General features: G+C 33.2%; 2 protein-coding genes across 2 annotated transcripts; both read left to right on the forward strand.

Moving 5' to 3' along the window:
* Nucleotides 1–9,664: 9,664 nt before the first annotated feature.
* LOC128551191 (uncharacterized) lies at nucleotides 9,665–32,748 on the forward strand. Its single transcript, XM_053531792.1, has 5 exons — nucleotides 9,665–9,772; nucleotides 20,709–20,818; nucleotides 26,363–26,443; nucleotides 28,299–28,434; nucleotides 30,560–32,748. Exons 3-5 carry the CDS (start codon nucleotides 26,370–26,372, stop codon nucleotides 30,707–30,709), a joined length of 360 nt encoding a protein of 119 aa, XP_053387767.1. The 5' UTR covers nucleotides 9,665–9,772; nucleotides 20,709–20,818; nucleotides 26,363–26,369; the 3' UTR covers nucleotides 30,710–32,748.
* A 10,098-nt stretch (nucleotides 32,749–42,846) lies between these two features.
* On the forward strand, nucleotides 42,847–43,227 carry LOC123541830 (microfibril-associated glycoprotein 4-like). The gene has a single exon (XM_045327451.2). It carries the CDS (start codon nucleotides 42,847–42,849, stop codon nucleotides 43,225–43,227), a length of 381 nt encoding a protein of 126 aa, XP_045183386.2.
* Nucleotides 43,228–60,523: the final 17,296 nt, after the last annotated feature.

Below are 60,523 nucleotides of genomic sequence, written 5' to 3' on the forward strand. Positions count from 1 at the left end.
GGCATTTAGCGCTTTTAAGATATGGAAGGGCGAGGGACAGATTAGAGTTAGATATAATAATTGTAAATTAAAATGATCATATTTTACTGGAAAGAAAAAATGTAGAACATATATAAAGAGAAATACCTTGACAGAGAAACGTGTGAGAGAATTTTACCGTTTCGATTTTCGGTTCTTATTTTTATTTGCAATTGATTAATCCCTGACGCTTACGAACGCTGAAGTACTTTTGAATAATTGAGCCGCGCCATTAGAAAACCAACATAGTGGCTTTGCAACCAGCATAGATCCAGACCAGCCTGCGCATTCGCGCAGTCTGCTGTTTGCTAACAGTTCCTCTAAATAAAATTATTTACGTTTTTCGCTGTTACTAGTATGTGGTTGCTAGTCTATTTTGGGTTTTCAGCTAGTCTATGTTTTTCAAGGTTTGATAGTTTCGCGCTTCTTTGTTTCGATTGAGCGATTTTCTACAGCGTTTTTTATTGGGGATTTCGCCTTTGTCAATCACTCGAGGCTAGGTATTTGGTTGTTACACACCGAAGTTGTTTTTGTTGCATACTAAATGTCGGCCGAGGAAAATTCACCACGCCGAAATTCTCGTCGCTCACCAGATATAAATCGTTATTCAGAATCCGAGATTTTCAATGAGCTGAAAGGTTATTTTGACGACAAGTTCGACACCCTGAAAAGAGATGCGGAGGGGATAACCGACACATTTGCAAAAATGGTAAAGAAAGATCATTCTTTATCTTTTAAAAACTTTGCTAACAAAAGACAATACGAATTCAATATCACGTTGTTAGATAATGTAGAAAGCATTGAGAGAGCAGTTAATTTGAGACAAGCAGATAAGGCGCTAAAATTCAGTGAAGAACTTAAAACTGCTATTGCCCACAGGAATAAGGCCATCCGTATTGCAGATAGTTCGGATGCAGGCTGGGCTACTATCGCAGAATATGAAAAGCTTGATGTCGCAGACAATTCCGATGATGATCGCAAAATCCGACGCGCAGAGGAGCGTACTAAAAAGAAGCTTGAAAGTAAAAAATCTGTTAACATGTCTTCTGATACTTTTCGTTCCTCAACCTTTAAAAGCAGGTTCAGCAGACCGTCTATGGACAAGCAGCTCTTGGGAAAGCGCACCTTCGATCGCAACTTCCAGCGTGAAGTCGTCTGCTACAGATGCGGGCAATTGGGGCATTTTGCAAACGGATGTGCCAGTGGATATCCAGAACCCGTCGGCAATGCCAGACAACGACCAGTGGCTACCTCAGATTCAGCACAGTCAAGTATTTCCGAAATTACCACCAAATAGTAAACCAGACGACTTTTCAACAGATGATAAGTATTTATTTTTGAACCAGCATAATGATTACTTACATGAATCATCTGTTTTTTGTGAATTTAAAGATAGTGACAGACTTTCTGATATTTCTGTAAAAGATAGATTGAAAGAATCTTTGTCATGTTGGAAAGATACAATTCAACCTTCTAGTACTGAAATTTTAACTTTTATAGACAATGGTTACACTATTCCTTTTATAGAAAACCCACCTCCTTTTGAGATGAAAAACAATCAGTCTGCTTTAAAAAACAAAATGTCTGTTGAATCTGCTATTCAAGATCTTATTCTTAAAAATTGCATATACCAGGTTTCCTCCAAACCAAGAAATGTCAGTCCCCTGTCGGTAGCTAAAAATTCTTCAGGCAAAAAACGCCTAATTTTAGACCTCAGAGAGTTAAATCAATAATTAACTGATGATTTTATAAAAAGGGATTTGACAAAAAAATCCCTGGTTGGGGGTAGTATACGCTATTTAGAGAGTACTTATTTTTACCAAAAAACGGAGGACTCTTTTGGAAGTGATGAAATCTGTCAATATATTTAGAAAATGTGACATGGATTAATCCATGCACAAGCAAAAGAAGACACTAAAACATGCTGTTTTTCATTTCTATTTTTATTTAATCTGTAGAAATATTACACAAAACATGGATTAATCCATCTATATGTAGAGCATTAATTCATAAATGACAATACTTTCTTTCTTAATTAAGTATCTATAATTTATAAACAAGCAGAAAACACAACATGGATTAATCCATCATTCAGTTCAAATGAATTATGTACAATTACAAATGAATAAAAAATAATACAATTATAATGCATGGATTAATCCATGCTTCCAAGAACAAAGCAATTTAAGCACAAAATATGAATCCAATGTTGTTTTTTTCATTTCTCTGAGAAAAACTTCACATGGATTAATCCATCATTTCAGTCGGTCTACTGACGAAAATTCTAGATTTATCTGCAAAAAAATAACTATACTTTAAATTCTAACGCACGGAATAATCCACTCTCTTCCATGTTTTTCAAACAGATACATGCATTTTTACTATTGCTAATATGATGGATTAATCCATCTTTTCCTCGTGTAACAGAAACAGTGTTAGAACAACTCAAACATACCAAATGTACATGTATCTGTTTTAAAATCTAATTAATACAATTAAGAGTCAGACAAGAAAAGATGGATTAATCCATTCCCGATTCATACAGAAAACCAGTTGGTTAACGCCTAAACTGAAAAATAAAGGACATGGATTAATCCATCTAGTCTCATCCTTTGTTCTCAGAACAATGAAGTAAAGTATAAAAACTTAGTGGAAACGATGGATTAATCCATCCTTTATAGAACAATTTATATACAGACTACGAAAAAACAAACACTGCTGAGTTTTAATTCAATGACATGGATTAATCCATGTAGTTACATTGTATGTTTTCAAAGCTGTGAGGTAAACTATAAAAGCTCATAGAAAAAGATGGATTAATCCATCCCTGATTCATGCAGAAAAATTGTTGTTAACGCCTAAAATGCAAAATCGAAAGCATGGATTAATCCATGTAGTTACATTGTATTTTTTTCAAAACTGTAAGGTAAAATATAAAAGCTGATAGGAAAAGATGGATTAATCCATCCCTGATTCATACAGAAAAATTGTTGGTGAACACCCAAAATGCAAGATGGATTAATCCATCCCTGATTCATGCAGAAAAATTGTTAACGCCTAAAATGCAAAATCGAAAGCATGGATTATTCCATCTAGTCACATTGTATGTTTTCAAAACTGTAAGGTAAAATATAAAAGCTCATAGGAAAAGATGGATTAATCCATCCCTGATTCATGCAGAAAATTTGTTAATGCCTAAAATGCAAAATCGAAAACATGGATTAATCCATCTAGTTACATAGCATTTTTTTCAAAACTATAAGGTAAAATATAAAAGCTGATAGGATTAATCCATTCCTGATTCATACAGAAAAATTGTTGGTGAACACCCAAAATGCAAAACGAAGACATGGATTAATCCATCTAGTTGAACTGTAAGTTTTCATAAGTATGAAGAAAAATATAAAGCTGGATTAATCCATCTCCGATTCATAGTGCAAAATTGCTGGTTAACACCTAAAATTCAAAATCAAAGCATGGATTTATCCATGCTTCATTGCCCATTATATATTCATATATATGTATGCAGAGACAGTGAAAAAAAATAACCTTATAATGAAACTTGTACAATAGCTGAATTTAAAGTACTGTTTGTGAGTAAAAGGACATTTTCTTTGCTGACTAATTATAGTTTCGGGTTTTGCAAGTCTAGCTTAAATGTATTTTAATTAAAAGCATTAAATTTTGGATGCCAGTGAAAATATCATGTTTATTTTTCTCTGGTATGGAACAACACTTGAATGTGACTGAATATGAATTATAAATAATAGAAACTTCCTTGCAAAATATACTTCATTAAAGGTAAAATGTTATAAAAATACCAACAGGATAATAAATATATACATTCTATCATAATAAAATTAAAAAGAAATCAGGAAACTTCGTAGAACTATTTATAGCTCTTCCACAAAGAAATCCTGATGATACAACATTATGTTGTCATGATGCAATGCATGTGACGTTGAGCGGAGAAAGTGGAAATAAAATGGTCATAATCATTACAATTAAATAAAATAAATTGAAAAAAACAACTGTTTGTTTCTGTTAGATTGAATTATATTTACTCGTGAACATCATAACTTATATTTTATGAGTGGCTGCAAATATTGCATCAGTGTTCAATCCATGAAATATATTTCGTTCTTAAACAAAAAATAGCCTCTATTTACACAAAATAAATGTATACACTTTGAAGCTGGTGTAAAACTGGTACACAATGTAGTTGTAATTTTCTGTCTGTTTCTGTACATCAAATTATATTTAACTCCTGAACATCGTAACTTATATTTTTATGACTGGCTGTGCCAATCATAAAAATATTGCATCATAGTGTTCAATCCACTAAATATATTTCAATCTTAAACTAAAACAAAAAATATCCTCTTATTTACTCACAATAAATGTATACACTTTGAAGCTGGAGTAAAACTAGTACATCACAACTTTTAACTAACACGGATGAAAGAATTCGGTTAGGAAAATGAAAAGTTTCTCAAAGTTTTATAAATTTTAGAGAAACATTAAGCCCTGAACTTAATTACATGTAAACACTACAAACTACCAAAACTGTTTATACATAATGTATAAGACTATATGAACAATAATCAAAAAAGCATCAAACAATATCTTGAACTAATTACCATACTGCTTAAATACGAAAGCGAAAAATCAAGCCTTACTGGAAACAGTTAAGAATTTGGTGATGCTATTGAATGTAAACATACAGCTTGAATTATTCTAACAATACCCAATTCATTTTCCTATTAAACAAAGAAGGCTAAATAGTGATTTAAATATACAACATTCTTTGTTCTGACGTAACACTGCAAAGCGGCGTGTTGGAATACAAACCGGTTGAAAACAAGCAAATATTTAATGAATGCTGTCAAGGATGTACTTAATAAAATCATTGGTAACATATAAGAATCAAAATAATATATCTCATGTAGAGATTTGCTCTTGAAAAATATCACTGTTTGTCGTTCAGATGCGTATAATAATTCCTTCATATTTGAACTACAAGCAATAATTTTTTCAGCGACAAATCACTAAACGAGATATATTATATCTTAAACCAGATTCTTGCACTTACTCGTTATACATGGAACTGACAAAAGTACAAACACAGTAAATACCAAAAATATTAAAGATGCAGTTATCCTTTCATAGTTCACATTATATTTGGAAAATACTGAAAGTTCACCAGCAACTAATTCAATCCACTTTTTTTTCTGTAATGGGGCCTGAGCCGAGCATTTAATTTATCATAAACTTAGCCAATAATATTTATTCACATAAAAATATACATGTTTTGCATTCTGATGGAGACAATTTTTAAAATGAGGACTAAATGTAGCTTTCAATCTAAAAGTAGAACTTTAACTGAAAAAAATAGCTAAATGTTCTAGATCTCTGAATAAGCACATGGGTACGGAAATGACCATATAAATGTCATTTAGCAGTTGTCTTCTCTGGAAATTTACTTCTCCTCTATGTCATCCTCTGACACCTTCTTTTGCACATTATCTTCAAGGTACTGCACATGATACACTGAAATAAACAAAATAAATGCTAATTAAGCCATTCTCCTGGACATTATTCTGACAAACAAAGTGGTAAACAATAGAAACAAGTTATATTAAATATACACAAATCTTCAGCTGAGATCTTATTGGGGATTTTGAGCAGGGGCGGCAAATTCAATTGTCCGTATTGCCCAGGTTGTCCCAAAGCTTGTACGGACAAGTGAAATTTGACCAGAACTTACTGTAGAACTATCAACAAGAGGGCCATGATGGCCCTATATCGCTCACCTGTTATCATTGCACTTGCGGACAAGAAGGTCCGCAGAAAAAATATCTAAGTCCAAAGGACAGGAACAACAAAGAGAAGAAATTTAACCAAACAGAAAAAAAAATATCTTACAAGGTATAGATATGTTAAAATACACCTAAAAATTGGAGGTACCATCCATGTTGTACCACAGAAAACTGGTCTTGTGTTTTCCCTACGGCCAATAATAAAAATGTTACTAAAAATAAGCTATTTATAGTAACGTAAAAGGGAAGTAATTAAAAAAAAAATATTGTAAGTGGACAAAAGAAGGATCTGCCAAATAAATCTGTTGACATAAATGAAATCTCAGATCAGTATCTTCATTAGTTATGGAGAAATAACAATTTTAATTTGAAATAAAGGGAGGTAATTTGACATAAAATCAGTCCATAGTTATCTACCCTGATTGTCTCAGTCCAACTAATAACAATAATGAAATTTCAACTAAGTCCTTTGAGTACTTACTGATATAAATCCATTTTGATTACAATCAGTGGAGGTAATCGGATATAAAATAACTCTGGAACCTATGATTGGATCTGATTTGTCATGGAATCCAAGATTTATTGTTGTTGAAGATATTTTGGAAGTTTGCATCAAATAAAACCATAAATGAAGTCTCTATATGGCTGCAAAAGCCAAAATAGCCAATTTTGGCCCTTTCAGGGGCCATAACTCTGGAACCCATGATGGAATCTGGCCAGTTGAAGAAAGGAAGCAAGATCTTGTGGTGATACAGGTTGTATGCAATTTTGATTAAAATCAAATCATAAATGAAGCTCCTATTGTGCAGACAAGGTCAAAATAACTAATTTTGGCCCTTTCAGGGGCCATAACTCTGGAACTCATTATGGGATCTGGCTGGTTAAAGAAAGGAACCTAGATCTTATGGTGACACAATTTTTGTGCAAGTTTGATTAAATTCAAATCATAAATGAAGCTGTTATTGTGCAGACAAGGTCAAAATAGCTAATTCTGGCCCTTTCAGGGGCCATCACTCTGGAACCCATACTGAAATCTCGCCAGTTCAAGAAAGGAACCGAGATCTTATGGTGATACAAGTTGTGTGCAAGTTTGGTTAAAATAAAATCATAAATGAAGCTGCTGTTGTGCAGACAAGGTCAAAATAGCTAATTCTGGCCCTTTCAGGGGCCATAACTCTGGAACCCATAATGGGATCTGGCCAGTTCAAGAAAGGATTCGTGATCTTATAGTGATACAAGTTGTGTGCAAGTCTGGTTAAAATAAAATCATAAATGAAACCACTGTCGTGCAGACAAGAAATTGTTGACGGACGGAATGACGACGGACAACGGACGAAGGGTGATCACAAAAGCTCACCTTGTCACTATGTGGACCATAAGACAATGCTTCAAACCAAATATCAAAGGTCTAAGTGTTGTGGTTTCAGACAAGAAGATTTTTTTTAACTTTTTTTCTTATATAAGTTAGAATCAGAAGAAATGCTGTAGCTGTGAAAACTACAATTTATTCGTCGAGGATTGGATAGAGCTACTGGAAGTCTTGGAAGAACTTTGGAGTGATTAAAGCCTTTGATAAGCTACAAGTGAGTTTATTCACATTTATTATTAAACAACGTGCTCAATGTTGTTGTTTGTTTTAAAATACAAAAATACAGTTCAGTCATGCATTCGCATGTAATAAAGTGAGTTTTGAGCCGCTCCCGATAAAATTCACGTGAAATTTCCCGTAATACTTCAAATTTAGAGAGCAAACTCCAATGGCGACAAGAAATTACAATGGGAGACTGCCGTTGAAAATATAATTTTGCCTTTTATTTGGATATTTGACAAAGCAGAAAAAAATCGTTAAATTCTCGAGGGTGACGTTTTTTAGTTTATCAAACCATGTTTACTTTGCCGATAAGTGTCGTAGTTTTGTCACATGACACCGAAGTTAGGGTAAACCATTGGAATGGAACAGAATTTAGTAACAAAGATATGACAGAAAAACCAAGATTACCGAAAATCTTTAACCTTAAAAATAACACCTTGTTGACCTTCACCTTGGGTAATATGGGCTCAGACTCTGCAAATACTTTGTTTGTATGCTGGACAATGTTTATTTGAACGTACAGTAAGATATAAGCAGTAGTAACAAAGATATGGCAGAAAAACAAAAGTTACAGAAAGCCTTTAACCTTAAAAATAACCTAAGTATAACACCTTGGTGACCTTGACCTTGGGTATAATGGGCCAGCCCCTGCATATACTTTGATTGTAAACTGGAAATCATTATGTAAATTTATAGTAAGATACAAGCAATAGTAACAAAGAAATGACAGAAAAACAAAGGTTGCCGAAAAACTTTAACCAAGAAAATGACAGGCCGCTGCCGGAGCGAGTAGAATAGCACCTCCATTCTCCGAATAGTGGAGCTAAAGTATGAAGTCCACAATCAACATCAAACCAGTACTTCATTCCGCATCTACATGTACCTTGTGAATCTTCTGTAAAAATACAATATAAATTTGGGTTTCTATCTTAACAATATATAATATGAATACCAAGCCAACATATTCAAGATTTATGCAGGAGATGACAATTAAATTAAAATTAACGAAATATTGACTTTCGTGGTGAATAAGTAACTGGAAGGTTACGAATAGATCTATTATATTAAGACACTTTGATAATGTTGCAGTTGACCTCAATACAATCGACACTGTTTATTTTTCCAATACAGGTACATGTAACTAATAATTACTTTGAAATATACTGCAGTATATAATTTTATGACGGATTATCTTTGTACGCCCCTGGACTTATTGAACTCAACTGCCACATTATCAAAGTTTATTAGTATGTATTTATATTTCTTAGTGTTTATGTTTTAACCTACTTTTAACAGAAATAAGTTATGCAACACTGACTTAACTCAAGTTACAACAGTTTTCCATCAAAAGATTCTGTCACTTTATACTAATTTCAGTTATAAAACTGTCGTAATTCAAATTTTTATCAATAATATTTTTGTTTAAAACAAAGACAAATATCAAACAGGGAATGCCACGTACCAAACAACGCAGCCTCCCCAAAACGAAACCCACAGCACACAGACGCGCACACCACAAACACACACACACATACACATATACGCGCACACACACAAAGCCAACACATTAGGACAAAACAAACAGACAAAGGAACACAGTGGGGCACCGCCTTGGAACGGTCAGTGGCAAAAACACAACTGGGGAGCTTAAACCGGTGTATGGTGCGCACCCAACCTCACTCTTACCAAAGACACGAGACAATGTAAATAAAAGTAATACCCTCCAATTGTATCTCTAACACACGTAAACTACCATAATTTTAGTAACTTTTTTAAAATTGTATATGAACAATATAGTTTGACATTAATTTGCACTGAAACACTTTAAAAGAATACTAAAGTATGTTATATAAGATGTTTTTGCCTTCTCCTGAACAATTTTAAAATTATGAGTTACTACAGTTTTCCGTTCAAACATCGAAATGTTAATTTTCACTCTTCAATGAATAATATTTTGATTAAAGACAAATCCATAATTGTATTAAATACAATTTTATTTCGAATTTTAAATAAGGACTATCTTATAATATATTTAGCTATTGTTTCGAATGAACTTTATAACACAAGTAATCACTTAATATTAATCAGCGCGAGCAGTTACATGGATGAGGTACCATAGAAATACCAGCCATTCAAATACTTGGTTGATTCTTAACATGTTTGATATTTGATAGCATTTCTAAACTTATTTTCAAATATCTCCTAGAACGAATATGTTGGCTGTCGCGTGTCTATAAAGACAGGCAAATGCCAGGGCTTACTGCCTTCCTGGGAGGTTCAGGGTATACAGGAAGGATATGCGTATGCTTTGAAGGTGTCTGTTCAAACAACCTTCCAGCCACCGGTACAGTATCTAATCTACATTTTGATCTAATTCTGATCTTCTTGAATTTCAAAATAGAAAGGAAATACACACATATAAGCAATGTCAAGAAATTTATGGTTTGTATCTTTTAATTTAGTAGTGCGGCAGAAATCAAAGTAAGTTGAGAGCATATCCAGGTTATTGTGCCCTAAACTTTTCCACTTGTATCATACGACATATTCAATTACATTATATATATATATATATATATATATATACGTCTGGCTGTATCATTCCGATTCTGAAGTATTTTTTTTTAGATCAAATATTAGGTCAACAATTGTAGCCTGTATAGCTTCAAATAATATGTCAACATGACCTCAGCGTTGCTATATAGTAGAGAAAATAAACCTTAGTATTTTATATTGTTAAAACAGTACTAATACTAGGATAGCATGATGTTATTATTTCGTTATTCTATCAACATAACACATTGTCAAAGTTGCATTTGTTAAGCTGTTTTAGCAAATTACTTTTGTAAGTAGTAGATTCATTTAAAATTTCTTCTGTGTACATATGCATAGGTTAAATGTGTTAAGATATGTTTTATATTCGTTTTGATAAATGCTAATTTTGTGACATACCACAACACATTTTAACGTATCATTTTTAGCTAAAGGTTGAACAGAACAAACACAGTTGGGAGATTCCTGTAACGCTCAAAGCTGGAGTCCAAATAGACACTTTTCTTTCGATTCCAACATGGCCTGATGATGTGCGACAGTAAGTATTAATATAATTATGTTGCACCAAATCTAAAGATGCATAGGGCTCTGCAGCGGACAGATTATTCCGGAGCTTTTTGATTTTGCTATGCTATCGTATGCACAACATTAACAGTTATATTTTGGAACATCGCAAAGTAACGAAAAATGTAATCTTAAATATTGTCTAAATTAATTCTTAACTAGACAATATGAAATCGTTTTATCCTTTAGGTTGAAAGTACAAATTTTCATTTTGTTGCTATCACGAAACCTTTGAAAGTTTAAAAATGATAACAATTTTCTTTTAAGGTATGATTCTGTAATATGAATTGCTACACCTGACGTTTGAAAATCAATGCGTCTGATAAAACTTTTTCTGAAAATCAAATTGTTAATTCCTTAATTTTCGAATATTAAAACCTATGACTGTGCTTTTCCTCTCCACCTAAACATACATTTTCAATGTAAGTAGTACTAAAAGCATATTCTACTATTACTTTAATCTTGCGAACTTGAATGAAATTAGATATTTTCATGTCTTATTTTATAGCAATTTTTTTATCTTAAAAGAAGAATGCAGTTCGGTAATTAATTCAACATATGAAATAAGAAAAAGTTAGATATACAATGTTCAAAATATAATATATTCTGTGTTTATGTGTTTAAACTGTTTTGCAAGTAGTTCATCTGAGCATAAACTGTTGAAGGTGAGCTATTATGATCAACTTTGTCTGCTGTCACACGTCGTTAGCACTGATAATACTTTAGAAGTCACAATTCTAACTTATTCTTATTGAAAATAATACGGAATATTGCCCTCAATAAAAGCTTTGTTACTTGGTCGTCTGGAGACAAACACTAGGTAAATCGGTCAAGAAGGAAATCTTATTATAACTCTTAAACCAAATTTATGTCTAGCATTCGTAAACTCTTATAGAAATGTTTGTCTCTATGCATTCGAGGAAAAGGTTGAAACTGAATTATCTGAGGTAAAAAAACTAGCTTAGATTAATTAAGACCATAGAAAACACTCTCGAAACCACATCTTTTATTGGATTCTCGGAAAAATAGCCAGAGTGAGTGTTTGTATCGTTTTAGTTTAGGTCAGATTTAAAACTGAGTTACCGGGGGTCTTTAACCAGGTCAGTAGATCAAAGAATAGCGTGACCTTATTATAACTCAAAACGCGACTTTTTTCTTGGTAATCATAAACTTTGTTAGAATGCTTGTTTTTTATCACATAAGTAAAATTTAAAACTTCATTCCTGATTTCTGAAATATTTCAACAAAAATGTCTAAGAAATTCAACTGTGTTACAATGTCAAATCAAGAAGAAAAAAAAAGCTTTTTTGACGCTCTATGTGCCACATGTTTCTTGAATATAAGATTTGTCAGAATGTCGGTATTAAATAAAAGTAATTTTGGTTATTTAATCCAAACATTTTGCTTTGTTTTGGCATGTTTGTATATCTATCCTTTTTTTAAGAATCGGCGTGCCATGTTTTATTGTTCGGAAAAGAAAAAAAAATATCTTTTTCAGAATGTTTGTCTCTACAACATTTGTCAAATTGAGGTGACTGAGGTCCAAAACTAGGGAAAAGTCTTAAACATATGTATTTCCTAATGAGTATATGCATTGAGAAAAACTAGCCCAATTCAAAATGATTTCGCATTCATTTTCAATGTGTGACCTTCTACACAATCGTTCACTAAGGCGAGCGATCTAGGACCATCTTGTTTATACTACTCTTGGAATAAAATAGAAAAAGTGGAAACTCCACAGGTCGTTCAACACAACAAAAACGAAAATGTTGCAGGCTCGGTTTGATTGAGCCTGTTCATGTTAATTCGTTTTCTAGCATATCATATTTTTTGCATTCTATTTGTAGATGGATCCTGGGTGTGATGTTATGTCAAGCAAATCCCGCCATAGATTTTTTAACATTTAGTCAACGCAGCCGGGTTGAGATGAGGTAATTTCACTTATTTCAACATGTTAAACATTTTAATGCAATATTTATCTTTAGAAAAGTTATATCATTTTGAATACACTGATTAGCTAATATGCGAAACTTATTTCATATTTTGAAATGAGGTACTGTTTTAAAGAAAATCATACATACATACAGACAGACAGACAGATTAAGGCACAGAGAAAGAATGAGAGAGAGAGGAAGAGAGAATACTGGGTAATTGTCTTAAAGGTTTAAATTTCTTAGACACTTCAAAGGAAATATAAATGTCGAGTTTCTTAGTATTTTTATTTGAAATAGCTCTCAAAAATCCGTATTGGCCAAAAAAAAGATAGCCTGACGTTGTGTATAATGCTAAACATGATAAAATAATTTGAATTTGTTGCCAAGTGAAGTTTTATTAGAAGTTCAGTTGTTAGTCGGATAACCAGTCTTAACCAGCAATCGTTAGATCTGGGATAAAATTATCGACAAGTCATAATACCACCTGAAATTAAAAATGTAGACGTCCGTTTCCTCGACGATCTGATTCAACAACATTCCTTTCAAAATGATTTTTTTGTTAATTTAAGTCAGAAATAATTCAAAATCCTTTGCGAACGCTCTAGGTTGCAGAATCTTAATCCTTGCATAGATATGTTTTTAGTAGTTGGTCTAAAAAACAAAACAAAATGACGTCATTATGAAAAGGGTTAACAAAAAATAAACCTTAAATTATTTGAGAAAGAACCACAATATAAATTCAGATCACGCATTTATACCATTAAGTACATGTTGTGGTTATAACTTGATTGAGTCTGAGATATACGTTCTTCATAGATTTGTTAGTGTTAATAACGTAAGCATATAACAATAAAAAGTAATATGATAGGAAGTGATAATCAACTGAAAGGGGTGTATTAATTCTGAAGTTCGAATAAGACATTATTCAGTTAACAGTTAGAAGAAAGCGCTTTTTAATTGAAGGTAGTTTTGGTTGAACACTTTTGTGTTCTTCATTTCAGATACTGTGAAATCATTAATATTCGTGGGGGACTAACTCCCGTGGATATTGACTCAATTCCTCGAAAAGGACCGACCGGAAAATTTGTACCGTTTTCGTATTCCATTAATTAAAGCAGTGTGAGGATTTAGTTAAAATAAGACCACTTAGTTTGAAAATACACATGAGAGAGCAAGATGGATGTTGAACTATAGAACAAATCTAACAATTTGAAAATCTTTCTACGTAGCCAATTTAGTTCAGTCACTTGAATGTTGGAACCGTAGTTCGAGTGCACAATGTTATGATTTAATATTTTAGCTCCAGTTACATCTCTATATTTCAACCTTGTATATTAACATTTGTTTCGTTCAAAGCTTATTTCAAAACAGGCCTCACGACTTCAGAAGGACATTTCCTGTACACAAGTTTTCAAGTAATTCAATTATTTTAATGTTATTGGCAAACTAATTTTTCGAGGATTCACTCCCAACTGCATATTATTACATGGAACCGATTACAAGAACTAGAACTTTTTTTCGTGGTTAATATGGTGTAGCTTCCTTTCAATTTCCATATGACGGCAAAACATGCATTTGAATTCCAATACCTATTTCAAAATTCTGTGAGACAGGTCCCTAAGACAAGGAATATTGTATGTGCAAAAATAAATATACGTGTTATTACCGGCCAATCAAATAAATAGTCTGATAAAATATTTTTACATTAATCTTAGTTTATCTTGACTTCAAGAAGACAATGGCGTTACAGATGCCTGTCTAATGAAAATTTATTGACTTTACATGTAAATAAAGTTAGATAATGCTGTTGAAATCTTAATAACTACGTCAACATTTTCTTTTTAGAGTCTATAAAACAAAGATAGACTTAGAGGAATATGATGGCACTAGTTGGGCAGATGCCATAGACAGCAGTGACGTTCAATTCATTTCAGAAAAAATCTTCAAGATTTCACTCCTGCTTGAGAATAACTCGTTAGTAGTAAGTATAGAAATTGGCGTTAATTCATACGTGGGCGACAGGTGGTATATTGTATTTAAGCAACTTTTTGACTTTTCATATTGAATATTTTTGGAAAATTCTACTTTGAGCTACGAAAAATGAGATTTCTTCTAGAAATTTACATTTGTTTGCTTATTTCATTTCAAAAACCGCCTGCTTAGGTCAGTAAGGAGAATGCAAATCTACGCATCACAGGGTTTTAAGTTCGACCCCATAGCGAGGCGTATGTTGTCCGTGACGATTTGACAAAAGACGTTGTGTCTGAAATCATTTGTCATCCACCTCTGATTTATGTGGGGTAATTTGCAGTTACTTGTAGAGAACAGATACGTACTTGTACAAAAACAGCAAAGAAAAAGAAACAAGACAAGTAATGGTTAGGATATATAACAAACACATTTAAAACATGCACCTACTATCTTTACTATGAGGAAATAGTAAAAGCTGACTGTTTCTTATGTACCATGCAACTTTTTTATTGGCATTTTTATTTTAAGTTTGATAATTGTTTACCAATAGTTTGATGTTTCTTTCATAAAGAATAATGGTATAATGAATTCTCTGCAAACGTTTTGGATAAAGGCCGCCACTTTGAAATTTGTCTCTACTTGAGCTTGAGGAAATATCATAAATTACACAAAATTTATAAAAACGGCACGGTAAATATTTTTTAAAAATTTGCCACAAAGCGAGAAGCACGGTCAACTGTAAGAATATACCAAGCAAATGCAATTTTTTAAACATTACTATTAGGGGCCTAATACCTTAACAAGGTTCCAAACATTTTATCATCATTTTGCGCAACCAAAACATGAAAGAGAAGTAATAATAATAATTCCCGAAATAACATTTCCCATGAACATATTAAATAGTTCCCAAATTGATATATGTCTAGGCTTAGAACGTTTATCAAATTACTACTTATGCTTCAATAACTGCAACAAGAATATGAAAATCAAATAGAAAAAAACTCCATTGAAAATCTTTGTCGTATCAAGTACTCATAACCAATAAAAAACATGTATAACCGGACACAAAAGTTTTTTAACAAATCTATCACTGAACTAAACAGTCATTCAAAATTTCACTTACAATCTTTAAATTAAATTATTGAACGGACAAGAAGCTATCAAAATATTGTAACAACGCTTACTTTACCCTAAAAATTTAGTGATAAATGTTATCGCCATCTGTTTTGTATAGACGCAACTATTATTAAGAGACGCTTGAAAAACACATATCCTTACGACGACGGGCACATTTTTATTCAATCTCGCCAGGCAAACGTATGGAAAATGAGGTCAGACGACTTTCATTCTACACAAAGAGCGTGACTGCACTCATTCCGTCTGACCTCTATACTAGGAACTAATAACTAGCCGATTCTGGATAATTGTACAGACACTTAAATGCTTTCCCGCGGTGAAATTTTATTTTTATTCTTTGCATGTAACTAAAAGAAATATGAGTAATTGTGATTAAATCAATCTTTTTAAACCTTTATCTTTCCATGACTCGTGTCACAGAAATATTTTTTGACACAAAGGATAATCTACTTTCACTTTCCTATACTATGATATTGCAACGCAATATGGATTGGAAAACTTAGAAATCATAATATAACGTCGGAGAAGTTTGGTTATAAACGTCATCTAAGGATGCTTAAACACAGTGCTTAAGTAATATTAGCAAGAAGGAAGACTCTGTGGCCTGGTATACTAGCTAGCCCACCATGTTAATGCATATAATTTTCAGTCAAAAGTGTTGAAAAGCAAACTCTTTCTCTAAGTCTAAGTTAACATATTGCAATTCTTTGTTCAAGGTCTGCTAGTCTACTCCTTCCCTTGGTGAACCACTGACATTTTGACCAAAGGAAAAATACATTCTCTGCTACTACTAACTGGAAGTGCCGTAAAGTACTTGCTGTTTGTATGAATCATACACAATAAAATACTAACAGGATTTCAGTTTAAAGCATCACTATCATGAGTAAAAAGAAATGCAGTTATATTTGTACATATATTAAAGTTAATAATGCTTTTTTGGCAGTCAAATACTTTATTAATCATCAGAACTACTGAAAATTGATAAAAAAACGTCAAACAATTACACTTCAGGTAAACATATAAAAGCCTAAACACAGAAAACTTTCATTTAATATAACTATTGCGTTAATTGCGGGTCAATAGTACAAATGGCCTAGAGCCTGAAAGCTAAGTTATAACTGCAGACCGGCAAGCCATTCAATAAGTTGTATATTTCACGACATTACAAAAAATTGTAATATAACACAATTTCCTCCATAGTTTTGTTGATGGAATGTAATTTCCCCTCCAAATGGGACTTGCCACCATTCCTCTGTGATTAATGCACAACGATGTCCTGTTATTTTGATGAAAATAACAAACTCAGTTAGTTTCAAAAGATTCCTTTTTGCAATTATTTCTATCTCTTGCAATATTTGACAGATCATGCAGCTGATTGCGAAAAAGGAAAATTAAAAGAACTTGAAAAAGAAAGTCGCATTTGCAAATGTCTATTGTCAGCGGTCATGCGGACGGTTCAATCCGTCTAAATGCATAAACGCTAAATATTTACTTTTGCCAATGGGGAGTCAATTTTTAGCATTTTCTAACGATTTGAAAACACCTGGGCTTGAGCACGATATATTAGCTTTTAATCTAAGAAAATATTCAAAGTCGAAATAAATACAAATCCCACAGAGGTCGCTAAAGGAGCAAGGGTATATGGATATATCGTTCTAAAGGTCCAATTTGATGTTGCCTCAAAGTATCAGTATATGCCCCGGATGTTAGATATTTCCATATTTGAGAGCTGCAGACCTAGACATTTCAGAAATAGTTTCAAAATGAATTTTGTGGAGTAAATGTTTATTAGTCGCAAGCATGAAATGGACATTAGACGCTTATGCGCTTTATTACGTTACAGGCGCGGAGAGAATGTACAACATTATGTCATTCAACAACAAACATTTATTTTAACTTTTGGTCTCTGTTGCCTTCCTTTTACAAATTTAACCTAATTATAAATGTATGCACCAATTACATACAATGATAGTCATTAGCGTTAATTCTCAAATCTTATTATCACTATCAATACGATTGGTAGTATACCAGGTCTTCCTAAAAGGGACCTTTAACATATTTCACACACTTCCCGAGAGTTGTTATTAACAAAAGATACAGGAATAATTTTTTTCTTTTCTTTTCTTGTTTTGGAGGGGTGGTAGTGGCAATCGAAAGTTCATATAAATCTGCTTTTATTCAAAGTCACAACTTTTTTTACATTTTTATTTTGATATGCCTTTATATTTAGAGATCAACTATTAAAGATTTTCCAATGTATACCCCACCTTCTTTCTTTTTGATGTCGTTACGCGTGTTTGTGTGCATTTCAGACGCTAGTTGAAGGCAAAAAGGTAGGAACACTGAAACTTAAAGCAGACGACTTTGCCGCATGGAGACACATCTATATTGCCGCTCGCGAAGGAATCAAACATCCAGGCTACGTTCACAAGATCAGATACACAAAAAGTGCTGCTGAAATATAAACGAACACTCACTGTTTTCAACAAATAAAAGATTGATGTCTGTACTATCTTTTCTTGGCGTGTTATGTTATTTTGAATTTCAATAAGGTGGGTTTTAGATACATTTTTCTCTGTTGTTTACAAAATAACAGTTCCTATATAAAAAGGTCATTAGTAACACGGATTGCCTCAGCATGGATATTAGCAAGTGTCTGATAATTCTGTTTGTCCTAGTTAAAATATTCTGTATCGTTATTTACGTTCATTTTGTACCAGTTTAAATATTTTGTACATTTTGCAATGAACCATAATAGAATACACTACAAAAGCGTGACAGGTTACTTTTTTAGTTTTAAAGTAGTGTAACTGTGCATTGACAGCAGGGAAGATGTACTAGTAACCTCAAAAACGATCATTGATGGTCATGCTTCATTACGAAAATTAAAGGAATGTAATTCATTTTCGATAGAATGTTAAAGAAATGCCTGTATAATGAGCCTTTTCACTAATTCAAGTTTAAACATCAATTAATCAGTATTAAGACAGATTAAAGATCTAACTATAAAGTTAAAGAAAAAGATAAAACATCGATTAATCAATATTAACAAACATCAATTGATCAATATTAACAAAGATTAAAGATCTAAATATAATGTTAAAGAAAATGATAAAACATCAATTAATCAATATTAACAAAGATTAAAGATCTAAAACTAATAAGATTAAACATGTCTTAAAGAAGTGAACAATGATTCGACCTTTCGACATTTTCCCTCTGAAATTAATACATTTAAATACGCAAAAGTTTCTTGTTTCATTAACTAAAGTAACAGCAGTTGCACATAATATTTCTTGTTTCATTAACTAAAGGCACAACATTTGCACAGAATTACGTTGACCATGGTTACAAAATTGATATTCATAAATAACTTAAGATGAAACTTTGCTTTTTTATATTCAAAATGTAGCAGAATTTCTTTATCAGCATGCTACACCTCGATACATTCGTATGAATTTTCACAAGTCTCCATTCTTAATTTTAGTACAATGTATAATAAAGAAGAATGAAATACCATTTTTATGTAATCAGTGCCATAATTTAATTAATTTTTTCATTGCACATTTGTAAACGCACATATGTATTTCAGATCAACTTTTCCTTTATTTTCATTGTCGAAACAACATTTTTCTCTTTTCAAGATTTTTACATAATTCACTTTTTTGAAAAAAAAAATATAATCGCTATTCCAAGAAGAAAATCCTAGTTTGATTGATTGCTTTCTAAACGCTTACTTACTTCATAACGGTTTTTCGACATTTTCTAGCATATCAGATTTTCAGAAACTTATATTCCTATAAAGCACTAGATCGCTACTTTAGAAAAACAAAAAGAAAAGGGGGTGTTAACTTTTATATAAGAGAACTACAGTTCGGTAAACACAACCCGCTGAATTTACTACTTTCCGCTTCTTTCAGTTTCTCTTTTCGAGACATTAAATTCTTACGCCGCCATTTTACCCAGCATGCGACAGGAACATGCCGATTTCAGAATGCAAAGTGATACATACTGAAACACGGTAGGGCAAAAGTAAGCACGTTGCTGTCGAGAAAATGCACTAGGAAAGGAAAAAAGATTAGTACTATATATATTTGGACTACTTGTGACTAGACCTGCGGAGGCTTACACTCTATTTGGTAGTGATCAGCCTTAAACATAAACAATCGTTGATGGAATTCCATACTTTGATTAATAGAAATAAACATTGAATATAGAATCCGTGTTTTAGTTTAGTTTCGATAAAACATTGACAAATCCAATTCTAACAACCAGGTCAAAAAGTTTCAAGAATAATGTATTTATAGTAGCAGCAAAGGACAGTAAAAAGGACAGTCCGCAAGAAATCAATTTTTTATTTACTAAGTCAACAGAAAGTTCCTAACTCGATAGAGACCTAAAATACAAACAAAAACTGAAAGTAGCAGCCATGTTGTACCACAGAAAATTGGTCTTGCTTTTCCATACCGCAAATTATAAAAACGTTACAATATAAGTTATTTATTGTAAAGGGAAGTTAATCTTAAAATAAATCTTAAGTCCACACAAGATTCCTTACCTGGTAAAGACAAGTCAAATTACATCTACATATCGAATGTAACATGTATTTTGCACCACTTATAAAGCCTCGATGACACTCCGTCTTATATTTTGACCTATCTCTCCTGGTTAGGAGTTTTTTGTGGACTTATGTTATATTTAGATATTTTTTAAGACTAATTTTCCTTTGTTGTTACTATAAATAATTTATATCATAACGTTTTTAAAATCGGCCAAAAAATACATATGCAAAAACAGATCCTAGTGTAAAGAAATTAGCTATAACAGTGTGTATATTGTGAGATTTTGACACTCTTTTTTCAATAGTTACTATTACCTCTAAGATGTATTTCTTTTTTGTATACATGTAATTCTTAGCACTTCCCTTTGGTTTAAATATTTATAAAAATATAATTATATATATATATATAATATATATATATATAGTGTGTGTGTATTACGATTAATTTAAAGTTTCCTCTGTGCACATATGCATAGGTTAAATATGTTAAGATATGGTTTATTCGTTTTGATAAATGCTAATTTTGTTACATACCACAACACATTTTAACGTATCATTTTTAGCTAAAGGTTGAACAGAACGCACCCAGTTGGGAGATTCCTGTAACGTTCAAAGCTGGAGTCCAAATAGACACTTTTCTTTCGATTCCAATATGGCCTGATGATGTGCGACAGTAAGTATTATTATAATTATGTTGCACCAAATCTAAAGATGCATAGGGCTCTGCAGCGGACAGATTATTCCGGAGCCTTTTGATTTTGCTACGCTATCGTATGCAAAACTATGGAAACGTATATCGTACATCCTGGTTAGATGTTTATATGGTTTAGTCGAGATTCTGTTGGACGACATGACGACATATAACTCCACAACTCGTCAAAAAATATGTTGTGAAAATCTGGTCAAGACGTTAAAAAAGAACTCAACTTGTCGTCTAAAACTAAGACGACATGTATAAAAAACTTGCCAAGATGTTAAAAATTATGTCTACCTGTCGTATTAATTATTTCGTGGGCTTAGATTTATTAAAAGAAATTCAGAATTTTACGAATATGTGTCGCATATCTTAAAACTATTCACTTTCTTTAAAAGTCCTATATTTCTTCAGCTGTTTGCGTGTTAGAAACACATACTATTTATCAAAATACAATATTCACATTTTTGCTCAAGAGGCTTTGTTTCATTAACATAATATCTACATCTGAAGTGAAAGTAAAACTCCCAGAATTCTGGCGCAAAAGTTTGCTCTTTGCAGTTTACTGATGTTAGCTTCTAACATAATGTAATGTTGCATGTTACATTTTTAAGGACATGGGATGTAAACTATAAAATTGTTTTCAAATTAATTATTAACTTAAACAATAATTTCTTTTCGTTAATTTAGCCTGATCGGGCAACAAAAGCTTGATTGGGCCTCTATGCCATGGTTGTTGAGGTCTGAAAATTGAAAATCATTACCATACATGATGCAGTTACTTGGGAATCATCTGAAAATTTTTACTGTAGAACATTCAAACTTCAGTCTCAGTTATCGTGAAACCTAACAGACCTCAGCTGTACATCCCGACCAACTTCCATCGGACCGGACACAGATATTATGAAATTTGAGAAAAAAGAAACATGGGCAACTTGCAACTGTATTTATTATGGCCTCTGTGTAATGACTGTTACTAATTTTCGTAAAAATATTGGAACCATCCGGTGGTCTAAAGTTCCGTCTATAATTCGAAATTGTGAGACATCTCGTGGCAGAACTATACCATCATACGTAAGGGAACAAAATTCTAGAATGCGACCGAATATGACACGCATTGCCTAATTAAATACTGTTACATCTGGATCAATAAAAATGATTAAATTGATCAGTGAAAGTAAAGTATAACAGAACTAAAACACATGCAAATTTGACAACTTTTTGAACAATTTTTCAAGGCATATTCTCCAATTATTAGCCGGTCACTGCGGTCCGACGAAAAAGCAACCTACGTCGGGCGCGTCCGTCGATCAGGCCGTCGGTCCAACGAGGTTTGGATTTGACTGAAGTATTGGTCTGTTCATTTTAAAGTCAGTGCACCAATACTCATATAATATATACATAGGGGTAGTTAGGTGACATACAATTTTGCCTCAAAAATTTATTCAATTTTAAATACCTAAAACTTACATATATATTAATCAAAAATAAATTACAATTTAATATAAAATTAGGTGCTACCTAAAAGGCAGAGCTCCCTTGAAAAATCACCAGTGTCCTTAAAAATTAAAGGAGTGTTGTTGGAATTATCTGGAATAATGGATTCATTTTGGAAGTTTATGTTCTATTAGATCTATTAAAATTATAAGTATTAAAGATAATTCATGATTTCTGAATGCATGTTTTAGACTGCATCAAGATTAAATCTTGACATGGGAAAACTCGAAAGATATTCTATATATAATCAAAAGAAAGTTCGATATAGATTAAAATCGGCACCAAGATAGAGAAATAAAAACGTATTTGAAAATTTTTGTTATTCTTATTAAAACGTACTGCATCAAAATTTTTACATATATTATTATCATACTGGAAACCAGTCACACATGATAACTCCTTCAAATTGAAAAGCTTGAACCTTGAAAATTTCAAACCTAACAGAATCTCATTAGGCCAATAGCCAAAGGAATTCTGTCTCTTTGCGTGTGAATGTTTGGCAATGAGGACTTAATGTAAAAATGTAATGTTCCAATTCCAAAATTAATAGAAATTTGAATTTACCTAATCCTTGAAATGACTATTGTAAAATTCTCAAATGTCATTATTGTCAAATTTTGGTTCTTTTTCGAAGGAAGAATGTGTCCAACTTTCAGTCAAAAATACTGCTATAATAGACGCCTGGTATGGGAAAATTACAATCATTTACATGACTGTACAAAGCTTGTTTTCAACCCAAAAGACTAGCAATTTTTAAAAGTTAATGATCAGAATTTTACCTAGAGAAAAACAGTGTTTGCCAAAATTCTCGAAAACCGCTGTTTATTTACTGAACTTCTAAGTAAACAATCTATGGCATTTTTATGGTTAATCTTTTAGCACTAGAGAATAGGGATGGCAGTAAGAACCTTTGTTGTTTATTGATAATTCATCACCAATAGTTTTAGGTTATTTTTTATAAACTCTGGTCAGTGATTTTAAAGCTAACGGATGAAATATATGCGAACGGGGAGAAGAGCATTATTTGCTTTTCACAGTTCAATGCCTGTATATTTTGATCCTAAAGTTTGTATTGTTTTTTTTAAGAAGTTATGTCTCCTGACTACTGCACAGGCACTACATTGGAACCTGACTTTAAAACTATAAACACTTGTTCAATTTCACATGAATGACTTTAGTATACAGTATTTTCAACACTCATAATAATACAAAAAAAAGACCTGAAATAAAAAAGGAATTTTAAAAAAGATCTTGTCCAGGTGAGGTTCGAACTCACGATCTCTGGATTTCAACGCGAACTCGCTAACCACTACACCACTGTGGAGTTATGACGTCATCAGGGCAAACATAAGTATATAAAAAAAGTTCAGTAATGGCAGCGTGTCGAAAGTTGTTTGAAAATGAAAATATTGTATTTTATTTCTTTTTCTCGTCGTACAAAATGTATTTAGCACTAATTTCTTATTATCAAATGCTCATTTACATTTTTATTCAATATTCAAAGTAGTAAGCGAGACGCTTTTGTCAACTGTAAACAGTAAGCGTCTGCTGACGTCTTTACTGATTAATTACTATGTGCATAGTGCACATGAAAAAATCCGAACAACACCGATTCCAAAAAGTACCACGGATTTTCAACTCGATAGTATACACAGTTAGGTATCTATTTTCATTTTCTTTTTCGTACGTCTAACCGTAATGCGACGCTTCGCGGCGCCGGTAGCTCTGCTAATAACTTCGGTCATTGAAGTTACAAACCATGGCACAGTCTAAATAACTTATGTCGAAAAGATTACTTTATGTTGATATGTCGGATAGAATTTAGTGGTAAACTTGTATTAATTATGTAGACAATACATCTTAATAAACCACCCACGACATACCGTGTTATTTTACACTACGCCGACATAAATACTCTTACATTAACACATCATCCGGGTGTACCATATACGTTTCCATACAAAACATTAACAGTTATATTTTGGAACATCGCAAAGTAACGAATAATGTAATCTTAACTATTGTCTAAATTAATTCTTAACAAGACAATATAAAATCATTTTATCCTTTAGGTTGAAAGTACAGTTAGTCAAATATTCATTTTATTGCTATCACAAAACCTTTAAAAGTTTAAAAATGATGACAATTTTCTTTTAAGTTATGATTCTGTAATATGAATGGCTACACCTGAAAATCAAATTGTTAATTCCTTTATTTTCGAATATTAAAACCTATGACTGTGCTTTCCCTCTCCATCTAAACTTACATTTTCAATATCAGTAGAACTAGAAGCAAACGAATTTCTTACACTCTATTTAAAGACCGTTTATATACCAAACGCAATTACAAGGGTTTAGCACAAAACTATTGTATCTTGTTCTTTATTTATATACTGTAACAATAGTTTTGCATAAAGCCCACGATTAGTTCTGATGTTATTACGCGATAATTCACCCAAACACACTTTTGAACACGTGTTGATCTTGCTTAAATTATGGAAGGCTTGGACGGGCACATTGGCAGACAATTCGGTCTAAATGGTGAAATGTATGTGAGTTTTTAACAGCCTTAACCAGTCGGGGATGAAAGTCCTTTCATTAAACTTTTAAAATGCATATTCTACTATTACTTTAATCTTGCGAACTTGAAAGAAATTAGACTTTTTTCATGTCTTATTTGATAGCAATTTTTTTATCTTAAAAGAAGAATGCAGGTAAGTAATTAATTCAACATATGAAATAAGAAAAAGTTAGATATACAACGTTCAAAATATAATATATTCTGTGTTTATGTGTTTAAACTGTTTTGCTAGTAGTTCATCTGAGCATACACTGTTGACGGTGTGCTATTGTGATCAACTTTGTCTGCTGTCACACGTCGTTAGCACTGATAATACTTTAGAAGTCACAATTCTAACTTATTCTTATTAAAACTAATACGGAATATTGTCCTCAATAAAAGCTTTGTTACTTGGTCGTCTGGAGACAAACACTAGGTAAATCGGTGAAAAAGGAAATCTTATTATTACTCTTAAACCAAATTTCTGTCTAGCATTCGTAAACACTTATAGGAATGCTTGTCTCTATGCAATCGAGGAAAAGGTTGAAACTGAATTATCTGCGGTAAAAATACTAGCTCAGATTAAGTCAGACCATAGAAAACACTCTCGAAGCCACATGTTTTATTTGATTCTCGGAAAAAAAGCCAGAGTGAGTGTTTGTATCCTTTTAATCTAGGTCAGATTTAAAACTGAGTTACCGGGGGACTTTAACCAGGTCAGTAGGTCAAAGCATAGGGTAACCTTACTATAACTCAAAATGCGACATTTCTACTTGGTAATCATAAACTTTGTTAGAATGCTTGTTTTTATCAAATAAGTCAAATTTAAAACTTGGTTCCTGAAATAATGCTACTCGTTCACTAGTTTAAATAATAGAAAAGCCTTGTTAACATTCTAGAGACATCATTTTCAACAAAAATGTCACAGAACGTCATCAGAATGTTTGTCTGTATGAATTTTGGGTCAAATTTAAATGGATAATCTAAGATATTAAACTGTGCTACAATGTCAAATCAAAGAAAAAAAAGCTTTTTGACGCTCTAGGTGCCACATTTTTCTTGAATATAAACTTTGCCAGAATCTCAGTATTAAATAAAAGTAATTTTGATTATTTAATCCAAACATTTTGCTTTGTTTTTGTATGTTTGCAAAATCTGTTTGCATATCTATCCTTTTTTCTATCCACGTTTTATTGTTCGGAAAAGAAAAAAAATATCTTTGTCAGAATGTTTGTCTCTACAACATTTATGTCAAATTGAGGTGACTGAGGTCCAAAACTAGGGAAAACTCTTAATTAAAATATTTCTTATATGCATTGAGAAAAACTAGCCCATCGCATACATTTTCAATGTGTGACCTTCTACACAATCGTTCTCTAAGGCGAGCGATCTAGAACCATCTTGTTTATACTACTCTTGGAATAAATTCGTTTCCTAGCATATGATTTTTTTGCATTCTATTTGTAGATGGATCATGGGTGTGATGTTATGTCAAGTAAATCCCAACACAGACCCTACATTTAGAGCAGGCAACTGGGTTGAGATGAAGTAATTTCACTTATTTTAACATGTTAAACATTTTAATGCAATGTTTTATCTTTAGAAAAGTTATATCATTTTTAATACACTGATTAGCTAATATGCGAAACTTATTTCATATTTTTAAATGAGGTACTATTTTAAAGAAAATTATACATACATACATACAGCCAGAGAGACAGACATACATATTAAGGCACAGAGAAAGAATGAAAGAATACTGGGCAATTGTCTTAAAGGTTTAAATTTCTTAGACACTTCAAAGAAAATATAAATGTCGAGTTTCTTAGTATTTTTATTTGAAATAGCCCTTAAAAATCCGTATTGGCCAAATAAAAGATAGCCTGACGTTCTGTATAATACTAAACATGATAAAATAATTTGAATATGTTGCCAAGTGAAGTTTTATTAGAAGTTCAGTTGGTAGTCGGATAACCAGTCTTAACCAGCAGTCGTTAGATCTGGGATAAAATTATCGACAAGTCATAATACCATTTGAAATAATTAAAAATGTAGACGTCCGTTTCCTCGACGAACTGATTCAACAACATTCCTTTCAAAATGATTTTTTTTTAAATTTAAGTCAGAAATTCAAAATCCTTTGCGAACGCAGAATCTTAATCATTGCATAGGTATGTCTTTAGTAGTTGGTCTAAAAAAAAAAAAAGCAAAATGACGTCGTTACGAAAAAGGTTAACGAAAAAATTAAACCTTAAATTATTTGAGAAAGAACCTCAATGTAAATTCAGATCACGCATTTATACCACTAAGTAGTGGTTGTGTTCCTTAAGTATAACTTGATTGAGTCTGCGATATACGTTCTTCATAGATTTGTTAGTGTTAATAACGTAAGCATAAAACAATAAAAAAGTAATTTGGTAGGAAGTGATAATCAACTGAATGGGTGTATTAATTCTGAAGTTCGAATAAGAAATTATTCAGTTAACACTTCAGTTAGAAGAAAGCGCTTTTTTAATTGAAGGTAGTTTTGGTTGAACACTTTTGTGTTCTTCATTTCAGATACTGTGAAATCATTAATATTCGTGGGGGACTAACTCCCGTGGATATTGACTCAATTCCTCGAAAAGGACCGACCGGAAAATTTGTACCGTTTTCGTATTCCATTAATTAAAGCAGTGTGATGATTTAGTTAAAATAAGACTGCTCAGTTTGAAAATACACATGAGAGTGCAAGATGGATGTTGAACTGTAGAACAAATCTAACAATTTGAAAATCTTTCTACGTAGCCAATTTAGTTCAGTCACTGGAATATTGGAACCGTAGTTCGAGAGCAAAATGTTATGTTTTAATATTTTAGCTCCAGTTACATCTCCTATTTCAACCTTGTATATTAACATTTGTTTCGCTCAATGCTTATTTCAAAACAGGTCTCACAACTTCAGAAGGATATTTCCTGTAAACAAGTTTTCAAGTAATTCAATCATTTTAATGTTATTGGCAAACTAATTTTTCGAGGATTCACTCCCAGCTGCATATTATTACATGGAACCGATTACAAGAACTAGAACTTTTATTTCGTGGTTAATACGGTGTAGCTTCCTTTCAATTTCCATATGACGGCGAAACATGAATTTGAATGCAAATACCTATTTCAAAAGTCTGTGACACAGGTCCCTAAGACAAGGAATATTGTATGTGCAAAAATAAATATACGTGTTATTACCGGCCAATCAATTAAATAGTCTAATATGATATTTTTACATTAATCTTAGTTTATCTTGACTTCAAGAAGACAATGGCGTTACAGATTCCTGTCTGATGAAAATTTATTGACTTTACATGTAAATAAAGTTAAATAATGCTGTTGAAATCTTAATAACTACGTCAACATTTTCTTTCTAGAGTCTATAAAACAAAGATAGACTTAAAGGAATATGAGGGCACTAGATGGTCAGATGCCGTAGACAGCAGTGATGTTCAATTCATTTCAGAAAAAATCTTCAAGATTTCACTCCTGCTTGAGGATAACTCGTTAGTAGTAAGTATAGAAATTGGAGTTAATTCATACGAGGGCGATAGGTGGTATATTGTATTCAAGCAAGTTTTTGACATTTTCATATTGAATATTTTTGGAAAATTCTACTTTGAGCTACGAAAAATGAGATTTCTTCTAGAAATTTACATTTGTTTGCTTATTTCATTTCAAAAACCGCCTGCTTAGGTCTGTAAGGAGGATGCAAATCTACGCATCACAGGGTTTTAAGTTCGACCCCATAGCGAGGCGTATGTTGTCCGTGACGATTTGACAAAAGACGTTGTGTCTGAAATCATTTGTCATCCACCTCTGATTTATGTTGGGTAATTTGCAGTTACCTGTAGAAAACAGATACGTACATGTACAAAAACAGCAAAGAAAAAGAAACAAGACAAGTAATGGTTAGGATATATAACAAACACATTTAAAACATGCACCTACCATCTTTACTATGAGGAAATAGTAAAAGCTGACTGTTTCTTATGTACCATGCAACTTTTTTATTGGCAGTTTTATTTTAAGTTTGATAATTGTTTACCAATAGTTTGATGTTTCTTTCATAAAGAATAATGGTATAATGAATTCTCTGCAAACGTTTTGGATAAAGGCCGCCACTTTGAAATTTGTCTCTACTTGAGCTTGAGGAAATATCATAAATTACACAAAATTTATAAAAACGGCACGGTAAATATTTTTTAAAAATTTGCCACAAAGCGAGAAGCACGGTCAACTGTAAGAATATACCAAGCAAATTTCGTTTTTTAAACATTACTATTAGGGGCCTAATACCTTAACAAGGTTCCAAACATTTTATCATCTTTTTTCGCAACCAAAACATGAAAGAGAAGTAATAATAATAAGTCCCGAAATAACATTTCCCATGAACATATTAAATAGTTCCCAAATTGATATATGTCTAGGCTTAGAACGTTTATTGAATTACTACTTATGCTTCAATAACTGCAATAAGAATATGAAAATCAAATAAAAAATAACTCCATTTAAAATCTTCGTCGTATCAAGTACTCATAACCAATAAAAAACATGTATAACCGGACACAAAAGTTTATTAACAAATCTATCACTGAACTAAACAGTCATTCAAAATTTCACTTACAATCTTTAAATTAAATTATTGAACGGACAAGAAGCTATCAAAGTATTGTAACAACGCTTACTTTACCCTAAAAATTTAGTGATAAATGTTATCGCCATCTGTTTTGTATAGACGCAACTATTATTAAGAGACGTTTGAAAAACACATATCCTTACGACGACGGGCACATTTTTATTCAATCTCGTCAGGCAAACGTATGGAAAATGAGATATGACGACTTTCATTCTATACAAAGAGCGTGACGCCACTCATTCCGTCTGACCTCTATACTAGGAACTGATAACTAGCCGATTCTGGATAATTGTACAGACACTTAAATGCTTTCCCGCGGAGGAGGTGAAATTTTCAGAATTAACATATTTTTTGCATGTTACAAAAAGAAATATGAGTAATTGTGATCAAATCAATCTTTTTAAACCTTTATCTTTCCCTGACTCGTGTCACAGAAATATTTTTTGACACAAAGGATAATCTACTTTCACTTTCCTATATGGATTGGAAAACTTAGAAATCATAATATAACGTCGGAGAAGTTTGGTTCTAAACGTCATCTAAGGATGCATAAACACAGTACTTAAGTAATATTAGCAAGAAGGAAGACTGTGTGGCCTAGTATACTAGCTAGCCCACCATGTTAATGCATATAATCTTCAGTAAAAAGTGTTGATAAGCAAACTCTTTCTCTAAGTCTAAGTTAACATATTGCAATTCTTTGTTCAAGGTCTGTTAGTCTACTCCTTCCCTTGGTGAACCACTGACATTTTGACCAAAGGAAAAATACATTCTCTGCTACTACTAACTGGAAGTGCCGTAAAGTTCTTTTCTTTTCTTGTTTTGGAGGGGTGGTAGTGGAAATCGAAAGTTCATATAAATCTGCTTTTATTCAAAGTCACAACTATTTTACATTTTTATTTTGATATGCCTTTATATTTACAAATATTAAAGATTTTCCAATGTATACCCCGCCTTCTTTCTATTTGATGTCGTTACGCGTGTTTGTGTGCATTTCAGATGCTAGCTGAAGGCAAAAAGGTAGGAACACTGAAACTTAAAACTGACTTTGCCGCGTGGAGACACATCTATATTTCCACTCTCGATGGAATCAAACATCCAGGCTACGTTCACAAGATCAGATACACAAAAAATGCTGCTGAAATATAAACGAACACTCACTGTTTTCAACAAATAAAAGATTGATGTCTGTACTATTTTTTCTTGGCGTGTTATGTTATTTTGAATTTCAATAAGGTGGGTTTTAGATAATTCTGTTTGTCCTAGTTAAAATATTCTGTATCGTTATTTACGTTCATTTTTTACCAGTTTAGATATTTTGTACATTTTGTAATGAACCATAATAGAATACACTACAAAAGCGTGACAGGTTACTTTTTTAGTTTTAAAGTAGTGTAACTGTGCATTAACAGCAAGGAAGATGTACTAGTAACCTCAAAAAAGATCATTGATGGTCATGCTTCATTACGAAAATTAAAGGAATGTAATTTATTTTCGATAAAATGTTAAAGAAATGCCTGTATAATGAGCCTTTTAACAAATTTAAGTTTAAACATCAATTAATCAGTATTAAGACAGATTAAAGATCTAACTATAATGTTAAAGAAAAAGATAAAACATCAATTAATCAATATTAACAAACATCAATTAATCAATATTAAGAAAGATTAAAGATCTAAATATAATGTTAAAGAAAATGATAAAACATCAATTAATCAATATTAACAAAGATTAAAGATCTAAAACTAATAAGATTAAACATGTCTTAAAGAAGTGAACAATGATTCGACCTTTCGACATTTTCCCTCTGAAATTAATACATTTAAATACGTAAAAGTTTCTTGTTTCATTAACTAAAGTAACAGCATTTGCACAGAATGTTTCTTGTTTCATTAACTAAAGGCACAACATTTGCACAGAATTACGTTGACCATGGTTACAAAATTGATATTCATAAATATCTTAAGATGAAACTTTGCTGTTTTATATTCAAAATGTAGCAGCATTTCTTGATCAGCATGCTATACCTCGATACATTCGTATGAATTTTCACAAGTCTCCATCCTTAATTTTAGTACAATAAAGAAGAATGAAATACCATTTTTATGTAATCAGTGCCATAATTTAATTAATTTTTTCATTGCACATTTGTAAACGTACATATGTATTTCAGATCAACTTTTCCTTTATTTTCATACGTCTTGTAACCATTCATATTGTCGAAACAACATTTTTCTCTTTTCTCAAGAGTTTTACATAATTCACTTTTATGAAAAAAATATAATCGCTACTCCAAGAAGAAAATCCGTGTTTGATTGATTGCTTTCTAAACGCTATTGTTGGAAATCAGAAAATATATTCAAAAGCTTACATTAAAAGTATAGACTCAGACTCTTGCATGTACTTAAACATAAACGATGGAATTCCATACTTTGATTAATAAAAATGAACATTAAATATAGAATCCGTGTTTTAGTTTAGTTTCGATAAAACATTGACAATTCTAATTCTAACAACCAGGTCAAAAAGTTTCAAGAATAATGTATTTATAGTAGCAGCAAAGGACAGTAATTCCGCAAGAAATCAATTTTTTATTTACTAAGTCAACAGAAAATTCCTAACTCGATAGAGATAACCTAAAATACAAACAAAAAACTGGAAGTAGCAGCTATGTTGTACCACAGAAAATTGGTCTTGCTTTTCCATACCGCAAATTATAAAAACGTTACAATATAAGTTATTTATTGTAAAGGGAAGTTAATCTTAAAAAAAAACTTAAGTCCACACAAGATTCCTTACCAGGTAAAGACAAGTCAAATTACACCTACAAATCGAATGTAATATGTATTTTCCACCACTTATAAAGCCTCGACGACACTCCGTCTTATATTTTGACCTATCTCTCCTGGTTAGGAATTTTTTGTGGACTTATATTATATTTAGATATTTTTCAAGACTAATTTTCCTTTGCTGTTACTATAAATAATTTATATTATAACTTTTTTAAAAACATCTTATAATATTTTATTTTCAGTAAAAGAAAATTAATACACAAAATACAAATGACTGCATTATTTTGTTGTTTTTTTTTTCTTTTGACTTTTAACAAATATAACTGTTTACACAAATTATTGTAAGACGGTAAATCATTCATATGTTTGTTGTGCTACTTTTGTAATAAAAATCGTTGTCAGAAAGCGATATTATTCATTTTCAATTTTTCCATCCACCCCCACCCCTGCCTACGAAGGATGGGCATATAGTAATTGGACCGTCCCGTTTGTCTGTCAGTCCGTCGGTTTCCGATTGATTACTAAATAACACTGAGCCTACCATCGTCCGCGTAACGTGCAGAACTTGCAGCTTCAGAAGATAATAGTCTGAGGTCACCGAATGCCCTTACTTGTTTTTAGGGTCATTATGTGAAGATCAAAGTGGCCTTGGAGCTAGAATCGTTTTCCGATTAATTACTTAAGAATGCTCAAGTATGCAGTTTGCAAGCATCAAAAGATGGTGGTTTGTAGTCAGTTGATGATCCAGATTGTTCTTGGGGTCAGTAAGTAAAAAGTCAAGATCACAGTGACCTTCATACTGACTGAAAGCTGAAGAATGCATTAGCTTATGCTCATAGGGTGGTGGCCTGTGGTCAATAGAAGACCTGTAATATTTGAGGCTTAGTAGGTTGAGGTGATCTTGACCTTCAGACTGAAAACGTTTTTGTTTTTGCTATGTAACTATAGAATGGTCTTTAGCTGTCAACCTTAATACGCTAATTCACTATGGTTTGTAGATAAACGCTTTTGTTTTGGGGTCAGTAGCACCAAGATCAAGTTATCTTGATACTGACAACGGTTTCCACTTTTGAACAATTGGACCAAAAGTCTTAAATTTCATAGGATGGTTGGTCAGTAGATTACCCCACATTTTGGCTGTCGTAAGAGTGCTTTAGCCTTCGGCTTCAAACATTTCAGGATTACTGCCTGTGATCCGTAGATTACCTTTGTAATTTAGAGGTCAGTTGGTCAAAGGTCAAGACCGCAATAACTTTGAGACTGGAAAATGGTTTCATTCAATAGTTAAAGTATACCTGGACGTACAGTCTTAAACTATCTAGGGCGGATATCTTGCCAAGTTCGTTATGACCTAGAGTCTGAAAAAAGTATCGACTCTGTAACTATATAACTCATGATCTTACAGTCGTAGTCAAAATTAGGAATGATTCCCTATGATCATTATATGATTTTATAGTATGGGGCAGGCAGGTCCGATTACATTTGACTTAAAAAAAGTGTCAATTATAAATTAGACCTTGCCGTACAGTCTTCAAAGGACGATTGCCTATGTTCACCGTTGCCTATCATCATTGTGGCTTTGATACTGAAAACAGTTTCCGCTCAATATCTAGAAAACGCTTTTGTCTACAGTTGCAAAACCTCATAGTGCGACTTCGATAGTTGACGCCTATTGGTTTGTGATGTGTATCACTATGATCATAGTCAGAATGATATTAAGACTGAAGGCGGTTATATGATGTCTGTGGTCAATAGATGACTTCCGTTGTATCGCGGGTCAGAAGGTTAAATGTCTAGGTCACAGTGACAATGATTATTACAGGCAAATTGTCTCCATCGGGGTGACAAACAATGGGCTATCTATGTTCAATTCTAAGGGGTAGAATCTCCGATAAGACCTGTTCTTTATAGATATATGAACAGAAAGAGAAATAATGTTCCTTGCCCAATTAAGTGTTCTAAAATATCTGATGTCATTAAAGTATATTCACGGATGTAGTTGTATAACACAAATACGGCGATCCTTCCCCCGACCTTTCCTTCTTTTTCTTACAATGATGTTATATGTTTCTCATATTGCTAAACGCTTTAAAATTTCTGCAGTGGCAACGCCGTTGAAAAAAAGGACAAAGTCCTGAGGGGGAGAGACGACGGGGTAGTGGTATGACAAATTATCCACTAGGGTTTGAACGGACATTATTTGTAATTGGTACGTGTTTATTGATGAAAGTATATTGCACTTTGATAGAACCTATAGCTCAAGTCAGCTATGCTACGTCAGACAATGTGACAATAATCGCGAGATCCTTAAATTTGATCCCTTTACTCCCTATAGTCTTTTATAGGAAAAAAACTTTGAAAAACCTCTTGTCCAAAACCACAGGGCCTAGGGCTTTGATATTTTGTATATGACATCATCTAGTGGTCCTCTACTCAGATTGTTCAAATTATTCCCCTAGGGTCAAATATGGCTCCACCCTGGGGGTCACATGGTTTACATAGACTTATATAGGGAAAATCTTCTTGCCCAAACCACAAAGACTATGGCTTTGATATTTTGTAATGTAGCATCATTTAGTGGTTCTTTACCAAGTTTGTTCAAATTATCCCTCTAGGGTCAAATATGGCCCCGCCCCAGGGGTCATATGGTTCATATAGACTTATATAGGGAAAAACCTAGAATCTTCATGTCCATAACTTACATCATTCAAATTTGGACCACATGTATAGTTTTGAGTGGCAAGATGAACCTTGACATGAGTTGACCTTGATCTTGACCTAGTGACCTACTTTCACATTTCTGTAGCTACAGCCTTCAGATTTGGACCACATGCACAGATTTGTGTACCGAAAAAAACTTTGACCTTGTTATTGACCTAGTGACCTACTTTCACATTTTTAAGGTATAGGCTTCAAATTTGGACCACATGCATAGTTTTTGTTCCAAAATAAAATTTGACCTTGATTTTGACCTAGTGACCTACTTTCACATTTCTCAAGCTACAGCCTTCAAATTTGAACCACAAGCTTAGTTTTGTGTACTGAAATGAACTTTGATCTTGAGATTGACCTAGTGACCTACTTTCACATTTCTGAAGGTACAGGCTTCAAATTTGGACCACTTGCATAGTTTTGTGTTCCGAAATAGAATTTGACCTTGATTTTGACCTAGTGACCTACTTTCACACTTCTCAAGCTGCAGCCTTCAAATTTGGACCGCACGCATATGTTTGTGTTCTGAATTGAAATTTGACATTGATTTTTACCTATTACCTACTTTCACACTTCTCAAGCTACAGCCTCCAAATTTGAAACACATGCATAGTTCTGTCTACCGAAATGAACTTTGACCTTGAAATTGATCTAGTGACCTGCTTTCACATTTCTCAAGCCACAGCTTTCAAATTTGGACCACATACACATTGTTTTGTACCGAAATGAAATTTGACCTTGATTTTGACCTTGAGCTACATGTAGCCTTGAAATTTGGAACATTCGAAAATGGCTCAGTGAATGGCGCCAAGATCACTCTGTAATCTCTTGTTAGGTTAATAGGTTAAAGGTAAAGGTCAGATTGAACCAGAAAGGTAGAACTTTAATTTACAGTGAGCATATAATTTCTGTTCCTTGTGCAATTACTGAATGCATCAAGGGGGGCATTTCGTGTTCGACGAGCTCTTGTTAGAAAATGTTTTAAGCAGTGTTTAGATTATATGGGGAAATAACATGTGCCTAGAGCCTTGATTAAAAAAATATCGCTTTAGTATTTAGTGTTCCATGAAGCTAACACATCAATACAAAATCTGAAAGAAGATCCTTTGGAAGCAAAGTATGCGACCAAGCAATATAATAATAATACAGACTTGGCTTAATGAGTCTATTTACGAGAGGTAATGGAAAGCGTAACACGCACCCTAGTAACTGCTTAAGCGGACTTCTATTGCGTATATGGTTTCTAGAACTATGCACGACCTTATATTTGCTAGGAATAATCTCGATGTCCCAAAATTCTTTTCATGCATTTTTTTTCTACTTGCTGGAGGTCATGCTGTATGGCTCTGAAATGGTGTTGATAGATATATAAGTTGTCATGTCTTCAGTGAAGAGTCGAACCTGCTATCAAAATATTAAGTATCTGCCCACAATGAAAAAAAGCACACAAAACAAGAACAGGCCCACATAATTCAAAACATGAACATTAGGATTTGTTCTTTCCAAATGATTCGTATTATATACATGTTACATGTGGTATTTTGTGAGACCCCTTTTAGACTTTTCCAACTTTATATACCTGCGCAATAATTACTTGATTTAAATAGGTGGAAATTTCTAACTTTTGAGAAAAAATATCTACTTTGTTTCATCAAAATCAATTGACAATACTTAAAAATATATTTTCAATACACATTGATTTTCAAAAATATCAAAATCAAAGACTATTTTTTTTCCGAATATTGGAAGTACAAACAGTCGTAATTGAATTACTAAAACAGCTGACCACTGCGTGTATAGATTTATTGTTTTTTCCTACTAAAGTTAAGGAATGTTCGATTTATTCTGGATGAAATATTTCCATCCTAAAGCCTTAGCAGCCGACTATGTCAAACAGCTATTTACCTTACGCAGCCGGTCAGCTAACTCCTAAACGTGTATTTCTTTTCTTATTTTACTTTCTCTTAAAGCAACCACCTACCTTATACAGTCACCTGCCTTATGCAGCATGATTGTGTTGCTCTCATTGTTGATTCCTTTATACAGGTTTGACTGTATCGACATAATAGCAGTCATAGTACACCATTTATTAATTTTCGAAATTATTTATAGAAATAAACGTTTTGTAACTTTTTGAAGCAAGTACATCTTCGAAACTGTATATGAGCCACTGTTCGCTTTCAAAACATATTGCAAATAGAGAAACCATTAGCGAACAGCAAGGATATGCTAGTAGCAAATGCATTATGTTGTTTTTTCCATGGTGCGGCTCATATCGATATACCGATAGTAAGAAGGAAGTTTTTGTAACATAAAACACTGTAGTCTTGATGACACAGAGGATAACCTTCACGCTTACAAACAACCTGAAGACAAGAATATCAATAATATCGAGAAACATCGTTTAGTTGAACAAAACATAAACTAACTGAACGTTCATGTCAAGTATTTTTCATTTTAGGAATTTTTTAAAGGACGGGTTTTGTTACACCAGAAGTAAAGTAGAACTACTGTTTGATCAATTAGTTCTGTAACAAGAGTGTTCTGAAAAGTAAATTGCGCAATGAACAAATTAAATCTGAAATCATTTTTATAAATGTTTATGCATTGTGGTAGGAACATTTGAATTTTGAAGATATATTTTATGATTTTAACTTCATAATTAAAAACCTATTTTCTTCCGTAATTGAAAAAGTATTTTCACTGGAAATCTCTTTGCTTTATAAAGGAAAATAAAAAAGATTTTCTTGCAAAAGTTTCCAAAATTTGTACGTGAAAATTTGCTTCTGGGCTCATTTAGGTGCTTAATATTTGGCTTTCAAATTGACTGTAATTAACAGTTTACAATCTCGAGTCAAATTTGAACTTGATGATTGATTTACAATCATTATATTTTGAATAACCAAAATATATTCCTACTATCGACAATCGAGGCTTCATCGGGTATTTAAACGAAATTGATGAAAAACTATGTTACAGATAAGTTGGATGATAGAGTTGTGTGTATTATTATAAAATGTATTTATTTTCCTTGATGATATGTAGGTCACTTTATAAACATAGTATGTACATGCACTAACAAAAAAATAAAAAGATCCCCATCCATATCGAGCATATGATACATATTTATGTACTTGTATGCCATTAGTTATGATTTCTTTTTGACTATTCCTTAAATCCGCTCTGATTCGGAGCATTTTATGTTACTCGTAGGGCTGTGACTAAATACAGAGTTGGTGCGCCTGTGATATATTACAGACTCCGGTATATACCGGAATAACTAAACATGAACGAAAATATCTTAAATGTATATATTTTGTAACCATGGTGATACTAACCCTAACCTTTAGTCAGTATATTATGCATATTATACACTAAATGCGTGCGGACATGCAAAAAAGTGAGTAATTTTGCCGTGCGCTCCAATTGATAATAATTCCGCGCATGAGCAGAAACGGCTGCACCAACTCTGCAATGAGAAACATTTTACTCGTAGTATGACTGTTTTTATTTTACATGTGGAGTTGTGAAGTCGGAGTTGTATTATAAAATTCAAAGCGTGCATTTACAAACATCGATTGGTTTTACATATTGAAGGGGATACCAGCTCACCTCTTCAACTGTCAGACTTATCAGAGCTGTCCAACCTTCCTGATATTAAGAAATCTTTATCATTTGTTATTCTTGTCAAAAGTATGTTCTCTAGAAAATGTATATTGAATTGTATTAACGCGACGAGATCAATGTAGGTACATGATAGACAGAACAGAGCTATGTATCATGTGTTCGACGTGCATTTAATTTACGGTTACGCCATTAATGCAAGCATTTGCGAAGTGTGAAACAATTCAATCTGTGAAAATTGGCTTTTATGAATATTCGGTCTTAGGCCACACCAAATTGATAAGTTGTTCATCGGATTTTTTTTCTGAAAAAATTGAGGCGGCGAGCGAAAAAATAATTTAAATATTTTTTTTGGTTTTTGAGAAAATCAGGAGCGAGCGAAGAGCGAAGAAATATATTTGTCTTCATTTGGCTCTCGACTGACTAATAAAAACCATAAAATAGAATGTATAGCCCTTTTAAATTAAAAAGTAAGTCCCCAGGGATTGAGAAAATCTAACCCGCAGACGCACAACAAAGCAAACTCGTGAAAAAAGGTAATAACATTGTCAAACAGTACACTGTAATCAAATATCGAATCGAATATTTACTGCTATAGATGAAAATGTAGCATTCTTAGCTGACGTTACAAAGTTTTTGATACATCAAATATCTATGTGAGTGTTGCTAGATCTATTAAAGCTTCTGATTTGAAACTTAGAACAGTTATGTACTGTCAAAGTCTACACCAGGAGAAACAATACTCTTAAGTCTGAATCTAGACAGAGTTATGCCCCTTTTTAACATAGAATATTTTTAATTAAGTTTTATATAATAACCAATAGCTCTGTACTTTAATAGCTTCTGACTATTATGCCCCTTTTACTGGCAAAGCTCTGATTTAGAAAAGTCGAGCATGATGTCTTATGTACAGCTCTTTTTTCTAACTTTAATCTTTCATAATATATTAAATTTGTTGAAACAAAGTCTCAATTAAAATCTGAAATGGAGATTAACGTGCATTAGCATTAACATTAGTCTACTAAATGATTGGAAAATTTGAAAATCAAAACTGTCCTGAAAACAACTCATAATGTAAATTCCTTACCCCACCAACTTTCGTATGCAAATGCTGATCATTTGGACAGGAAAAAACAGAAAACAGATAAGTGACATGCATCAATAAGTATTTACCCTTACCAAAATAATGTAGATTGATGTTATCAAACAAATTAGTATGTTTTTCTTCATCCAGTTTTCAATGAAATAAATCGATTTTTGTAGTATGTAATTTGGTAAACATTTGAAGAAAATGGCGTAACTGCATAAAGGGGAAATAACTTTAATGCAACTAAATATAAGTATTATGATTTATTATAGACGATGTGTGCGCAGTATGTATTTATTTTGATTAAAATCCATTTGAGAACAATCTGGGACTGAAAGTATAAGCAATTATACACTTATACGTCCGTTAAAAGTAGCGCACCAAAAAATTTGAATTGATTTTTTTCAATGGGGCGAGCGCAAGCCAAAAACAAAAAAAAAATATTTTTTTTTTGTGTTTCTGAAAATATACGAGCGGCAAATCCGATGAACAACTTTTTAATTTGGTGAGGCCTTAGTAAATGATAGCGAATATCTTTATATCTGAAAAAAAAAACTAATCCGAATAGGTTTTTATGAGCGGTTGTCACGCTGAATAAGGCACAGAAAAGAGCAACACTTTAATATTCTTATCCATTCTTAATACAGCCAAACCTATAATAAGCAAAAGCCTGTGTTATAAGATCGTTAATTTTAGGTCTCTCTAATAGTGCATTTCACAGAAATTGAACCTACCTGTATTAAAAGACTACCAGCTTCATTTTGCTGCATAAAATTCGAAATAAAGAAAGCGACAATGTTTCAAAACTTATCTGAAGTATAAGATGAAAACTCCGTAAAAATATCAAAGACAACAAGTGAAAGTCGTGCGTTTGATTGAGCTTTATTATCTTGACAGTTCTCATTTTTAATTAATGATATATCTATCTACATTGTTCAAAATATTCCAGATGTATTGCAAACATTGTCAACACCGTTATTTATAAATACTCATGTCAAGTGGGGTACAGACTTTTGCAGTTCAAGATCATATTCATCTATCACACCGTACCTATAAAGCGACTAACCCACACATGGTGGTGTGAGATTTTAAAAACTAAAACCTTTACCATATTCATCTTTATGTCGCATATTTGATGTTCTAATAAAACATTTTTCTTCGAATTGTTTTCCTAACGAACTAAAAATAAAAACATTTCTGATAAGGGTTTCCCGGTTCATAAAAAATGGAATTCCGTTCACGTTCAACGAGCACCTTGCAAACACTTTCGTCAGGAGTTCGATTCCCAGACCCGTAAAATATTTGTTTTAAAACTGTATTTAACTTCTGTTTCTTCAATACATACGATTCAAAGAAGACAGTAAAATCTGTAAAACGATCCTTTGGAAGCAAATAATGCAACCAAGAAGAATAATAGCAGATTCGGTTTGATTGAGTCTCTTCATCAAAAGTAATGGAATTTGCAACACCTTTCACGCCCCCAGCACTGGCTTAAGCGGAACTCTTTTAAACATATTTTGAATAAACTCCATGAACCCAATGGACCAGACATTTATAAAAACACTGAATCCAGTTTATCTAGTTCTAACTTGTTCACTAACTTATATATGTCACTATTGACATGTAATTATGTTTAAATACACTCCGCCTTTAATATGATCTTATACTTTTGAATGGGGAAGCCATCCAGCTGGCATACGGAATGTCGATGTTTCTTCTTAGGGGCCCGCTCGTGATGAAATAATGCACGGAGGGGCACCTGGGGTCTTCCACCACCACCAAAGCTGGAAAATCACCATAATTTATGACCTATAATTGTGTCGGTGCGACGTTAAACCCAACAAAATAAAATAGATATGCTTTTGAAGCCTTTCTGTGATATTTTTACAGCTATACGAATTAATTTTAAAAAACTATATAGCACATCAATAAAAGCATTGACCGGTCATAATTTTAGTATCAATTGATTTAAAGATACTACCGATTTCATACGAAAATAATAACTGAACAATGAATTAGAAACCAGAAGCAAGAGGAAAACAAACTTACACAAAGTATGTAATGCAAACAAAAATATTGGTCGGATGCTACAAAATGAATATTTAAAATTATATCCATCCACTCAACCTACTGCGTCATATTGATTTTACATCGTGTTCTTTTACTTTAAACGAGAGTGCTACTGACTGTATATTTACATATCTTTACACAAATTGTCATGACAAATCTGCCGTCAGATATACTTTGCCGTCGATAAAAAGTGAAATAAGACATATTCACTTCTGATTTATCTAAATTTCTCGTCTCCTTACATTGTTTTGCATATGCTGTACTGTATTACGTAATCACATGAAAATACAAAATGTATTATATGAAGAAATAATTTGATAGTTAAATGTATATGTACCTAATATTGGAGTATAATTAGTTAATACTAATTTATTTTAGGTACATTGTTCTACAACTGATATTAATCACCCTCGACGCCTCATTCCTGATGGAATCCACCGCCACGAGAGTAAATATAGAAAATAGGGAGTATAATTTCCCAATATTATCAAAAAGCAGTATTGGAAATCTGTATGATATAGTCGTTCAATATTATACTTTTTGACGTTCTCTGTTAATATACTAGTACAAAGGGGTTCATATACTTTTATCTAAAATACCATGAGATGCACCGTAATCATATTATACACTAATTGCTAGCGGACAAACAAAACTTTGCGTATTTTCGCCGTGCGCTCCAATTGATAATCATTTCCGGGCATGCGCAGAACGGCTGCACTAGGTTTGTCTTAAAAATCTCACTTCATTCTTTTATAACGACTTTCACGTCAGGTATTCATTCGCTTTAAAAGAATTTTAAAGAAATAATCATGGAACTGAAAGGCCTTATACTAGATATGGCACTTCTGTGTGTTACTGCTGACGCTATTGATCATTATAATGTTAATATCAATATTCACAACAGACACAGCGAGTAGAAAGCCAACAGCACGGACCAAATTACTACTACATGTACAATTCACGGTAACCATCCTTCGGACTTAATTAGTTACTTAAAGTCAATGTTGGACATCTGTGAAGCTAAACTGGATCAGATTTTGGAGTCAACAGACGGCAACGCGAGACCCAGGGACTGCAACGAAGTTCAAAACCCCGGATACACAAGAACTGGCGTTTATACTATCTACCCAAAACCTGGTGTTATAGGCTTTAAAGTTAGGTATGACATGGAAACAACGACCGGTGGATGGACCATCATACAATTCAGACTGTCGGCGAGTAATGTCTTCAGAACTTGGGATGAATACAAATCTGGCTTCGGGGATGTGAACGAAAATTACTGGCTCGGAAACCAAGCAATACACATGATTACTTCTCAAGGCAAATACAAACTACGTGTGGACTTGACCAGTATTGAAAATGAGACGGCATATGCAGAGTAAGGGTCATTTTCTGTAGGGGGTGTCAAATCAAATTACACGCTCATTGTTGGCGGGTACACTGGAAATGCGGGAGACAGTTTAAATTTCCAAATTAATCAAATGTTTTCTACAAAAGATAGGGAAAACGATCAAGTAAATGACAATTGTGCTCAGACATATACTGGCGCCTGGTGGTATAAAGACTGTCATTTATCCAATCTGAATGGAGATTACGGCAATGATAATTTTGGTAAAGGTGTCATCTGGTACACCTGGAAAGGGCTTTCTCTCAAAACAACAGAAATGAAAATCATACCTTCCAACGAGTAAAAGTATAAACTGACACTTCGAGATGCGTTCCTAAGTTCCTCTCAAAATAACACCATAAACGGATATAAAAATCTCAACAACATTATACCGTCGCCTACTGAAACAAAACGAAATATCTTTATATAATTGTGAGGACACAAAACATTTCCAGTATAAACTACATATCAGGCTTTTTTTACTTGAAACCTCGTGTTTTCTGTTTTAAGCAAATACTGTCTATGATGTGTACTTTATTTGATATCATGTACAATTGTTGAAATATTTAAAGGGACGTCTATATTGCACGTATGTTTTGTTTTTATAATACCATGCAGCATATAGCATACACTAATAGCTGATTAAGTTTACGGAAGTCACTTCCTATTTTTTATAATTCTTTCAAGTTAATATACAAAGTACAGTTTTAGCTTCCAGATTGAAGTAAAATTAAGGTAGTGGACTCTAAACGATAATCGGCAAATTACATAGTTATTCTCCGTATGTGATTTCGGCATACTTCGTTGTTTTACGGAATACGATGTGCATATAGAACTCTGTTTACGTTCGAGTGCCAATTGCCAAACAAGATTACGTATTTACCCGGATACTGTCGCGTGTCATTCTGTATCAAATACATTAAGGGCAATGACTTCCAGATCGTACGACAACAACAACAACAAAAAAAAACAACACAAAAGTATCAGTAAATTAATGTTATATTTAAGTAAACAAAACTAATTTCAGAATATGTAGATATCAAAACTTCATTAAAACAGTCTTTAAATTTTGTTGTTCATTAAGGGTATTTTATAAAACAACTTCACATATACATATAATTACAACTATTACTCAATTCATAGATTTGCGCGTTTCTGATTGGCTACTTCAGCACACGTGACCAACTTTCATTTCTCAATGAAGCCGTCACGTATTCATTAGATCTAATTAATATTCATAATTCTACGGACTACTTTTTCGTTTCTGGGTCGCGCACTTTCAGTTTCAATTCGCCGATTTAGTAATAAATATATACTGTAATAGGAATTATATTTGTTTTTATTTACTCCCTTTTAATCTTTTATTAAACATTTATATATCCGATAAACATAGATAATTACTGCCGCATCTATCTACCGTTCTCACGGTTCTGTAAACTTCGTCTGCACAACAACAACAATCAGATTTTGTTTTGTTTAAGCAATTATTTGTCACTTTGTATGAGCCAAATGAAAGTAGTCAAGAAGAAATTCCCGAGGACATTCAGGCCCTTCGATGATGAACTTGAAATCGAAAGTAAAACTAAAAGTGAAAGTGAAACCACAAACAACCCAGAGTCTACAGCTGTCACCAAAGACGAAAGTGAAAGTGAAGTCCTGGGGGAGGGGGGGGGGGGGGGGGGAACAACTAGAAACTCTTGAAGCTAAATATATACATGTAACACAAACTGCTGCTCCCCACAGATTTTAAAAACTTGTCACCAGGAGAAATTGAAAAAATCAAAGAGATATACCCCCAAGACTAGGGGTGACTATTGAGGCAAATTTGAACTATTGCCATACTATTGATACAGTATTGCTGAAAAACTTAATGCGGTCTGTTCTATTGCAGGTTACTATTGCGATACATGGACTAATAAATGTGCATATAAATATCAAAACATCTATGGCAAATCTGTGCCACCATAATTAATAAACTCTTATAACTCTAATAAACTCTTTTTATAACTTTCGACACTTCGTTCGTTTAACATACTTTCCTTTTGAGCACTGTTTATAATTGCTGTTAATACACATTAAGTAAAAAATCCATCTTTATACTTTCTCGGTATCTTCCATAGAAACTGAAGAAAGTTAATCTTGTCTTGACAACATGACAGTTTGCACAGCCAGACCAGGATTCGAACCTGGAACCTCCCCAAAACACAAAATTACCATATGTAATTTCCACAGTGTTGGGTTGCTCTGCCAATTGAGCTATCTGGCCAGTGGAACTGCAAAAATATAAGATTATTTTTCGATTTCTGGTTTATACAGCTTAAACGGAACGTTAAGATGGGAAAAAAATTGGTAATGGGATTTTCAGTAATCATTCTACTAAATCAACTATGCATTAAAGCTGATTTACCATCTTTTTCTAATTAGCCCACTTAAATTCTCACAAAAATATTACATAAAATCCTATTTTAATTTTTAACAAGCATGGTCATAAACAAATACAAAGTAGGCGTAGAAAAAAATGTTTGATTCCGGTACTGCAGGTATCTTGAATTTCACCCACAGCTGAACCGCATCAGCCTTCAGATTTGTGCTGAGGAAGGCAGGGAGTACATTTCTCTGACCCATGAAGTGAAAGAAAAATAAAATCAAAGTGACGTCGCAAATGAAAAGAAAATTTATGCTATAGAAGGTGACAGTGAAAATTGTCCTTTCAGAACTTGAAGGCTTGTATGCTCACTGTGACCCAAATGCTTAAAAGCTATTTTGACATGTAAACATGTTTGTCAGATTTGGTACAACACTAAACCAGTCAGCATAAAAAAATTCGCCAGTTTTATGGGCGATATTTCTAGAATTATCGCGTCTTCACGTCTTGACACACCGTAACTCTGTTTTCAAATAATTTCAATTCCATTTTTTAAACAAAATTAGCTTCTAATAAAAAAAATCAATACTAAACATTTCACACAGATATAAGAATTGAATGTTACTTTTCTGCAGTCCAATATGTATAAACTGTCAAGAAGTTTACGACTAATTGACATAAACATCGAAGACTGTTCGTTATTGTACGGTTCTATTGCATTTTCTGATACATCGCACACTGCCTTCACGCTAGTGCAACCAAGGGGCTAGATGATGCCGGATGTGAGCTCCGGCGTATAATGCTTATGACCGGATATCGTAACGATTTTTAAATGAAGCATCTGTTTGGTCATACAGCAGAGAAAAGACAACAGAGCAGAAAATGAATGTCAAAAATCCTCATCGGATTATCAACTGGCACCAACGAAAATTCTCAGCTAAATTCAAATGCAGTTCCGGTTCCAATCTCGGAAAGTCCAAATCCAACCTATGAAGATAAAAAACACCATGTGCCGACAAGATTCCGGAATGGGAATGTTTATCCGTCTTCATGAACATTTAACAACTGCACATTCACTCTGCAAAGTACCCTAAATACTCAAAATTAAGCTCAGATTCTTCAGTTATTAAAACTGAAAACACAATTTCAATTTGAAAAACAGATTCAGAATTATGTTCACTTTGTTATCTTGTAACAATTCATTGTCCCAGTGCTAAATTTTCCATACCTGATCTAATTCACAGAACACGGGTACATAATACTTGTTGACAGAAATAAATTGATATAAAAAACACATGTGAACAGATGAATTAATTTAGTAATTAAATTTAATTTAAGGCCATGCAAAATTTGCCAAAAAAAAAATGTTAAATTTGTGGAGTTTTTCAACGTTTATTGATTTGTGAAATGTAGATACTTTTTATTGCAATAAACAGACATATAATGAATTAAATTCCTTACCTATCGCTATCATCGATTCAAATTTTTCCTTGCTCCAGTTTCCAAAAATAGAATTTCCAAATTCCAGCTGTCAGTGTCTGACTGACCGACTCTGACACGTGTTTTCTCCAATCATCCTTTCGAATGAATTTCTTGAACGTTATATTCATAAAAATAGAATATCTTTGATAAAAGTTACAGATGTTAAACCACAAATTCCAGCCTAGCAACCTCAAAAACTCCGATTTTAATTTAATCAAGCCTAAAACTCCAGACCGTCACAATCGCGACGTTGATGTCGGCCATCTTTCTTTTGCGTTTATGCAAATGAGTCGTTCGCTTGCGTCCATGACGACGAAATTAATACGCGTAACCCCAAGTACTCTTAAAGCTTGCATTTCAGTATAAAAGTTTGGATTTTTCAAATAGGAAACAGATTAAAGAAGATTTGAAAGTTGTAATTATAAGAACTGAATGGTGTTTTTCTGCGGTTCATCGATGTATGAACTATCAGGAAGTTTACACCTAATTTTTACATAAACACTTTCGGTGTTTATGCAAATTAGGTGTAAACTTCCTGACAGTTCATACATCGATGAACCGCAGAAAAACACCATTCAATTCTTAAATATACTGTTATTTATATACTAGCATTCCTGTTTCGTACAATTTTCATTTTTACGTCGATTTGACAGTAACAATACTGATTGTTAAGTTTTCCTTTGAATATATTTATTCACATTCAACAAAGAAGCTGAATAAGGGGTTATGTTGTGTTTTCTTGTATTGCAGCATCTAATTTAAATCCCTGTAAAACATATTACATACATTATGACTTCAAGCTAAAGCGCACACCATCCTAATGCTTTCTTCATAACAAAAAAATGGAATGTGTACTAAATGTATTATTGTATTTATTATTGCTAGTTTATACCATATTAATCAATACTAAATTATTGAAATTTGATCCAGATTTTAAGTTTCAGAATTAGTCTGAATACTGTTTCCTTGAAAACAAGACTGGAATCGTATGTTAAATTAACCTTTGTATGGTTTGAACCAACGATCTTCATATTGATCTGGCAACACCTTTACCACTGAACCTCTCCACAAAGCCCTTGGTTTATAATTACATGTATAATTGTAAACGTTTCTAAAGTGCATTGATTTACTACAGACATCCCAAGAATGCCAATAGTTACATATAAAAATTTGCTACAGATGGATATGTAATACAGACATAAAAAGTCATGCCAAATAGATTTAGATGTAATTGGAAGTAAAGATTAATCAGTTAGTTAACAAACAATGTCTCCAAATAACTGAGCTACAGTTATCCTACACAAGCCTGTTGGACAAATAACGAAACAGAGTATTTTTATTTTAGGTTCCAAATCGGACTATATAATAATAATATGTCTCTAATAAAGAAATGCAGTGTATTGTACGTGTGGGTCAGAGTTGAGTATAATACTCTGCATCCCTTTATAGCCGATGGAGCTCATTCAACAAGGGTAAAATGACTATTGCAGGCCGTCCTAGTTATTATCAAAGCTGGTATGTAATCTTTATCCAATATAGTAGGAGGAATACCACTCATTAGCGCTATTATAAGGCCTAGAATAATTTCCTGTTTAAGGTAACGCCCCAAGAATTAGTTAGAATGATAGGTAGGCTTTCGTCTATTTTTATAGAACATCAGAAAAGTCATAGTCAGAAACTAAAATTGTTTTTTTTTTATATATATTTTGTACTTTCTCGATATAAAATCTATGTGACTGTATTTTCAACTTCAGTGTCTATTTGCTTTTTTTCCCTTATATCTCCCATTTCAAAAGCAAAAGTTAAAAGAAAATCTTAGATTTATTTTTTCTCGCTCGTTAGGATCAGATTACTCTTATCAAACAACATTTAATTTCCCTTCAATATTTAACTAAAACTGCAACATATTTGCCTGTATTACACTCTCTAGCACAAGGTCTTCACAACTTTATGTCTTAGTACACATCAAATTTGCTTGATATATTTATATCTGTCTATGTATGTATTCTTGTAGGTACATTGATGAGTTTCCTCAAACATATATCAGCTTTATAAAGTGTATAACATAACTGAAGCTAAGAGCCAGTTCCCTTGTCCATTTCCAGTCGACAAGGATAAGCAATGTCAATGCTTGCTATAAATGTCTGTCTCCTGATACTATGCCCTGTGCTACATTAGTAAAATTTTCTGAGAGAATTGCTTACAATATATCTAATTGCTTAAGAAACAAATTCTCTGTCCAGCCGTCATGTATGCTTGTCAAACCTTTACACGAGGCATAGCCGTAAGTAAAGTAATCCTATGCATGCAAACGCGATGAGACAGTATCACAACCAGATAATGCATAAAGAATGTTAGCATTAAGTGTTGTATAGGTGGCTGCAATCTTTTATGTATGTTTTTCTGTGTGATTGTTGTCCTTGATTTATGCCAAAAAGACGGTGTGCGACAGAATTAGTCAACATGTACCAGAACTGTTTTACTTAACAAAAGAACAGTGTCTCAATGTCTGTTGCACGTAACATCACTTTGTTTTCATGCATATTCGACAAACAAATGCATACCATGTATAGCCTTGTCGTGGGTGTATATGAAGTGTTTGATGTATCGTTGGGCGTTATGTTCTTTCATGAATCATTTGAGTTTGCAGGCATTAGCATAAAGAGAACCTTTATTTATGGCACTGCCTTATTGAATACCAGTTAGTGCACCGCATGTTGTAATTTGTAACATACTTACACTTTTGGAACAATGCATTGTCATGTTATAAACAAAGGCACCATGCTGTAAGTCAGTAATTAGAACCAGACAATATGTTCACAGAACGATTTATTAATGAGGTCATATTTGGGGAGACACATTATGGCATGAACATACTAAATAGCTGGCCTTCTTTATTCTATATAAAATTAACAAATTTTAAATGGTTGCAGCACCATGCAGGACCCGACGGGCTTATAATTTGAGACTGTTCTACAATTGAGCTTTTACAAAATGGCACATTGATTTTCTCAGATCAGAGTTGCTAATTTTGTTCAAATCTAGTGGTAAATATCACAAGACTAATTATTAAACATCTATAGACCTACCCATTTCAGGGTATAGCATCATTGTCCGTTTTGCAAAAGTTGTATGTCTTCTAGAATAAACTATCAAACTTGAATGTTCTGATTGCTAAATGTTCACATTTGAAATCATTCCTACTAACCCCCATTGAGTCAGTAAGATCGATATATAATATCAGTATCTTCATCAAATATGTAAACAAAAAAAAAATTAAAAAATATATATTGCAGATCAGATAGATGAAACAGTTGTGCGTACTTTTTAAAGATATTTTTCCTTGTATCAAGGTGACTTTATCAATATCATATGTACATGCACTATCAAAAATGAAAAGTTCCCCCGTCCGTATGCTGCAAAAACAGCATCTTGCAACTTGTACAATGTATGCAGATAGTTCTGAATAATGGTTTTGACTATTCCTGAAATCCGATCTGATTCGATGCTTTCTATGTCCACGTGGAGCTGGACCTGCAAAGCGTGCATTAACTAATACCGGTTATTTTTACATATAAAAGTCAATAGCTCTCATCCTGTTTCGTTAGAATTGTACGACCTTCCTGATATTAAGACAATGATAAAAGTTATCAATTACGTCATTCTTGTAGAAAGTATGCTATCTCAAAACCGCGATAAAATCAATGTTGGTAAATGAAAGTCAACGATAGTAAACAGGAAAGGTCTATATATCATATGTTCTACGTGTCATAAATATAGCACGACCCATCCACTAATACGGAAACTATAACTAAACTGTGTAAACACATTATCCTTCTGTTTCATGGTGAATACAATACAACTGATTACTAGGGATGTATAGAATGACATTAAACTATTTACGTATGTTAATGAGTTGACATTTCGCAATCTCAGAGTAATGATGTGGATAAATACTTCTTTTTTATGTACCTGAATAAATTCTTCAAAAATCGGCCTTGCATTTCACTATTAAATATGAACAGGCATAAAAAATCCGTATTGTACTTTTTGTATTGTATATTACAGGACTACTTTTATTGATATGCATGACCTGACACATTTCTGTTATTAGCGCACATAAAATCTTTACTAAATTCCATTTTAACATCGATAAACATTGAAGATTTCGTTCAATAACAAAACACCAAACAAAAAGGTCGAGGTATATAATAAAAGGGTCATTATAACAGTAGCTAGATCTGGGATTTTGTATTCTGCTCTCGTGGATTTTGCAAAGTCGGATCAAACACAGCGCTTGCTTATTTACCCGATAGACACAGTTTAAATATAACTTATTCATTCCAAAGCCCGAAATTATCCCGAATTGATTAATACATAAAATGTCACTCTCTAGATGCACAGTTAAAGAAATAATCATTCTTAATTTAATTGATTCATAGATAGTCTTTCAAAACTGAAATAATTCCAATAATAATAATTTAGAATCTTAACTGCCAAAATAGATAGACCCACATGATCCTACAGCTCTGTCTTGTAGCTTAGGCGCTCTGCAGCTAAAGTGCTGCCTAGCTAACGTAACTCCCGGTCTGTCGAAGAGACCGGGTTATATAGCAAAGCTCTGAAGCATAATGTGTCAACTGTTGACAATTTCTCATTGCATTTTAGTGAAATTAGTGTTCCCATTTCTCATACTTTATCTAAAGTTGCTGATCCCTAAGTGTTATTCTCGCCTATCAAAATAAGAAAATAGATTAAATGAACCAATCACTTCTAAATAATTATCATAATTACTTTTACCGGATATACCATGACATGTTACAAGCGCTCCCAGTGATATTATTCGGCTGGTACACGCCTGTTAAAAGTCAAATTTTACTTGAACAGAAAAGTGCTTTTCTTTGTTAACTTTATATTTGTCATTGTTAGCCGGGTCGGGAACTCGAAATTAAAACAGTTCAGATGTGCATGATATATATTTTATACACCCGTATTTGAAAAACGGGAGGCATTATGTGACGGCGCGTGCGTGCGTCCGTTCTGATTCGTTTCTTGAGTACAACTGTATAACTATTAAAGGTATTGACTTTACACTTAGCATATAGGTAGATAGCGATGTGCAGAGTGCCTGAACCGGATATGTAGGTCAAAAGATACTTGGTCTCAAGGTCAAAAATTGAGCTAAAAGGTCAAACGCTCCGTCACATTTTGCGTCTCGAGCATAACTAAATAACCATGCAAGGTATTGACTTCAAGCTTGACATGTAAGTAGGTGGTGATGAGACGATGTCTGAATACATGAACCGGATCGGTAGGTTTAAGGTCAAGGTCACCAACTGAGATCAACTGTCAAATCTGTCTTATTTCGTGTCCGGAGCATAATTTATTAACCATTTTAGGCATTCAAACTTGGCATATAGGTAGGCAGTGATGAGACAATGTGCAGAAAACATTAAACGGGTCTGTAGGTTTAAGGTTGCAGTCACAGCTCTTCATCTTTGTGTCCAGAGCATAACTTAAAACTGTATTAAAGGTATTGACTTGAAACTTGGAATATAGGCAGATGTGGATGAGACTATGTGCAGATTGCAAAAATCTATATTACATCCCCACCCCATCCCATTTACCCACCCACCTGTCCCCAAACGTAAATAAAATGTTTCTTGTCCTTAATTATTCCTGTAACATCCCCAACACACCCTGCTCCCCCATTCCCCTCTGACACATTCCATAATTTTTTCTTTTTTTTCTTTAAATGTTGCTTCCGTCCTACTCTTATATAACCCTTCGGGCGTATATTGTCCCACCTGACGAATTTCTTGTTTAGTCGTATGATTGGTGCAATGTTAACATTGCGAATGATTGAATATTTAGTCTATAATAACTGTTGGCTACAAAACTGTGTATATATTTCACTAACTTAAAAATACATTTGGGTTAGTCAGATTTACAACTCTAAATCCGACTAACACAAATGCATTTTTAAAATATTGAAATACCTGATCACAAATCGCCAGCGAAATGGCACAAAAATAGAAAGATTTGAAACTTTAAGTTTTTTGCAGTTGAAATTGGCAAAGATACGAAAGCACATATAAACAAAACTTCATACAATACGATATCTATCTAATGAGATCCGATTATGCAAAACTACGGCACAGTAAACAGTAAACAACGAAACAAACTACTACGCTGTTAATTTTCAGTTCATTCTTTTTGAAACGACATTCTTGCAGGTTTTCGTTTGCTTTAGAGTTTTGAAATAAAATCATGGAATTGAAAAGCGTTATACGAGTTATTGTAATTTTTTGTGTTACTACTGACGCTATTGATCATTATACTGTTGTCAATATTCATAACGGATACAGCGAGAAGAAAGCGAATAACACGGACCTAATTACTACGGCAATTCACGGAAACTATCCTTCGGACTTAATTGGTAACTTAACGTCAAAGTTGGATACATATGAAACACGATTTGAAAACTTGGTTGAAAAAATAGAAAATGTAACTGTAAAATTGGACATATGTGAAGCTAAACTTGATCAGATCTTGAGGTCAATAGACGGCAACGCGAGACCTCGGGACTGCTATGAAGTCCTAGACCTCGGATACACGAGAACTGGCGTTTATACTATCTACCCCAAACCTGGTGTTAAAGGCTTTCAAGTTAGGTGTGACATGGATACAACGACCGGTGGATGGACCGTCATACAACGCAGAGTGTCGGCGAGTAATTTCTTCAGAACTTGGGATGAATACAAATCTGGATTTGGGGATTTAAACGAAAACTACTGGCTCGGAAACCAAGCAATACACATGATTTCTTCTCAAGGTAAATACAAGTTACGTGTGGACTTGACCAGTAACGATAATGAGAAGGCATATGCAGACTATGAGTCGTTTATGCTCGGAGATGCAAAGTCCAATTATAGGCTATCATTTGGTAGTTACACTGGGAATGCTGGAGACAGTTTAAAAAGGCACAATAATTGAAAACTTGGTTGTAAAAATAGAAAATGTAACTGTAAAATTGGACATATGTGAAGCTAAACTTGATCAGATCTTGAGGTCAATAGACGGCAACGCGAGACCTCGGGACTGCTATGAAGTCCTAGACCTCGGATACACGAGAACTGGCGTTTATACTATCTACCCCAAACCTGGTGTTAAAGGCTTTCAAGTTAGGTGTGACATGGATACAACGACCGGTGGATGGACCGTCATACAACGCAGAGTGTCGGCGAGTAATTTCTTCAGAACTTGGGATGAATACAAATCTGGATTTGGGGATTTAAACGAAAACTACTGGCTCGGAAACCAAGCAATACACATGATTTCTTCTCAAGGTAAATACAAGTTACGTGTGGACTTGACCAGTAACGATAATGAGAAGGCATATGCAGACTATGAGTCGTTTATGCTCGGAGATGCAAAGTCCAATTATAGGCTATCATTTGGTAGTTACACTGGGAATGCTGGAGACAGTTTAAAAAGGCACAATAACAAAATGTTTTCAACAAAAGATAGGGATAATGATGAAGACAGAAGTACAAACTGTGCTGAGATCTACATCGGCGCTTGGTGGTATACAAATTGTCATGACGCTAATCTGAATGGGGAATACGGCAATACAGCATACGGAAAAGGTCCTGTCTGGGAACATTGGAAAGGTCTCTATGCTCCTCTTAAGGCAACAGAAATGAAAATAAGGCTGGTGTAACTGTATGCTATTTACGACTAAAATGAACGATTTTAGTCAAATGTAACATTGTTAAAGCAATGAAACAATTTGCCCTTTGTCAGTGTTTTTTCAAATGTCACGTTATTAATAATATTTAAATGATCATTATGTTAAATGATTTTATGTTTCAGTTTGAATTTAACAGGATCCATTGTTTTATTTTTGTTACTGATTCAGCTTCTCATACTAGGCTTTTCATTCTAATAGATATGTGTAGGGTAAAAATGTTACGTTTATGACAAAATACATACATGTAGGCGTAAACAGGTTGTATTTTCTCACGAAAGAGTCAAACAGACATCTTTGTTTTGAAATTTAATGTGTTGAATTCCTATATAATTGTTGTTAACTTATTTCGACTAATTTCTTGTAAGTTACAACTGAGTTGTAACTGTAATTTAAAAGATTTTCTAAAGCATCCCTAAACATGATATATTATAAAACGTTTTTCTAAGATGCTATTGAACTCTTTCTGAAAGTAAATAGCTTGTTGATATTCATTAAGTCAAAGTTAAAAGTAATATAGTAAAATTAGATTTCATGTTATTATGTATATATTGATTAACTTTGTGATATGAAACCATTTTAAACATATTCATTTATTATAGTCAAATGATACATTATACCATACATATTCATATAATTTACAAATTGCCGTTTCGATGAGACGTCTAATTTCAGCATACCTTACGGAAATTAAAATTTCTTTGAAACTATTTGAAATCAATATGTTTTTCAAATTATAAAGCATTGCACTTTTTTAAAATAAGTAAGCTGCGTTAAAAAAGCTAGCGAGCTGAGCTGTTGTCAATTTTTAAAATTATTTTCTCCTAGACGCACAAATATTGTCACGTTGTAAATATTAGGTTATTTAACATTGTTCTGTACAATACGGAGATATATTTGGACGAGTACCCAGCTGAGAAAACCATATTGGACGAGCCGCTAGGCGAGTTCAATATGGTTTTCTCAGCTGGGTACGAGTCCAAATATATCTCGTATTGTACAGTACAATGTTAAATAACCTTTTTATTCTATATCTATTTTATCTTACTATGATAATAGTTTAAATTAAAATGTTTCAATGAATATTGTATTCCTTCCTTTTCTAGTTTTTCCCAGCTTGGTATGAGTGCAAATATATATTATACAGAACAATGTTAGACCTTAAACAACCTTTTTATTGTATATTTATTTCACTTCATAAGTAATATACTTAATTCATTGAATGTTGTTTTTTCTGCATATCATCATTAAAAAAGTATATGGTGCAACCTCCCTACAACAGCCATTTGGCGATTTGGGTGGCAATAATACTTGGCTGAGATATTATGCCCACAAACATTGTCAGCAAGTTTGGTGAAGATCGCATGAAAGCTGTTCGACTTAAAGGAGCGGACAAGGCTAAATTCCCCGTTTTTCGAGTAATTCAAGAAATATAATCAAAGAGTGCCTGGTACAATTTGGCTGGTTATCGAAATTGGCCGAGATGTAATGCCCACAATCATTGTCAGCCGATAGTGATTTCGTGTACATTTTGGTGTCCTAAACCGAAACCGTTTCTATAACATAAATATGAATTATTAAAAACACATGCACGTTTGTTAAATTATTATGAAATGACTGACAAAAAAAGGGCGCTTTCAGTTTTTCCACAAAAATGCTTGCATGAAACTACAGTTTGTTTTCAGACCTGTGTTTTGTTCACAGGAATAACTCCTAAATTGCTAAAAATTTTTATAATTATGTCCCTTTATTCTCAAAACGCTAGATAATCAGAGACAAGACTGATAAAGTCAGAATATTCAACTAATCTTTTCTAAAAAGATGTTATCTAGCCTGTACATGCATGAAACTTAAATGCTCCCTTTTTCCTGCAGGTTATAAAGAAGTAATTCGTCAAAATAACTTCCGTGGTGTAGTTTCGAAAGTAACCCCTATGATAATAAAGATCCTATTTGTTCCATTTTTAGCGCATTGGTGCGTAAACCGGAGCCAAAATGGTTTATTTCACACGTGGAAATTCAACGTATTTTAAATAAAATAAGACACTTTGCATGCTTTTCGGTGTTTGTTTGAAAACAAAAGGTTTTATTCTGCGGACAGCGGCAAAATGAAGATATCTGACTCTTCACTGCGCATTACTCACTACCCCTTTTTTCTTTTTTTCTTGTAGCAATGCTTTGATCGATATTTGTTGAAAATAGGTCTTTCTAAAATTGTATCAAATTGATATGAAGTCCCCAAAATGACCTAGTATTGTCGGTGCAACGTTAAATAAAAAAATAAAATAAAAAAAACTGGATCTGAAGTAGCAGAATTCTAATGAAACAAAGAGAAATTTCATTTTTTGGTATTTTCTTGCAAAGATCTGACTATTTAAAAAACATAACAATTTGATTTCACCCATTTTGTTAAAATTTCATTTCACGGTTGGATATTTTTGATAAAATCAATAACAGTTTTTAATAATTTTGGTGTATAAAAGGCCACTTTCAGTGTTTTGAGATTTTAATTATTTGAACTTTTGGAGGTTATTGTTGTAAACAAGTTTTAACAACATATAAGTTACAATACAACCCCCCTCCAATATTCACGGCTTTTATCCCTAGGACGACCGACATATTTTTATTTTAAAAAAATCTAGCCAGGAAAATACATTTATACGTCTTTGACAGCGCAAGAATGACGTCAACGACCTTCAGCTTTTCGCGGAAGCAGTGAAAATGAAAGTACATGGGTTAAACTCCGGAAAAGAAAGTCCATTTGTCTTGCGCAGGGGTTACTAGGGCCGCCCTAAATGTATCAGCGTGGACTTCTTTTTATTTGCTAATATGGGGTCAATGTTCATTTTCTTCGAACGATTTGAAAATACCTGGGCTTTTGTAAGACATGCCACTTTTCATCTACAAAAAAATTTTTTGCACTCGGAAATAACACAAACTTCATCAATCATTCCAAAATCTTTTCTGATATTGTCTAAAAGTGTTAGCATATACCTCTGAGTCAGATACTTTATATTTTGAGCGCTGCATCCCTTTACATATTTCAGAAATATCCTAAAATAAATGAGCCGCCCATGAGAAAACCAACACAGTGGCTTTTCGACCACATGGAGCATTCGCGCAGTCTGGTCAGGATCCTGCTGTTAACTAATGGTTTCTCTCATTGCAATGGGCTTTTAAAATCGAACAGCGTGGACCCTGACCAACTGCGCGATGTGCAGGCTGTCCGATCCATGCTGCTCGCAAAGCCACGTTTTGATTTTCTCATGGCACGGCTCATATATCAAAGTGGGGAAGCTGATCTTTTTAAATAAAAAATAAACATTTCACGCGATATCTATACTTTAAAATCAGTAAGAAATAATATACATGCACTTGAACTTATATTTAAAGGGGAAAATTTCCTGTTGATTCTATGGAAGCGTTAAATACCTTCAGACGTAATACGTTTTATAAGGCCGCCTGGGATATACCAAGTAATGAAATTTTCATAGATCACTTTATTTTCTTAAAAAGATATAGACTTTGCCACTAGACTGATGATAGATATATTTCTACATTCCCCTTTTTTCGAATTTAATTCCATAAAGACAAAAACCGTCTGTTTTAGAGATTTTACAGAGGAATTGAACATAGGATTTCACTAATTGTCAAAAAATGCAAAAAGATATCATAGCCTATGAGCTTGTCTAAAATGATACTGATATTACATTCAGCGGGACGGATTGACAAATTTTTTGTATGATAAATAAAGGCCAAGGTTTCATAATGAAAAGCAACGACCCCCTTTGCACTTGATAGAATCCACTTTTCCATACTCAAAAGTCAAGTTAAACATTCACACAAATTGAGAAGTACAGCTACAGTAAACACAATTTAAATTAATATTTTTTTAAGGTTCTTTGCTGAGGATTAACTTAAAAGGTTGCATAAAACAAAACATATTGTTGTTTATGCTCATGACGTATACATAATACACATTGAAGGGAACCACAAAATACACTGCGAGGCTATACTACCTACGTAGCACAGATGTGGCATAGATGTTTTATTACCTGTTTATGTTTTTATTTGTTTTTGTGCTCACATGCCATCAATACCTGCGCGTATTGATATAAAGATAGCATCTGCGCACGTATTAAGCAATAGTTCGCAGGTAATAGCTGGTAAGTCTTACACAATAATCATAACACCGGTACTTCCAACATGGCGATGATACATTTTAAAATGTGCGAGGATATATAGCCGCATCATAGAAAACCAACTTATGGCTTTGCGAACAGCATGGATCCAGACCAGCCTGCGCATACTCACAGTCTGGTCCCAAAATCCATGTTGTTCGCTTACGGTTTCTCTTATTGCAAAAGGGGTTTGAAACCGAACAGCATAGACTCTGGCACAGACTGTAGGATGCGCAAGCTGGTCTGGATCCATACTGGTCGCAAAGCCACTATGTTGGTATTCTCATGGCGCGGCTCATATAATTTTATATTGATATGTGCGCAGCTATTTCAATACAAGTATGTGCGCGTTTAAGATCTAAAACTCCGCCCGAAATATTATTATCTGCTCACGTATTTGTAGAAAACAATAATCTTTATTTCTCCTCGGGTAACATTCTGGGCCCCTTTGGGGTTACAATATCAATGTCAAACACGTACGCTGCCATATGATATTTATATTATTGACCTCTGTGCCACCGTAACAATCACTATATTCCCCGATATTTAAGAAATTTGTACTGTTATTTTAGGAAACGAAAAACGGCATAACACCTCTAAATTTCATCACCTCCATTTTCGGATTGATGAATGTTTATTTCAAAAAGTATTTACTAACAGAGCAGACAGCCTAAACCGCACCCACTTCTTATATGTAGTCGTGGGTTCAATCTCCGACCGCTTATTTATGAACTTCATACTAAGAAAAAATTTTAAACGGTCATAAAACATGGCATTTATTCTACAATAAATGAAAAAGCACTTATCGAATGGGACGTTAAGTACATACAATTGTAGGCCCTTTCTGCATCATTAGTACAAAAAACATTTTATAACATGTAACGGACATATAGTAAATGAAAGAAAATACATAATAAATGGTTCGGAAATTTAAACCGATATAAAATACAAAATATGGTACGAAAATCTAGTGTTTTTAATCATCAAAGTATATGATTGTTCGTAATTGACAGAATAAGCCTTTTAAGATTTTTACCTCAAAAACCCCCTGAGCTGCCGAGCGTACCGATCGCGTCAAAGCAGAAACTAATTCTTACATAAACAAAATTTTTAATTTTTAGTACTTGCGTTGCCCCAGAGGTGTCTTTTATGCCTTTTTAACATTGAGGGAAACCCAAAAATTTTTTCTTTGAAAATGCCGGGTTAAACACTATCAACTTGAAAATAACGCCGAAATGCAGTTGATTCTTTGGTAAAACTTCAATATGTTACTTTCAATTTTACTTACAGCAAACTCGTAGCTATTAAAATTTCTTATAACCCCCACCCACCCAGTCTGTATCTTTTTATGTACGGTTGCTTAAGAAGAGATAGTGCGTTATCCTGTTTACTCAAGTAAGGCTGAAACATTCTCTTAAAATGTTTATTTTAGTAACGCATTCTGACTTGATTTAAGTTTTTTAATCCTAGTAAATTTAAAAAAGTTATGATCTCGTAAGTTTTTTAAAAGTTTA

Source organism: Mercenaria mercenaria, chromosome 19, assembly GCF_021730395.1.
Source record: "Mercenaria mercenaria strain notata chromosome 19, MADL_Memer_1, whole genome shotgun sequence".
NCBI classification, from domain to species: Eukaryota; Metazoa; Mollusca; class Bivalvia; order Venerida; family Veneridae; genus Mercenaria; species Mercenaria mercenaria.

Coding starts and splice junctions, on each gene's coding strand:
- LOC128551191 (XM_053531792.1), top strand. CDS start 26,370: ATGGGTGTGATGTTATGTCAAGTAAATCCCAACACAGACCCTACATTT. Junction 26,444..28,298: donor GGCAACTGGGTTGAGATGAA/GTAATTTCACTT, acceptor TTTTCTTTCTAG/AGTCTATAAAACAAAGATAG. Junction 28,435..30,559: donor TTGAGGATAACTCGTTAGTA/GTAAGTATAGAA, acceptor TGTGCATTTCAG/ATGCTAGCTGAAGGCAAAAA.
- LOC123541830 (XM_045327451.2), top strand. CDS start 42,847: ATGTTGGACATCTGTGAAGCTAAACTGGATCAGATTTTGGAGTCAACA.